Source organism: Aplidium turbinatum, chromosome 7, assembly GCF_918807975.1.
Source record: "Aplidium turbinatum chromosome 7, kaAplTurb1.1, whole genome shotgun sequence".
Lineage (NCBI taxonomy): Eukaryota > Metazoa > Chordata > Ascidiacea > Aplousobranchia > Polyclinidae > Aplidium > Aplidium turbinatum.
The window spans coordinates 30628341-30699963 of NC_137478.1; the positions used below are offsets into that span (position 1 = coordinate 30628341).

The 71623-nt window shown below is 37.9% G+C and overlaps 4 protein-coding genes across 4 annotated transcripts; 3 read left to right on the forward strand and 1 right to left on the reverse strand.

Moving 5' to 3' along the window:
* The first annotated feature begins 318 nt into the window (after nt 1-318).
* LOC145774112 (L-sorbose 1-dehydrogenase-like) lies at nt 319-14333 on the forward strand. Its single transcript, XM_082585264.1, has 13 exons — nt 319-457; nt 1136-1196; nt 4101-4248; nt 4854-5133; nt 5761-5884; nt 6574-6796; nt 8303-8422; nt 9035-9144; nt 10209-10314; nt 11457-11649; nt 12024-12126; nt 12478-12597; nt 13622-14333. The coding sequence occupies exons 1-13, from the start codon at nt 343-345 to the stop codon at nt 13758-13760; spliced, it is 1842 nt and encodes a 613-aa protein (XP_082441390.1). The 5' UTR covers nt 319-342; the 3' UTR covers nt 13761-14333.
* Nucleotides 14334-24003: 9670 nt separating this feature from the next.
* On the forward strand, nt 24004-33584 carry LOC145773930 (glucose dehydrogenase [FAD, quinone]-like). The gene is made up of 13 exons (XM_082585055.1): nt 24004-24118; nt 24497-24557; nt 25328-25475; nt 25626-25905; nt 26175-26298; nt 26583-26805; nt 26900-27019; nt 28062-28165; nt 28709-28814; nt 29312-29504; nt 32082-32184; nt 32723-32842; nt 33160-33584. Exons 1-13 carry the CDS (start codon nt 24004-24006, stop codon nt 33296-33298), a joined length of 1836 nt encoding a protein of 611 aa, XP_082441181.1. The 3' UTR covers nt 33299-33584.
* A 6069-nt stretch (nt 33585-39653) lies between these two features.
* LOC145773931 (L-sorbose 1-dehydrogenase-like) lies at nt 39654-56403 on the forward strand. Its single transcript, XM_082585056.1, has 13 exons — nt 39654-39768; nt 40433-40493; nt 41111-41258; nt 41503-41782; nt 42150-42273; nt 43205-43427; nt 43964-44083; nt 51525-51628; nt 52360-52465; nt 53996-54188; nt 54767-54869; nt 55030-55149; nt 56265-56403. Exons 1-13 carry the CDS (start codon nt 39654-39656, stop codon nt 56401-56403), a joined length of 1836 nt encoding a protein of 611 aa, XP_082441182.1.
* A 1573-nt stretch (nt 56404-57976) lies between these two features.
* Nucleotides 57977-69266, reverse strand: LOC145774170 (L-sorbose 1-dehydrogenase-like). Its single transcript, XM_082585342.1, has 13 exons — nt 69043-69266; nt 67399-67459; nt 66853-67000; nt 66251-66530; nt 65863-65986; nt 65140-65362; nt 64487-64606; nt 64307-64416; nt 63929-64019; nt 62961-63153; nt 62052-62154; nt 59198-59317; nt 57977-58392 (listed from the first exon to the last, which is right to left on the reverse strand). Exons 1-13 carry the CDS (start codon nt 69155-69157, stop codon nt 58254-58256), a joined length of 1827 nt encoding a protein of 608 aa, XP_082441468.1. The 5' UTR covers nt 69158-69266; the 3' UTR covers nt 57977-58253.
* Between the last annotated feature and the right edge of the window lie 2357 nt (nt 69267-71623).

A 71623-nucleotide genomic window follows, 5' to 3' on the forward strand; every position in this document is an offset into this window, starting at 1 on the left:
ATTTTGCTACTATTCATGGTTTGGTTTTGAATCTTTATCCTGGGACTGACAAAGCCTGCAAGGTTATTCCTGGCGATTTCGCATACTTGTAGAGGCTCTTGATGCAGGGCCGTTTACCGAGATTGGTAAAGCAAAGTTTTCCAATTGTTGAACTGTTGTTGCCGGGAAATTATTCCATTCACTAGATGCCGCTGAATGGACAGCAGTTCTGAAATGCATTGCTCAAACGCACACCCTGAGAGTCGAACCAGCGCCGCTTGATCTTGAAGCTTCTTCGTTCACATAATGATGTATATGTAACACTTTTTTTAGGTTTCTGACATTGATAAAGTCAACTTTGCAATGCTTAAGTCAATTTTTATTGTTGTAGCAATTGCTGTATGCTCTCCTTACATTTTAAACTGGTATTATTCCATCAGCATATCTGAACCATTGCAAGAGTATGATTTTATCATAGGTAATTAAAGTTGTTTGTTAACACACTTGTGGTCTTTAAATTTTACTTGGTAGAAGCTTATTTTGCCATGTATAAATCATGTTTGTAATTATAATTTTTTAAAGACTTGCATATAGACTGCAATCAACAGTACTTCATAGAATATGCCGGACAGCTACCGTAACAAAAGAGACTGCTTTAGTTCAATTATTTTGGTTTTGTTAGTAAAATACTGCTTTGTTATCACAAACATTATTTAATTGCACAAAGATGGCAGTGAACGGCAAACAAGTCAACTAGGTCCAGTGCAATAAATAATTGTTTAGTCATCAAATCACGTGCTCTTACTCTGGTATGCCAATTTGTGTCTTGTCAAGGCAGTGTCTTGTCTGTTTTGACAAAAGTTGAACCAATAAGCATCAGTATTCAGCAACATGCAGCTTGGGTAGTTTTTGCTTTATTTGTTTAATATGTGATAACCACTGGGGAACCTTGTTGCGGTTAACGTTCCAAATAGGAGTATGTGGAATGTCGCCATTTAGCCGGATTGAAATTTTCTGATGTTTAATCCTTGCAATACGGCAAACAAAAAACATAAAACCTTGCGCTGACTAACTAACACAATATACAATATGCAAAGATATTTTTTTAACATAACATCAATTCAACACTAAATATTCTTTGAACTGATATTTTCAGTTGGAGCTGGAACTGCTGGCAGTGTGATTGCAAATCGATTATCTGAAATACCAAACATTAAGTAAGTCGAAATGATGTGGCCTGTGCTGGATAAGTTTGCGCTTTTTGGAGACCTGGTAAACTGTCTCGTTTGTTTACGGTCGATTATATGTATAGTCAAACAGGCAAATGCGCGGAGGTTTTTTAAAAACTTTATTCTACATCATTTAATAAGCGGAAAATTCGTCTTGTTTTTGTTCAATTATGTTGGTCTAGTACTGCTCTTTAATCATGCAAAAAATTGCAAACTTGCGACTTGTGGTTTTGCGTCACGGTAATTATCGCAATCACTCGCGCATTCCCGCACTTTTTATTAATGCGCGTCGCGCGTTGGCCTAACGCTCGCGCATTTGCAAATGCGCGGTCCATGATAAAACTAGTGAATTACGTCTTTAAACAACAGCAAATAAATCTGCCACTTATTGCCACACTCTCCAGTTTGCACAAGTAAATGTTTTAACAGTGATTCAACGTCGTTAGACGTTAAATCAACGTTAAAACATCGACTTTTCCTGGCTGGGTTGTTTTAACTCTAGACCTGACGATTCATTTACTAGTTTCGCAAAAAAAAAACGTTTCTTTAACACAGAAGTTTTATCAACGTTACCTCATTGTTGTGAGTGGATTATTTTGTTATAGGTACAAACAGTAAACAAAAATACTGCAATAATCGTAAGAATTCCCAGCAACGGGGATCTGCGAAGAGACCATGAGTCTTCGAGTCAAGCAGATACCCTTATTTTTAATAAAAATCTTTATTTGCGATAGCAGTTAATTAACCGAAAAGTACGGTACAAATGATCGATAAACTTTACCAGTCACTACGGACAAATACATTGAAATCAAGAAATAACATGATGAATATTTCAAAAACGAAATGGAGTCAAGAGTGTTAGTTGCTAAACTGCTGCAGAAATATAAACAAAAATAGAAAATAACAAAAAAGTAAATCAAAATTACTCATCAAAATTATTTTCTTAAGATCGTTCTCACCTTTTAAAAAGAAAATCACAACCTCTTCTTTTATAAATTTAGTGTTTTCGCCCATTTAACCTCAGACAGCAAAATCCGTCATTTTTACTATGATTCAACGTCTGCAGACGTTGAATCAATGCAAAAATAACGGATTTTGCTGTCTGGGCTACTGAGCCATGTGATAAATGAAATCACATGGCAATTATCACATGGCTCAGTAGCCCAGACAGCAAAATCCGTTATTTTTGCATTGATTCAACGTCTGCAGACGTTGAATCATAGTAAAAATGACGGATTTTGCTGTCTGAGGTTAAATGGGCGAAAACACTAAATTTATAAAAGAAGAGGTTGTGATTTTCTTTTTAAAAGGTGAGAACGATCTTAAGAAAATAATTTTGATGAGTAATTTTGATTTACTTTTTTGTTATTTCCTTCGGTTGCGTCATAATGAATTACGTAATTCCAACTCATCGAAAGAGGAGCAACATACGCGCGCCGGTATTTAAAAGAGAATAACGGAGAAGAGAAAAAAGTAGGAACCGAGGTAAAGTTGTTTACCATAAAAATGAGCATCACCGCGCAATAACGAAATTCTCGAAAACCTTTTTGAATACGCTGATTAATGATTTTAATTGGGAAAGAAAGCCAGAAAGTAGAAATTTTTTCATTCAGGTTGAAGTGAAACCACTCTACGTTGGACTAAAGCGCAAAGTAACTCTGTCACGTTGCCTTGCAAAGCGGCAAATCAAAGTTCGCAAAACCGGTCGTAAAGTTGATTTTGCGCAAAAAATAGGTGGTTGAAATCAATGCTTGATTATTCCTAAGTTTGACGTGATATAGGCATAATGATTTTTTGTAGTCAGAGTGTGAAGATGGAGTTTTGATATTATCGTATTGAATCGCCGGTTAATACTTGTTTTGATACTTTAATTTGATGGACCGCGCATTATCGTAAAAACTGTCCGACCGCGCATTTGCCAGTTTGACTATATGTTTTGCATGTCTGTTGTATATATGGTGTACTACTGTACAATTGTCCATTCATCTGTAGACATTGCTGATTTTTCCAGCAATCTGCTTTTTTCTTTGATTGTTATAACAGTCTACCCTGCTTATTCAGACCATTTTTTGTTGTCCCAAATTCAATTTTCTGTGCAATTTCCTCGCTTCTTATCATTTCACTTAAACGGATATGTTAAAGTTAATGTTTTTTGTTTTTTTTTACATGTGTTTTGTGAAAAGCTGTTGCAATAGTAGCTGTAGATATCATGTTACGTGCTCAAAATACAATTTTGGAGTGAAGACAATAGTAAAAATATGCCTATTACATTATAAGTTCAATTTTCATCTGATTAACAATAACTATGATGCAACACCGAGTGCTGTACTGTGCAGCAGAATGAATGCTTTTAGCCCTTTAATAAAAGTGGCTACAAAAATAATGTAGATAGGACACTTCATGAAAAAATTAAAACTCCTAACATAATGACAACTACTTTTTGAAAATGCTAGGTAGGAAGGTAGATAACATGGCAGGGTATCAACTATGAAAAATGTTATTAAAAAATAAATTCTCTTAATTAGACCACCTGCTTAATCTGACCAATTTGGCTTGGTCTTGATGTAATTCAATTAGTCCAGCTGTAATTCATTCAATATTTTCTTTAGTTGTAACCATGTCAAGTACTTTTGCAGTTATGAAAGCTGGGAAACCTGATAAAAGATGTTATATTTTGAACTATGCTCAACCAACTAAGCAACAAAACGTTTTGTTAGTTATTTTTGAGCTCAAGAGAAACATAGATTTGCCCCAAAGTACTGGTACCTTAACTAATTTGTTTACTTTTTTGTTATGTTAGGACACATTTTGTTTAACCATATTTTACAGTATATAATATACAGAACAACTGAGAAGTTTAATAAAAATCAATTAGTTTCAAATATACTTCAGAGTTCTTCTTGTGGAAGCAGGAGGGGAAGCTCCTCTTAATCCGATTGTGAGCACTCCTGTGTTAATGACATTGCTTCAAAGATCTCAATACGATTGGAAATACCTTACTGAGCCACAAAAATATTCAAGCGATCACCTGAATGATAGGGTAAGCAAATATGAAATGTAAATTTTGCAGTGATGTACGCGCATACAAAGAATATTGACGCCATCAGCGGAAACGCAAACGTTCGAAAAACCATACGTCGTATGCGTCAACGTAACTTGTAAAAAAAGTTGGCGGCGTCAGCGCATACACTAGCGTAAACTCATTTTGTTTGCTAGGTGCCAAACATTCACACGGTATAAACCACTCGAAACAAACAAGTTTTATTTTGAATTTCCACGAAGAAACACAAGCATCTGAAAGTGTTCATCTGACATTTTGCTGCGTTTAGGTTTCAATATGTCTTTGCCCATTGAAAATATTCTTTCAACTTATTCAAAATTTGGAAAGTTTGATAAAAAAAAATGCAAACAACAGCTAAGACATTAAAAAGTATGCGTTGACGCTATGCGCTAAAAAACCGCGAAAACTTTACGGCGTAGCCTCAAGCGACCACTATCCAAAAAAATGTGGCCGCAAGCGTTAGCGTAAACAAACAGTCTACGGCGTAGAATTTGCGGCATATACGTACATCTCTGAAATTTTGTAGGCTATTCAATTTTTGTTTATACAAGGCTTTGTAGTTTCTCTTTTTCGTATTTTTTCAGAGAAGCTCTTGGCCCAGAGGAAAAATCCTTGGTGGCTCAAGTGCTATAAACTACATGGTGTACACAAGAGGAAGTCCTAAGGATTATGATTCTTGGAGCAAACTAGGGTTGAACGGATGGAGCTATGAAGATGTTCTTCCATATTTTAAGAAAAGTGAAAGGATGAATGACAAAGAATTTGAGAATTCAAAGTATCATGGTTTTGATGGATACTTGAATGTTGGTGTCCGTAGAGAACATGAAGCTGCAGATTGGTTTGTGGAAGCTGGAAACGATTTAGGTTATGACTTAAAGCATTCATTTGTGCGTTATTTCTCTTTTATATGAAATAGCATAGAGTTATATACCATACTGTAAGATAGGGTAGGTGTATGGTTGTTTGGTTGGTTTTGAATCTTTATCCTCAAACTAACAAAGCCTCTGATAAGTTATTCCTTGCAGTTTCACATACTTGCAAAGGCTTTGAACCACTGACGCAGGGCTGGTTGCCGAGATTGACAGAGTGAAGTTTCTTTGTGTTGTTGCCAGGAAATTATTTTATCTACTAGTTGCTGCTGAAGGGAGAGCAGAAATGCGTTGTTCAAGTGCACATGCGGGAGCCAAAGCAATAGCTTGATCTTGTCAAGCCATTTGAGCTAAGATCACTTTCTTATTGGTTGGATCTTCTCCACTCAGCATCCCCTTGTTGATTGTGGTGATTGTATTTCATTGAGTCTCCCGCTGGTGCACAATGCTTCCCAATCCCATCACTTTATTAGCTTAAATGTTGCTAAAAATGAATATTAGCTTATTATTTTGATAAATGTTTCAACTTCCATTAATCAATTTTTATCTAGATTTTAGACCAGTTGGTCTGTTATGCTTGAGTTTTTAATTTAATCTAATTTTTGAATTGTAACTTTAACAGGATACAAGAGCATTGATTACAATGGAATTGAAGATGAAGGGTTTTCTCGTGTTCAGAGCACAATAGTGGATGGAAAGCGAGAGACTGCGGCTACTGCTTTCCTGTATCCATTTGCAAATCAAAGGTATTTGGTCAGCAAAATTAATCAACATAACGGCAGGTATTGGGCTGATGAAAGCAAAGACTGCCTTCTCTTTAGTAGCCTTAAGAAGAAGTTCAGCCGAAGAAGTATTGTGAGATTGAAGAAATATGTTGTGTTTTCTTTCATTGGGCAAATGCCTTCAGACTTCAAAATCCTTTCAGTTTTTCTTGAAACTTTCGAATACTTGTAGAAAAGAGACATTGAACCAGTGGCACAAGTGTTGTTGCCTATAATTTGAGTAAAGTGACTTATTTCAGCTAATAGGTGCCACTAAATAAAGATTGGAGAAATATCTTCGAAGGATGTTGCTTTACACTGTTTACAGCACACCCCAAAGCCATTGCAAGCGTTGAGCTGATTTAATTGCATTTTAAACACTTTAACTACCTTTGAGGTGACGTATATCTGTGTTATTGTCACCTCGGCCATCCTTGGCCTCTTTGTAGACAAAGTTTGCAAAATTTTTAGGTTGTTTTTGTTCTGTGTCGCTTCAGTTAGAATCAGTCGGGTTCTTGATAAATAAACCGAAGTTAAAAAAGTTGGAGCCACTTTTCCAGAGCAAAGGTTGAACCAGTCTTGCTTGATCTGCATTATTTTGATCACCGATTTATTTGAGTGCACCTGTAAACACTGGTCTGATTGGTGTATCATTTTTCATGTCATTTCCCCAGAAAGAACCTCCACGTCATAACAAACGCTCACGTCACTCGAGTTTTGTTCAAAACCAGCACTGGCGACTTCCCACAAGCTGAAGGCGTCGAATTTGTTCGAGAAGGTAAAACATACAAAGTTAAAGCGAGCAAAGAAGTGATAATAAGCGGCGGGGCTGTTGGAACTCCTCATCTTCTCATGTTATCTGGGATCGGACCTCAAGATCATCTCAAGGACAACAAGGTGTAGATTAAGTATCACCAATTTTACCATGAAACATACTTTGTCTTCTTATTGCCCTTTCAAAGCAAAATGTTAGTCCATTTTAGACTGGCGATTTTTGGCAGTATATAATAATCTTCTAATTCAATAAGAAGGCAGTGCCGTATGCGATTATTGTACTCGTCATACAAAATTGATTAGTTGCATTTTCCAATTTTTGTTTATTTTGGTAGTAATATTAGTGAAATGAATTAGAATAACGTGCTTCCATGAGATTATTTCAATGTACACTTAGTATGTGTAATTTATATCGATGTTGAACTTGTTGGATTGTTGGCATAATCTAGCTCTTTAGTTCAATATTCAGCAAATAAATGCATAGACTTTGTTAATCGTTAACTACTTTAAAACCTCCTCGATGAGCAAACTCTGGCACATTCAACAATTTGTTATATTTTATACACTTCATTCGATCAAAGGCATTATGTTCCCGCAGCATAAGCATTATGTGGCACAGTGGTCTTCAATTTCAGATTCTCATAGTCAACTACCCTGCTGTGTAGTTGCTGCGAATTCTGCTAAAGAAGATATTTGAACCATAGACAAGCAAAACAAAGTAACCTTAGCTGGTTTAACATAATGTATTACACACAAAACAAATATATCACATAATGACTCAAACGTTTTCGACACGTACGTGTGTCCTCATCAGGAATTAAATCTGCAATATATATACATAAAATGAAAGTTTGTAAGATAAATTTGACTTTGCACTATACCTGTAACGACACTCCGGACTGAAAAGCACAAACTGAACAAATGATACAAGATGATTACGAGTAAATTATACGGTGGAAAACAGATCACATGAGATGTAAACTACAGCTACAGGCATTTGACAAACAATTAGAACACACACAAAAGGAACGATGAGCCATAGGCGAATGACTACCTGTTGAGAGCTGGATTGTTCCGTTCGATTCTTAAGGCTTCCATGATCTTAGTCTGAAAATCATATCTTCCTCGAGAGATGTTGGTCGATCGAGACATTGTCAGTGCACGTTTCACAAGAGGCGATGTGCTCTTTAATTGCACTTTTGGTTGTTAAGTTTGGGTTTAAGTGCTCCCCGGCCCTTGTTCACAAATGTCTGGTTGACATACCAATGTATGCAATTGATTGAGTTTCGCTTTAGCAGCATGATCGTTGCTTACTTCACAGTGTAGATTCTAACGATCTGTTTTAGCCTGATGCTGCGAGTTCGTTGTGGCAATATCGAATTACACTAGCTTTCGGAACACAGTTCCCTAGTCATGTGCTATGACGAAAAAACAGATCGTTAGAATCTACACTGTGAAATACCAATGTATATATGTCCGGTTTGCGTCATATTTTGATGCAATAAATTAGCAAATCGGAAATTTTTTTTGATGTTTATTTTTCTAGAATTCATGGCAGATTCAAGCTGTATGCACAACCGCATGCTGTATAACACTGTTCATATTGTAGCTCAGTAACCTTACTTGTAGATTCCCGTGGTAGCTGATCTTCCAGGTGTTGGGTCGAACCTACAAGATCACGTGATGCTTGCGATTGCCTTTCAGAGCAAGGAAAATATTGAAGGTCGCGTAATAACTTCTGATAATCTTGTAAGTTGGTACTGCTATTTTGCATCATCAAATTCTGGCATTTACACAATATATAATCTAAACCTGTTAATGTAATTTAGTAAAAATCGATTTCGTTATAGTAATAGCATCTTCTTCTTCAAGTTGTACCCTAATTTTACTGGCCATGAAACTTGAAACTCTAGTTGAATATTTGTTGGCTGTATGGTTGCGTGGTCAGCCTGTTCATGTGAACGACGATCGATAGGCTGATGGTTTGATGCTCACCTAAAACTTCAGGGTTTTTACTTATACGAGCTACAACGCGGCACACACTTGTTGACACAGCAGGAAGTGGCCACGATGATTGGCTTTCTATTTTGTTTTGATAGTAACCGTATCTCTGGCCTTCGTTTTTACTGACTTCACACCTGTATTGTCCATTGTCGTCCCAGCAAACCTGCGTAGAGACAACCTAGTTTATCAGCTAAACACAGCCAGCTGTTCGGGAGGAAGGCCGACCTTCTAAATTAGTTGGTTCTTTTGAATTTAACTCATTTTCTCTGCAGTGTGACGTTTCAACAGCGTTGCGATGCCTTACCGTGTGTGATGTACCTTTTTGCTTCATGTCAATCAACTACTGTATTTTTTTAGCTCTCTCTATCCAACATCCTCTCATACTTGTCCGATGGAAGTGGTGACTTAGGCAGTCCAACAATAGACTCAATCGCCTACTTGAAGTTGGGCGAGGATAAGGACAAAGAGTGAGTGACGTTTAGTCCAACAAAGTTGTTGAACTTTTCCTGCACCTTCTATACATTAGCATCGTATAAGGTTGTCTGGAGTTAAAAGGTTGATATGTCGTACGTATGGTAACAGGCGTCCTGTCGCGGAATGGCCCGTTTCGGTGAGTCCGATTCGGTGAGTCCAATTCGGTGAGTCCGATTCCCCATTCGGTGATTTTTTGAATTTTTTTTTTTAATTATCGGGTACCGTAGCCTAATTATCATTGCCGTTTTAGGGTTAGGGGTTAGGAGTTAGGAACTCACCGAATCGCACTCACCGAATAGTAGCAGACCCTCCTGTCGAGGCCGGCCTGTCGCTGGACAACTGATCACGGCCGATCTGTCGCTAGAACATCTCATCACTGGGTACATCTCGCAACCAGACGACTTGACGGGAATTCCTTACTAATCCGATGAACGCTTCCTCATCATTGTATGCTCATAGCTGGTTTAACTCGAACCTTGGACATCTGTTGATTTATTTTAGAAAACAGCAACAGAGTAATCTTTAAACTTCTAACTCCAATACCGGTTGATTGCTGATGTTTTTAATATTTTACTATTGATGAAAAATACTTAATTTTGATCAAAAATGCAAGCCGCCGAATCCAAACACACAAATGATGAGAAATACAAAGTTCATAAGGCACGGTTTACAATCGGGCAAATATGGCATGTTAAACGTACATTAGCATTAGTGTTAGTTGCTCAGGCTAGTTTTATTAGAAAAAATTCGAATATAACCATTAACCATTGACGGAAACTTAAATCGCGCAATTTTGTGTAGACCACAGAAGAGTTATAAGGGAAATTTGTGAATTAATTAATTGTGAACGAATTCGCGTCAAGTCGCCTAGTGGTGAGATGTAAGGCGAGAGATCGGCCGTGGTCAGTTGTCCAGCGACAGGTCGGCAGCGACAGGATGTCGTGTATCCGTCGCACATTATATTAAATACGCATAGAGCATTTGTTATTAGTTTGGCTGGAGTTTAATTTGAAGCTACATTTGCTCAATTGAAACGAGTTGAGATTTTCCGTTTCAGATCAAAAGCCCCCGATGTATTTCTTTTGTTCCAATCCTTGCAAATGGGCGTTGATGATCGTAACGGAGCATACCAGGCTATGGAAATCATGAACACAAGAGAAGATGTAAGATTCCAAAACAGATGCCTATAATTATTTTAATTGCCTTGCTTCGAAGACGTTAGACTTAGCTGAATATTTATAATAATAATAACACTGGTCAACACAACTTTTCTTGCATGGAGTTTTTCAATGGATTTAGAGTAATTTTGGGGTGCTGAATCCGAATCTGACCTCAGATTTGTCCTATCACGTCAGGTTTGTGAGATGTGATAACAGCAAATTGTTACTTAATATAGCACAATGTGTATGTGCAATAAACGCAACGTCAAATCTTCCACTTTTGACAATATCCAGAAATCCAGGCCATGTAGTACATAAGTAGCTGAAATACACCCACCAACTATAATTTTGATACCAATTTGTTTTCTAAGCAACATTATTAACCATGCGGTAGTAACAAGCTAAAAGGGAGGCTAAAAGTATAACTGACCCCCACCCCCGTCAATGTTTTGCATGAAACCACAAAGATTTAAACAGGCCTATGGCAATGCTTGTTCAGTAACCTTATTTAAGCTGTTTTGGCCTGTCTAACACTGACCTTTCGTTATAGCACTGCATATGTGGGTGGCAAACGCAACGCCAAATCTTCCACTTTTGACAAAAGTAGCAATTTGCTGTTATCATATCTCACAAACCTGACGTGATAGGATAAATCTGAGGTCAGATTCGGATTCAGCACCCCAAAGTTACCCTAAATCAGTTCTCAAAGCCCATGCAAGACAAAAAATTTTTTTTTGTTGTTGACCAGTGTAATGCTTGTTTTTATATAGCGATGGATACAGCATCCATCACAGAATGCGTTTCTCCTCAGCGCTTTACAAAGCATAATATGCAGTGTCAATGCAGCCTGATTACATTATTAACCGAATCTGAGTACATTATTACTTAAATCTATTCCATTGCTCAGTGCCTATGATTGTTAACAATGCCACGTTGCTTCTAACTCTCAATACGAGGAAGGAACATGATGATGATAGCAGTGTTTTATGTTTGTTATAATCTTGATTTCATCTTCATCCTTTTTTGGCTTGATTTGCTTTGACTGAGTTAATGGCTCTGCTTATGCAAGAACCATTGGCTTGAAGTTTAAATGTATTTGAAACCCGTTGGCGCTTTGGGATCTCAACAGCTTGTTTATATTTCAGCACATGGACGCTTGTGCAGAGCACGCTAGATCAATTGGCGAGGACAGTGTCTTTGACTTCAACGTCGTTGTGTCAACCACCCACCCCAAAGACAAAGGGGCGATCCGTCTAAAATCAAGCAATTGCATGGACCATCCTGTCATTGATATGCAATACTTGTCCGATCAAGAAGATGTGGATGATTTAGTTAAAGGTAAGAAATTAAGTCTAGAAAGTTAAAGCTCTGTGTTCATCCACAAACATACCAATAAAACAATAAATATTATCGAACAGCAACAAAATGGCCAACGCCAAGCTGGAAGGCCAAGCAGAACGACTTATATCAAATTACACCCTCATTGAGATCTTTAGAAGATCGTTTTCAGAACCTTCTGAAGATCCCAATAAGTGTGTAGCAGGCTTTCAAGGTTGTTAGGAAAATAGTAACTAACCATATACTTATATAGGCTACATATAAATTCAAGATAAGATGTTTACAATTTGACTTGGCTACATTAAACATGTGCAGTTGTGCACTGCAGTTAACTTTCTGTCTATTCATTTTGTATTTTTGTGAATGATTTTAAGGGCTCCGGTTTCTGGAGAAAATGGAACAAACTCCAACCTTTAAATCTCGTGGAATGAAAATGTTTTTTGCATCTGCACTATGCGAAGCGAAAGAAGAACCAAGGTAATTATTTTTGTCAAGGCCACTACTTCCGCACCAATAGCAAAAGTATTTTTCACGGTTTTTCTTCTGCTTTTTTGACGTTTTAAATAAAGTCTATATTTTATTTCCTGGTAGTTTTTAAAAGAACGTATTCACTGTTCAACACGAAGTTTGCGAAAAGACCATGCGATTATCAATGCTCTGAAGCATTTGGTTGCAGCCACAACAACATTTCAGTAACCAGCAGCAACTTTTAAAGTCTCATATTTGGACATTTGTCGAAGTGTTCAACCAACAGGCTTCAACTGTGACAATGTAGCCTATTGCTGCGATATACTGTATTTTGTCAGAAAACATATTTTGTTGTGCCAGGAGCGACGAGTATTACGAATGCTATGCGAGAAAGCATCTCTTCACTGAATACCATCCCTGCTGTACTGCGAAGATGGGGAGGAAGGGTGATGAAATGGCGGTGGCTGATGAGAGACTGAGGTTTGTTCAATTGTTTGCTATTGTGCTACTCGCCGTGTTGTTTATGACGTCAAACCATCCCTGCTGTATCGCCAAGATGGGAAGGAAGGACTATAAAATGGCGGTGGCTGATCAAAGATTGAGGTTTGTCTCAGAACAGTCTGCGTCTCGCTTTAAATCATTTATTGGAAGTTGCTTTCATACATTAAAATTGAAACCACCAAACGCCAATGTCATATTCAGGGCCGTTGAAAGGATAATTTTGGCCCGGTACCAATAAGTTTCTTGGGCCCAAGATCAAGACACTTCAAAGCTGAGTTTTTTATTTCGCTGAGACTTTTCGGCCATTTGTCCGAAATGACTTGAAAAAAATGCATTTTTTATTTATTTCAGTCATTTTTGGTCATATATAGTCAATTGACTTTGAATTTGCTCTGCTTTGCTTTTTTGCTTAGCATTGAGCACTTTTTTGTAGTATTGATAGTTTTCATTGTCAATTGACTATATATTTTTTCGGACATTTTGACCGAATTGACTATTTTTTTCGGACATTTTGCTAAAAAATCGGTCAATGACCGATAAATGACCGAAAAAAAAAACCCAGCATCAAAGTAATCCCCGTGGTTTCTTAACGTTCCCGGCCCCCTTGGAAAGGTTACGGGCCCCTAAAACCATCCCTGGTCCAAAACTACCCAATTGACACTCTTGCTCGAGATCACTCGCCAAACCAGAGTGATCGGAAGTTGGAACGTGAGCTTTCTGTAAGTATGGATTCGATGCCCGTACCTGGTCGTGTTCACTGTTCAAGGTCACGGTTACCTTTTCATCTGCTCCAAAGCATATGAAAGATGAAGACAGATCGATGTGGAGGCAGGGTGTGAAGGCGATTGCGGCATTTGGAGGTGAATCCGGCCACCCTCGGTAACGGGGACATCGCCGGATTAAAACTGGACTACTACCACATCGCATCTCAAAGTGTAGTTAGTTAAACATTGTAGTGCGATTAAGAAATGTCGCCTTCACCCGAAATCATTTTTTCTTTCAGAGTCTACAAAGTGAAAAGTTTACGGGTCGCTGACGCCTCGGTCATGCCGGATGTGACGTCAGGGAACTTGCAAGCACCTTGCTACATGATTGGTGAGAAAGCTTCGGATATGATCAAAGAAGATTGGAATCTACTGTAGATTATTTCTTGTTGCAAAGTTATCGAATTATTATCGTCTAGTCCAATTGCTCGTTTTGTTATTCTTGTATGAATGCTTCTTCACTATGAGATCATGTTTACTGTTTACTGACGTCAATTGTGCTATTATGACGTAACCTTTTCATATATTAACATGTTTGCAATTGTTACGCGAAAATTGTTTGAGATTTTTTGATGCTCTGAACTTAATTTCTTCAAGCATAACTGATATTCTTTGTAACGCATAAAATTGTGTCGCCTATCTCATGTTATTAGGTTACAACACACATCTACGCACTTATTGAAAGGAGATGCAGTCAACATTATTAACTTTTAGCACTAGTTGCACTGATGAATTTCATCAGATGAACGTTGCAACTAGTGCTAGAAACGATAATTGTCCTGATAAACACCCAAACTTTTTAGTATTAATTATTAACTTTTTCGTGTTTTGCAAAACGTTCACTACATAATGTAGCCTACTGGTGTCTATTTTTAATTTCCTTTGATTAATTTTTAAAATAATTTATTGTTGATTTTTTCTGGTGCTTTCAAATAAATCTGTCTGAGCTGACGTGCTGAATTACGGGCAACGTGAGACTGAGACAACGATGCAGCCAGGAATTTGTGTAGCAGTTGGGTGCGTAGGGGAACGTTCAAATATTATGTAACGCTTTTTTTCCGAATTTTTGACCCCCCCCTCCCCCATGTAACGCCAACGTAACGTTTTTTTCAACCCCACCCTCCCCCATGTAACGCTTTTTCACTACGAATTCAGCACAAAACACTACCATTCCGTACTCGAAAGCGTTACGTAACGTTTTGCTTGAACCCCCGATGTGACGCTAACGTAACGTTTTGCATAAACCCCCCCTCCCCCTCGAAGGAGTTACGTAATATTTGAACGTTCCCTAGTGTTATTTTTGATACAGAAACACCTTCTAACAGGTCACTGTGCAAAACTCAGTGTTTTAAGTTCGCTACTTGGTTACTCTCATTAGTGCCGATGGCTTAGTATAATGAGAACTTTATCTTCTCATCCCCCGATGCTTGGATCAAGTATGGGACTCACCTTTACCTATTCATTGGTGTATTTTGTTAGGCCTATGCCTTACACAACATCAACATTGCTACAACATAACGGTAAAATGACACAGCGTTCAAAAGAATTATCTTTTTTCAACGAGGAAAATTGCCAAAGGCACACGATATCTCACAAGTAGGCTAGACCGCTAGATGACTACTCATCCATGTTACACCAACTCAATATCATGTTGAAAGGTAATTTTTTTCAAGGCTGCTCTGATAGAATGAAGCTCTCGGTTTGTCCTCCCGTGTTATGTTTTGGCCTTCGGTCTGTTGCTTTTGCTGTGATGATTGGAAATGGTAGCCTAACCAGTTGATCTAAGTTATTTTATACTGCCCTTTCAACCTGAAAATAGGTTAGGCTTAGCCTACTGTCTTTGTTTACGCTATAACGTTGTAGCTTATGAGTTGACAACACAAAATTTACATTTATGGCTTTTAGACCAAAATGAAAGGCAAAGAGGTCACGGTCACAGTTCACTTTCTTAAGCTTCTGAATTTCAGCATGAAGAAAGATCAAGCGCTGCTGGTTCGACTCTCAGAGTGTGCTTCAGCGGTGTATTTCAAAGACTGCTCTCCATTTAGCGGCACCTAGCGAATTGAATCATTCACTGACAACACTTCGACAATCAAAACTTCACTGTCAATTTCGGTAAGCGCGCCTGCGTCATGGGTTCAGGCCCTCTAGGCTACAAATATACGAAACTGCCAGGAATAACCTATCAGAGGCTTTTTCAATCCAAGGATAAAGATTCGATCAGCCAAGCAATTTCAATTGGAAAAACCAGTAGGCTATATACATAAGCTGTTGACAATCACAGGCTATCTCAGTTTTGCTGAAATCCAATAAAAAACATCCCAATACTTTTGCACAACATGACATTTACAAAACAAATAAAAAACATTGTTGTCAAAATGTAGGCTACAGTGGTTGCTCTCTTTCAGAACAAACGCGAACACTTCATTGGTCACCATCGCTCTGAGGTTCAATTTTATTAGAAATGCTCGTAGTTTGCTCTCTAGCGTAGGGGAGATGCAGGAGAGTTGAGGTACAGGGAGAGTTGAACCACCACCTCTAGCAGAAATTCTGTTTAACATAATTGCACTCTACTGTCACTAGTGGTATGAAAAAACAATGTTACAGCTTCACTGTTATCAAGAAGGCTTCACGATGTAGCCACGGAAAGTTATCTTTGAAAATGCAAAAAATGTATCAAAAAGTAGATTTGACAAATTTCAGCATTTGCTTAAATAACCCTAGATCTATAAAAGATATTTAAATTACAAATATAGTGCAGGGTACCTTTGGAAAAGGTGATTGTATGCAACAATTACCATGCAGCTTCTTAAAAGCGTTTTGAAGAAATTCACGCTAAATTCAAAATGGTTACGATTAGGAGAGTTGAACCACCACGTCAAGGAGAGTTGAACCACATGGCTCAACTCTCCCTTTTATTTAATGAAATTTTTTTTTTCAAATCTACAATTCTAGCGTTTAAATTGTTGTTTTATGCTTAAAAACGATAGGCCTAAACAGTTAATTATTGAAGCAAAAATATCAAAGCAACTGGATTTTCGCTTCAACCTATTTGTTAAAACAGTCTAGCCAATCATGCAAATGTTTCAGGCATTGTGGTGAGTTATACAAAAGATCCTAAGCTATCTTTGCTGAATTATTTGTTATACTGTGATTGAATAGCTAACCTAACGGCTTATCTATTACAAGGGTCATCAATAATTAAAGTTGCAAGAGATCCAATTCAAAAACTGGCAAAGAAGGCGAACGTGGCCTATGGAACCATGTTCACAGTTCTCAAGAAGGATTTGAAGATGAGCCCATTTAAATACATGAAGAAACAGTTGCTAAATGTCATTACTATTGAGAAACGTCTCTCCAGAGCCAGAATTCTGCTCTCACGCATTGAAGGAGGCACGCGGCCAAACCTTGTGTTCAGCCATGAGAAGAAATTTGATGTCTAGTATCATTTTAACAGTCAAAATGATCGTGTTTGGTCAAGAAATGATTACATGGAACCCCGGGTAGTCACTCGGAGACAAGGGGCGGCAAAAGCAGTGATGGTGTGGGCCGCAGTCAACGAATCAGCAGGAAGGAGTCCATTGATTTTTGTGAACCAAGGAGTGAAATTAAACCAAGAAAACCACAGAAATGATATTCTTGAGGGTTTATTGTTGCCTTGGGCAAAGAAACACTTCAAAAAAACTTAACTGGTCATTCCAACAAGATTCTGTCCCATCACATGGAGCAAAGAGAACGCAAAACTGGCTTTCAGCTATAATGTGCCGTTCTTCATTTCCAAGGAAGAATGGCTTCCTTCATCCCCAGACCTGAACCTCCTGGACTTTGGTATCTGGTCTTACCTGGAGAACAAGGTTTCGACTAAACACCATCAAAGTTTGGAAGCGCTGAAGGCTAATCTGAAAAAAGAATGGACCTAAATACCTCAAAGAGTTATTTGTGACTTTTGAAGGTCCTTTTCGAAGCGTCTCCGACTTGTTATCGACGCAAATGGCGGACACATTGAGTAAAACTTGTTTTTCCTAAATACAGTACCGTAGTCTATAGCCTATGGCTGGAAATGATAGCAATCCATTCAATTGCAAGTTTATCAAAGAAGGTACCAACAGTGTATCTATTAAATGCTGTTGCCCTTGCTAATCATGTCGCTTCAGGAGTAGGCTATGTATCGACAACTTTTGGCGATCTTTGAATCCCAACCAGAAGCTTTGTCTTGCTTTCTTGTCCTCTTTCCAGCTATCGCGAATAACAACGTTACTTCTCACAGCAAATTCGTAGGCAAGCATGCGACATTTGTCTTTTGACCAGCCATAACAGGTAGAGGCCAAGTCTTTCACGTGATTGGCTAGCTCGGTTTCCATTTCCATTGTAAATATCATATTAGCTGTTTTACATTTCTTGTACGGTATCCAAAATTGTCATGACGTTTTTCTTTGCGTTTCTTAATCTATCGCTCTAATGTGGACCTGTTGTTGACCCCAAATTCGTTTGCAGCTGATCGAATCCAGGTGCCACGTTCATTTGCTTCAGCAGCACGCTGGAGATCTTCTTCAGAGCTACTACGAGTAGAAATCCGGGTGTATTTTATGGCACACTGCTTACAAGCTTGATGTTTTCTTTTAAAAAAGTCTGCATTCATAAAATTCTGTGGTGCATAAATATACAGTACTTTAGGCTTACAGATAGCTTACTGTTTAACAGAAAAAGTCATTCTTAACTGCACTCATTGTTTGTCAAAAGCACAAATTATGACCAGAGGTGGGCAAAGTTACTTTCAAAAGTAACTGAGTTACAGTTACAGTTACTTGGCCAAAATAGTAACTGAGTTACCGTTACAGTTACCGATTTCAAAAATGTAACTAGTTACAGTTACTAGTTACAGTTACTAGTTACTTTCAGTTACTCATAAATCTCAACATAAACGCTGTAAACCAAATTTAAACAAACAATTATTTGCGGGAGGCGCATCCATTCTCCTCAACATTTATTAGATGTATCACGCACCCTGTGGTGCAAATTCTTTTCTAGTTACGCAGTTGCCTTTTCCTAATGTAATTTGTTTTCCGTCTGTCTGTTTTCCACACTATTGCTTATAATCGTTGCGTGTTTCTTGATGCTTATAGTCAGTTAGTTATAGTTACTTTCAAAAAGTTTAAATTTATTGTAATTTATACATATTTTCAGATTCCTGATGAGGGCTTAAGTTAAACCGAAAACGTTTGACTGTTAAACTACTTGTAAATATGTAAAATATATTGTTGTCATGCTCAACCCTGTGGTATTGTTGTGTTTTGCCTGTCTTTGGTACAAAAAAGCAAACTCTCTCCAGAAACTATATTCTCTTTAAATGCTCGAAACAAAGGAAATAATTTGTTTTCCCTGCTATGACTCAAGTTACTTAGACATCGACTTCCGATTTTGAATCGAGAAAACAATGATGTAATAAGGTTGCGAATAGTGAACGTAACACCAAGACTTCGGGTCCTAAATACTCCAGTTAATCGGCAGCAATGGCGAGTGGTTAGCGCGTTGGGCTCACAGTCGAAAGCCTGCATGTTCGACTCTAGCCACTCGCACTTGCTGTTGTTTCTCTGGGCAAGAAACTATACGATAATTGCCTCTACCCAGTGATCGATTTCGAGTAATGGGTAGTACCAAATTTAAGTCATAAGTAAAGTAGACAACCGGAAACAGACATTGCCGTCGGCTGCAGCGTGGGTCAGGTGTACGTCGGAAGGCGTACACCGATGCATAGCGCTCAAGTCCGCTTTCCCGCAATGCAGGATAAAGATAAACAAACAAACAAACAAACAAAAAACTACGGCTCCTGTACACCTCTGGCAGCTATACGACAAGCATGAACTGAGCTATCAAGTGTTGCCAAACACTTTTGCTAAACATTGCATAGAAAGTCACATATTGATCAATCACCAAAAGCAATTAATTTAGCCAAATCAGTTCTCAAAAAGCGCTAAAAAAGAGCCAAATCGCCAAACCATAAATATGAAGCCAAACGTCTTAAAAAATCGCCAGATTTCTGGATTTTGGCGATGAATTCGCCAATATGGCAATCCTGCTCCATAAGATCACAAAACAAGAGCGTCGCGCATGGGCAGTGCTGCTCCGAGTCCGATACAGCTGCGAGAAGAATGCATTATTGCGCGCAAACACGCATAAAGCATGACACAAACATGTGCAGAGAAATGGACGGCAATTAGAAACAGAAATTTCAATACAAAAGTAACTTGTAACTGTAACTGTTGAAAAAGTGCTAAAATAGGAACTAGTTACCGCGTTTCGTTACTTTTGGAAAATAGTAACGAAGTTACCGTTACAGTTACTCGAAAAGTAACTAGTTCCAGTAACTAGTTACTTTTGTAACTAGTTACTGCCCACCTCTGATTATGACTCACAAGGTTTATGAGGCTTTTGCAGAACATTGCTACTTTAACTTTGAACTTCTACATTACATGGATCAACTCTCCTTATCCGGTTCAACTCTCCTTAACCCTATGATCAACTCTCCTGTAGGTGCAGGAGAGTTGAGCCATTTGGCAAAACTTTTTTAAAGTTAAATTCTGAAAATACGTTTGATATTGACTAACATTTAATCAGAGTGATTGGAAGCCAATTGGTTCTATTTCAACATAAGCACACAACATTTGGACCAGCAACCATACAATCGGAAATATGGGCTCAAAAACAAAAATTGGCTCAACTCTCCCGCATCTCCCCTACTGTTGTGTACAGATTTGTTAACATTACACCACAGGGTCGGGTTCCAAGGGCCGTCTTTAAATGTAGCAAACCTAGCAAACCTGGCAAACCACAAAGTTGCCAGATAGTATTTTTTTTAATTGTATTTTTTTTTAAATTTCTTGGCGTTTTATTTATCGGGTGCATGTTTTTTAAAACCCTTTTGAATATGTTATTTGTTTAGTGTTGATGTTTTATTTTTATCAATAAAAAGATATCAAAATTTCTGCTTTGTTGGCTATGGTTAGTTTTGATATAAATACGTTTAAAGCAATGTCTTTGCGATCAACATTTGTGAGATGTTGAAAGGTAATATTTGGTAGTCATTCGGGAATCAGTAGGCCTACTCAATCTAGGGATGGTAGAAGTAGGAAATTGCTCACTCAGAAGTAAGGTGGACAACTGGAGGGTCATAATGTTATGACAAAATTTGATGCAACTACAGCTTGAGGTCTACTGCCATATGTCGCATACTCAGGTGCAGTTTATATGACCTGCCCACGTGTGTAAAAAGTGTAATCGCCAAAATAAATGTAGAAAATATGTGATATCGTGTTTATTTAATAATATTCAAGTCATGATAATGCAGGGGTAGACTTCATGCAACACCGGTAACGGTAGGTAGCCTCCTACTGCTGCAGTAAGATTTTGCAGATTTTCTAGCACTCAAAATTTTAACCAAATATAACAGTTCATTATTTGATGAGAATGAATTTACCTAAAAGCAAAGAAAATGTTGTGCAGTTCTGCTAATTTTTGAACTTATTAGTGGCCCTTTCAGCTGTCCATTTTGCAAGAAAAATGAGTAAAGTGAGTCGTCCCGGTATTCCACTGTCCCTAACTCAATCCCTTAGACCATGGTTGGGTGAGTTCACTAATCAGTGGTTCTCTAAAAACCGAGCTGCAGACGATAAACAAAACTTAACTTTTGCAGGAGACCGTAGTTCCTGGGCTACGCCGTGTGACACACAACGAAGAAGTTCCTAATGACAAGTTTTTGTGTGTGTTTAAAATGTAAGGAATATTTTGCAAACGAAACCGATTTTTCCAAAAGCTTTGGTCATTTAAAGTGTGTTTAAAATACCTATATGCTTTGGCTCTTTTTTGGGCTATTTGCAAAAAAAATAGATTTGATTTTGGGATTGATTTGAAACGTGTTTTTGGCTGGGTAATTTTGTGGAATCTGGCAACTCTGCAAGGTTTGCTTCTTTAAATGTAGCAAACCTCGCAAATCTTGAGAAAGGTTTCTACAATTGATGGCCGATGAGGTTTTCAACTGTTTATAGTTTGCATAAAATAGGTAGGCCTAGACTACTGACAACCTTACCATTACTTGCTGCTAGTCTAAATATATCTTCTTTAGGGAGACTATGAAAACCTATTGGGGTAGGCTTTCAAATGCAGAAACCTTCTCAAGCTTTGCGAGGAATTCGGAGTTCGCGACATTTAAAGACGCCCGCTGAGAAAACCTCATAACTATCAATTGACAAATGCACAAACCTTCCTCAGAGTCATAGCCTAGATCAGTGATTCTCAAACTGTGTGCCGCGGCACATCTAGTGTGCCGCAACAGATTCTCAAGTGTGCCGCGAATCTTTTTGAAATTTTGGAAAAGAACTGTATAAATATTTAAAATAAGCCATTCAAACAAGCATGCGACTTAAAAGCGCTTTAACTCCTTCAATAGCTGATAAATAAGCACATGTGATGATGAAACCTATTATGGCATTGCCGATACAGCAGGGTAATTGCCACGTCACTATTGGGCTACTGTGTTAGCTATTGCTAACATTACTTCCCACCATTTGGAAGCAATGAATCAAGCAATCTTTCTGCAGAAGAACAGCTCATTTGATTTACGAAACGACCCATTTTTCAAACGCTGTTTCCACAAAAAAACTTGGATGCATTTTGGCTGTCTGCTTCCAAATTCTATTTCATGATCCCGTGCAAAATCAATCAAAATTATATTGCCATTGCATCTTCATGGCTATGTGAACATGGCTTTTCTGTTTTGACTGAAATTAAAAGCTGTAAACGAGAGAGACTGCTTGAAATTGACGATGAAATTCGGGTATATGTTTGTCAACTTCAGTCGAAGCTTATATTGGTATAAACAAGCACATCCATCGCATTGACACGTGAAAATAAATTTTTTTAAAGCAACTTTTCTTCTTTTGCAAGTGTGCCGCGTGCGTTTTATATTTTTTCTAATGTGCCACAAGCTGAAAAAGTTTTGAGAACCACTGGCCTAGATAGTAGTAACCATCACTGGGTAATTGACATTGTACAATTACAAACCTTGTGAGGTTGGCGAGGTTTGAACGAAGCAAACCTTGCAGAGTTGCCAGATTCCACAAAATTACCCAGCCAAAAACACGTTTCAAACCAATCCCAAAAACAAACCTATTTTTTTGCAAGTAGCCCAAAAAGAGCCAAAGCATATAGGTATTTTGAACACACTTCAAATGACCAAAACTTTTGGAAAAACCAGTTTCGTGCACAAAATATCCCTTACTTTCTAAACACACACAAAAACTTGTCATTAGAAACTTCTTCGTTGTGTGTCACACGGCATAGCCTAGGGCAGGAACTACGGTCGCCTGCAAAAGTTAAGTTTATTTATCGTCTGCAGCCCGGTTTTCAGAAAAACAGTGATTAGTGAACTCACCCAAACATGGTTTAAGGGATGGACTACTGATTCCCGAATGCCTGACTACCAAATATTGCGTTAATATTAAGTTTCAATATCTCACAAGTGTTGATCGCAAAGGCATTGCTTTAAATGTATTTATATCGAAACTAACCATAACCAACAAAGCAGAGATTTTGATATCTTTTTATAGATGAGAATAGAACATCTGCAACATCAACACTAAACAAGTAACATATTTAAAAGGGTTTTAAAAAAACATTCACCCGATAAATAAAGCGCCAAGAAATTAAAAAAATACAATCAATCAATCAATCAATCATTTTATTTTTCGTCATTAACGCGTCCGGGACGAAAAAGATACTAACTACAAAAATCGATATAAACCTACCAGCACGTTAACGAACGGGAAAAGGTGGCAAAACCTTGAAAGGTTTAAAAAAAGTACCATCTGGCAACTTTGTGGTTTGCGAGGTTTGCTGCGTTTGTTTGCAAGGTTTGCTAGGTTTAAAATTGCAACATTTAAAGACGGCCAGTTCCAACTTCCAAGCGCAACTTACTGTCATCTGTTTTGTTGCTTTATAGAAATTAATTAGACCTTGTCAAGATAAAAGGGATATACACTATGCAGTTTTGTGGATTCACGTATTGTGTTTAGGTTGGATGTGAGTGTGGAAATGTGGTTGGTGTAGTTTGGTCGATTTAAATTGGCGTTGTCTGTAGGCTATCCCAGGAAGGATGTAATGATGAAATGAGTTCGATAGATCTAACAAATGTTTCATTGCTAGGTGTCAAGTTGTAAGCTGAGCATATTTCAAGAAAGGTACTGCCCGTTATGGTCTAGCAATTGGCCAAAATAGAGAATTTCTGCCTCAGCTACTTGTATTTCCCATTGAGCTTTATTGATTTGTTTAACCACGGGACTGACGCAAAGTCTCGGTGTGTGATGCGTTATAGTGGCATATTTGTATAAGTGGCGTATTAGTATAATATTTGTAGAGATTTCATGCATGTTGGAGTTGACTGGAAAGTATAATATAATTTACACGAAATCATTCTTGTATCACTTGTTCAGTTTGTGCTTTTCACTCCGGAGTGTCGTTACAGTTACCATACATATAATGCAAAGTCAAATTTATCTTACAATTTTCAGTTGATAGTACTGTACATGCAGATTTGCAGTAAATAAGCTAGACTAGCTGAATTTCAGTAATGCTCAGGTCAATATTATTTGTAGTAGCAATTGCAGCCAGCATTCCTTACATTTTAAACTGGTATTATTCCATCAGCGTAACTGAACCATTGCAAGAATATGACTTTATTATAGGTGGGTGAAGTATGGTTGTTTTTCAAGGCAATGTTATTCAGAACTTGGGCATAGTTATGAAGCTACCCGGTTACATAATTGCATAATTTTATTGAAAAGTTTGTTCAAGTGTTATTGTTCATTGATGTTGAAGAATTCTATAAGAATTTCCTATTACAGGAATTTTTTGAACAGTGTTGAATGTTGATTGTTATCTGCTCTAAGTTAGCAAATAACTTCAGCCTCCCATTGCTATCAATACCGTATGTGACCAAACACCTTTCAATCCTCCTTCCGTAATCGCAATATTTGTTTATAGGCCTAATTTATATTAATTCCATGATGAGAAAATGTTCAACCATACAAAACAATTTATATTAATTGAACTGATATTTTCAGTTGGAGCTGGGACTACCGGTTGTGTGATTGCAAATCGTTTGTCTGAAATACCAAACATTAAGTAAGTTGAAACGGTGTTTTATATATGGTATATATTTCATTTATTTTAGGCATGTTTAAATGTACTGTACCTTCAATGCTAAAAGTATTTAAGCTGTGTTTTGTTTCTGCATAAGCTTTAGTTTATTTATGAATATGTATGGTGCCGACATATTAGAACTGCCATACAAGATAATTTTCTGTGTAGCCTACTACATTTAATTTTTACTTATTAATGTAGACTAAGTTGTGGTCAGGGCGTTCTGTCGACTGCATTGCCAAGTGGTGAGAGCCCTGGAACGACGTTCAAAAGGGCGCCGATTCGACACCGCTCAAGAGAATGCGGCTGTGTCCTTAATAAGACACTTAAAGGCGTGCCTGAAGGTGGTCATGAAGATTAGTGTCCTTGCCTTCCCGTCCACTTAATCAGAATCTTCAATCACCTGGCATATGCCTGGATACGACAAACAAAAACAGGGCATTCTGTTGCTGCCCAGCTGGGACAAGACAACTGACCATAGCAGACCTGTAACAGGGACATTTCACCATGAGTTTTCTTGGCGTGAATTCTATTGCATCCATTGAGCATATCTTACCTTTTACAGATACTTTTGTTTACCAATGACAGGTCTGCGACAGGTTGGTTGCGACCATGGTCCGTTATCTTGCGATAGGTCGGTCGCGACAGAATGTTGTGTAACCATTTATGTTTGATCATTCTCCCCAGATTAGAAGTATTAGCTAAGAATTGCAGCATTAAATAGTTTTTTATAGAATAAGCTTACTTTTCAGAGTTCTTCTTGTGGAAGCAGGAGGGGAAGCCCCTCTCAATCCCATTGTGAGCACTCCTGTGTTAATGACATTGCTTCAAAAGTCTCAATACGATTGGAAATATGTTACTGAGCCACAAAAATATTCAAGCAATCACCTGAAAGATAGGGTAAGATGGCAAATGGCACAAATTAAAGTTCTGTCAGCACAAAGCATTGTAATGCATGAAAAGTTTCGCAAATCTACTGTGCGATAATTACATTTGTCGTTTGTAGTTGGGTGGGCTTTTTCTGTTAATGCATTTAATCTTTCATCTTAGAAAAGCGCTTGGCCCAGAGGAAAAATTCTTGGAGGATCCAGTACTATGAACTACATGGTGTACACAAGAGGAAGTCCTAAGGATTATGATTCTTGGAGTAAACTGGGGTTGAACGGATGGAGCTATGAAGATGTTCTTCCATATTTTAAGAAAAGTGAAAAGATGAATGACAAAGAATTTGAGAATTCAAAGTATCATGGATTTGATGGATACTTGAATGTTGGTGTCCGTAGAGAACATGAAGCTGCAGATTGGTTTGTGGAAGCTGGAAAGGATTTAGGTACCATATCCCACATTACCATTTCCGAATTTATAAATTATTGGTTAAACATTACCTCTTGTTTTTTGAAATCTCTTATAAATTGTATTCTTGTACTTAACGACCATGATTGTAATGTACAGTGTACTGTACACCTGACATTTTTATTATTAATGAATGACACATACTAATATCGATTACTGAGTTTAAATGATGATGCCTACATTGCCTACCGGCAAGTTTTAATTTGGTATATATATTTGTTAAAATGAGTTCAATAATCATGATAGGATACAAGAGCATCGACTATAATGGAATTGAAGATGAAGGATTTTCTCGTGTTCAGAGCACAATAGTGAATGGAAAGCGAGAGACTGCTGCTACTGCTTTTCTGTATCCATTTGCTCATCAAAGGTAGTTGGTTAGCAAAATGTATCAACATAAAGACTATTATCATTGCAACAGTTAACTTTGTCAAGTTTGTTAACCTTGTTAGCATTGTTTTCGTTGAATAAACTGTTGGTTGTTTGATCAAAGATGTTTTCAATTACACAATAACAAGAGTTAAATCAGTAGGTTATTTGATCTTCCTTCCATTCGTATCTGTACAGTGTACAGCGATTGATACATCGAGTATATCCGTGAAGAATGTACCGACCCATGATTCTTGTCCCATTTTTTTCATGTCATTTTCCCAGAAACAACCTCCACGTCATAACAAACGCTCACGTCACTCAAGTTTTGTTCAAAACCAGCACTGGCGACCTCCCACAGGCTGAAGGCGTCGAGTTTGTTCGAGAAGGTAAAACATACCAAGTTAAAGCGAGCAAAGAAGTGATAATAAGCGGTGGGGTCATTGGAACTCCTCATCTTCTCATGTTATCTGGGATCGGACCTCAAGGTCATCTCAAGGACAACAAGGTGTGGGTCTGTTCTATAGAATTCGTGGCAGATGCATGCTGTGCACAGTGCTGTATACACTTTTTATATTGTAGCTCAGTAACCTTATTTTTAGATCCCCGTGGTAGCTGACCTTTCTGGTGTAGGGTCGAACCTACAAGATCACGTGTTTAGTGCAGTTGCCTTCCAAAGCAAGGAAAATATTGAAGGTCACGTAATATCTTCTGATAGCCTTGTAAGTTGCACGTCATAAATGTTGTATGTGACGTATGCTCAGTCAAATATTACACTAACTTCGGTTGTGCATGTTGGAACAAGGTTGAAATCTGTCGTTCGGCTGCCTGGTGTGAAATCGTTGCGTCAGATTTTCCCGTTTCCTCCTTTAAATCAGGATTCAGACTGCATGTGGTTTCTTAGTTATGCGATACGGCTAATCGCGTCGCTCGATCCATCATACACAAATGCATTGGAGTGTTTGCACTGTGTGCAGGTTGTCCGCAGTCAACCATCCAACTGGAAGGGTGGTAACGCAACGCATCCCACGCTATGTCAGTCTTAGACCATCCTAAGGTATTTTTGCGTAAAAAAACACCAACCTAGGCGAATTCTTACATGAGGGAATGACAGAAAAATACCTTTTTGCATCAAAACAAAATACCTTTCAACAAAAAAAGGAAGTATAATATGTATAGTTGGGCAGATTTGAGTTCAACTACAGACTTTTGTTGATGCATTTTTTTTCATGTACTGCGCTGTCCACTAGAACTAAGGTATTGATAAAAGTCCGGGATGTCCAACTCTACTTGCCAAGAGAAGGGTGCGTTAAACAGAAGTGTTACTAGATGTATTTGGCAGAATTTTTGTTTATTTGTACAGCGTTTTATCTGTTTTTATGTTTTTTTTTTCTAAACCTGATTGTTACTCTCTATACTGTGGTAAGGTTAAAAAGATTTATTCAAATAAATAAAGATTTTTAAGTTACTGCAAGTCCAAGCAACTATGATGAGCCAAAATTAAATAAGGAACGTTTTGTACAACGAGTACAAACTGGATGGTTGCCTAGCATATGGCTGCTGACTTATGATTGCCTAGCATGTGGCTGCTGACTTAGACTACAGTACAGCAGTAACTTGTGAATTCAGCTTGATGAAGTGCAGTTTGAGTTTTTGCTCGTATTTTGGAATGCATCACATAGGAATTCTCACCAAATGGTATCAGTCTGTTCTACTGGATGATTGTTATTACTTTTCACTGGTTAACTTTACATCAACACGCAGCTCTCTCTATCTAACATCCTTTCATACCTGGCCGATGGAAGTGGTGACTTGGGCAGCTCAACATTGGATTCTGTTGCCTACTTGAAGTTGGGCGAGGACAAACAGTGAGTTACGTTTATTTTAAGAAAACTATAATACTTTTATGTACACCAGAGCTTCTACGAATTTTTTCCCCTCATACACAAGCTAATAATTATTTTAACATTTTTAAATATAAATATTTGTACTGTGCTTCTGGTATTTGATTTTTTACGGTGTTTCTCATTTCCTCAATTTGATTGCTCTCACAAATTTCTTCCTTCAAGAATTTTTAGTCACATTTCTTCAATCTTTAATGTTTCCTCTAAAGTGAAAGCTTTGATTATCAGTATGGCCACTGGAACAGCAATCGAGAGGGCGCCGGTTCGACACCGCTCAAGAGCATGCGGCTGTGTCTGTGGCAGGACACTTTAAGGCATGCCTGAAGGTGGACACGAAGATTGGCTTCCTTGCCTTCCCGTCCACTTAATCTAAATCTTCAACCACCGGGTGAAAGCCTGGATACGCCAAACAACAATCAGTATGGCTACCAGTTTTACCAAAATTATTCTTTGAAAGGTTGATATGTCAAAAGTAAACAAGTAGGGATCGAGTTGATTTTTTTTTAGATTGAAAGCGCCAGATATGATTCTTTTCTTCCAGTCGCTTCAAGCCAAAGTGAACGATCAAAAAAATAATGACCTAGTGATTGACATCATGAACTTGTTACCAGAGGTATTAAGTCTAAGCATATTCTATTGATATATTGTGACATAACCAGAGATTGTCATTTCAAGAAATCAAGTTTGCTCTGATGACTTGAAACTTTTCTTGATATTTTGCTGATCTGTTTACCCATCTCATAAAAATTTTCATTTTACATCGTTTCAACATCCACAAACGTTACACGAGCGATATAAAATAAACAAACTTATGTGATAGCTGGTCAGTGGTCATCACAAGCAGTGCATGGGAATATCACATAATTCCGTGAACAAACTTAGCAATTGCTTTTATGAACCTTTGTAACCGGATATGTGTGATGGAGGAACTTATGACCTCATCAGATGAACCATTCCCTTGAAAGGGCCCTTCCAAAGTTTGAAGATGCGCGTTGGCAATAATTGCTATAATGGCAGCACAAATTGCGTCGTTTTTAATTCATTCAAGGTCTAAAAAACGTTTACAGCCGTTGCATCAATCTAACCAACTTTACATGGCTTACTTTATAGCACTTAAATTCTACAGTCGAGCGGATTAAAGAAATGGATGAGGATAGCTTCAGTGATTTCAACGTTTTGTTGACATTATCCCACCCCAAAAGCAAAGGGTCAATCCGTCTAAAATCAAGCAATTACACGGACCATCCTATCATTGATATGCAATACTTGTCCGATCAAGAAGATGTGGATAATTTAGTTAAAGGTAATTCAATTCAATTTTTTTGTCGGAATGCAAAAGAAACGATATTTTGGGAATAGATGCACCAACAAAAGGAATAGGTCATAAAACCATAATGGTTTAAGTCGTGTATGCAAAGGTCTAATCCTAAGGTGTATGTATTAGGGTGTACCATTTTTCAAAAAGTTTTTAGAAATTAGTGCGGCTATGTATCGCGGGTTTCCACTTTTGTTAAAAAGTATTTTGGTGGAGTTTCAGAATTTTCCCGCCAAAACTGTGGTTCTGCCGCCATTTTGAAAAAATGGCGGCCAGATGAGATATCATGAAGATCTACAGCCTTAAACTGGCGCAATGTGATCATGTAATATGTCGATTACAGGGTTTTTGGGGTCAAAGAACACGAATCTGAAATCAAAAACGCTCTACGAGAACAATTTTGCAAAGTGAAGTTTTACCCCTTGAAATTAATGGTGAAATTTTACAGACATGGACACAACCTGCTCAAGAATACCTCACGCCAGAATGAATAATCCTGAACTATTGTCAAACTTTTGAAATGACAACACGATTCATTTACAAACAATTTGAGTTAATCACTCTCAGACATGATCCATCCCTGTTTCTTCTGCATGCTATTCCTTTATTATCATCAACACAATACCAGAGTTAAGCAAACACCCAATTCACTAAATTCTTGACGAATTTCTTTGACAATTGAGTTTGGCTAACGTAGCATTTTGTAATCTGAAAACTGGTCTCTGTGCCTTTGCACAACAAGCAAGAGTGCTTGCCGGTGGCTCTCGTCCGAACACCTGTCAATAGAATCAGTGAATAGCTTAATCCCGCGTTCCGCAATATCGTTGACCACCCTTACGTTCAAAGTGAATTTGTTTAGTTTCTGACGTTCTGATGAAACATATCCTCTCATTTTCAGAATCTTACCGTCTCAGTGAAATATTTCCAAATCAGGGGCCTGGAACTCATCTCTGATATTTTGGGAGTGAGAGGACCTAGTCTTATTAGCCAGTATGAGCTATTGTGGCTGAGATATTAATATCAGACTTGTATGCCGGACGCTCGAGCCACAGCAGCCACGAACATTGTTCTTTGCCGATAGCTCAATCCAAGTCGATCAGATGTTAAAGCTGTAGGCAACATAATATTCATTTTCTTTCTCTTCCTTTCAGGAGTTTTCCAGTTGTCGCTTTATATTTCTTCATCTGTAGCCTACTCCAACTTCCCTGTTTTAAGGTCAGCAACATCCTCTTTCTATTTCCTTTCACCAGCTGCACGTGTAGTTTTTCTCTAGCTAAGTCCCATCTCTTCTGCAGAGCATCTGTGCACAATGCGCAACCTAATTGATCTCGCTGGAGCTGATTTTTCAGATGTTCCAGATCTGTCTCCCAGTCAATGATACCAGAATGCATGAGAATTGACTGCGAGGTAGTCTTAGATATATTCAGAGCATCCTTGAGCTTTTCTTCTATATCACGCTAACATTTTTTAAATAAATCACTTTTATTCCTCTCACGCCTAGAATCAAGTTCTAGTTGATAACAAGTTTCATACAAACTCCTCAGATGCCGGTCTATATCCGCATTTTAACAATAACCTTACACGATTCCTTCTCTGTTCCAGATTGTTTCTCGTTCTTCTTACTAAATACCAAACCCACGCCAAAATGATGTTTCCATACCTGGCGAATTTCCTCCCTTGCTATCACGATGGATTGGTTGATCGTTCTGTGACTTTCGTCTCTGAGGAACAACAGCCTAGCTAGAACGTCAGAGCTTTTAGGAAGCTCAGAAACACCTAGTCTGTGCTAGTGGTCCCAATGAGGAAGTACTTTCTTTTTAGTGTTTGTGCCAATGACGGGTATGCTTCACCGGCCGTCTCATTCAGTGGCATAACTGATCTGAATCTTGTAACTTGGGTAGGATCATTAGCTACTCTTCGAGTCACTGTAGCTAATGAAGATCTTCGTCGTGTAGAATTAAGGCATTTACCCAGTTGGGAGAGTTTACTTCTGTTTTTCGAACCTTTTGGTTAAGGTTAAAATGACAATAAGATGCTCTTTTCATGTAAATCTGCAGTCCAAAACAGTGTGGTCACATCAATATGTCAAAATTCACTTTGCAAAATTGTTGACGTAGAGCGTTTTTGACTTCAGATTCGTGTTCTGTGACCCCAAAAACCCTGTAATCGACATATTACATGATCACATTGCGCCAGTTTAAGGCTGTAGATCTTCATGATATCTCATCCGGCCGCCATTTTTTTCAAAATGGCGGCAGAACCACAGTTTTGGCGGGAAAATTCTGAAACTCCACCAAAATACTTTTTAACAAAAGTGGAAACCCGTGATACATAGCCGCACTAATTTCTAAAAACTTTTTGAAAAATGGTACACCCTAGTATGTATCCATAAATACCATTAGGCACGGTCACCAAACCTAATACTTCAAACAAGTAGATAAATAAGTTGAAAAAATCAGTCGTCTTTTCATTCCTAAAACACTGGAATGCCAGTTTTTAAAGCAATGCAGGGATGACTGAACGTTTCCCGTTTCCACCTGTCTTGCTTACCCTGATATTTTTAAGGCTTCCGGTTCCTGGAGAAAATGGAACAAACTCCAACCTTTAAGTCGCGTGGAATTAAAATGGTTTTTGTTACCCCTCTCTGTGAATCGGAAGAAGAGCCGAGGTAATTATACCCCTTCATTGATATAAGCTGTGTTGCATTATTTATTGACATCTATTAAACGTAAAATTCCGAAGTAGTGTTTTGTGTTGTTGTTGGCTTAAAAAGTGCAGTAGGCTAGCTGAGAAAATCACACTTCAAACACAATAATTATGTTTACCTGGGGATTGTGTGACTCACCAGCCTGTGTTTGTGGTGACTGTCAAACAGCACAGCACATCATTAATCACTGTCCAGTGTTTCGACCTGCAGAACATGTGGATCTCATAGATCCCGAAATGAAGACATCGCACTGGCTGCAACAATTGGGAGATGTTGCCTGAATTGCTGCCTCGTAAGCAAGAAAAAGAAGCTGAGAAAATAATTCAGCTAACAAATAACGTTTTAATAGAAACCTCTTTTACTTCAGCCACTGTATAGCTTGGTTAGTTGTGCTGTGACGGTATTAAAATTGCCTTCCGCTTCTCACCCAACCAACAGGCTCCAGCTGTGACGATGTGCTGCTGCGATCAATTCATTGAAACATATTTTGTTGTGCTAGGAGCGACGAGTTTTACAAATGCATTGTAAGAAAGCATATCTTCACTGAGTACCATACTTGCTGCACCGCCAAGATGGGAAGGAAAGACGATGAACTGGCGGTGGCTGATGAGAGAATGAGGTTTGTTCAATTGTTTAGTATTGTGCTACTCGCCGTGTTGTTTATGACGTCATATCATCCCTGCTGTACCGCCAAGATGGGAAGGAAGGACGATAAAATGGCAGTGGTTGATGAGAGACTTAGGTTTGTTCAATTGTTTAGTATTGTGCTACTCACCGTGTTGTTTTCTAGTTGATCTGTTGCATCAAGATTTTATCTTGAACGAGGTTGCTTTTTCATCTGCTCCAGGGCATATGAAAGATTATCATGATGTGTAGACAAACATTGTAGTGTGGTTAAAAAATGTCGCCTTCATCCGAAATCATTTTTTCTTTCAGAGTCTACAAAGTGAAAAGTTTACGGGTCGCTGACGCCTCGGTCATGCCGGATGTGACGTCAGGGAACTTGCAAGCACCTTGCTACATGATTGGTGAGAAAGCTTCGGATATGATCAAAGAAGATTGGAATCTACTGTAGATTATTTCTTGTTACAAAGTTATCGAATTAGCGTCCAACTCCGTAGTGAGAAAGTCACGGCTTTACCTAGATGTGCCGCCTTTTAATCATTTTCTTACCATAACCTCACAGATTTGTTGGCAAAGTTATCGGATTAGCATCTAATACTCTCGTCCAGGGTTTCTCAACTCGCTTGAAAGTGTGCATCACAAGGCCATTGGTGTGCCTTTTGTGGACCCCCAAGTGGCCAAATCAATCCAAACAGGCACACAGCATATACACAAGCCTTCAATGTGGTGTTACCACATGTGACTTTTATTGATAAGCTTTTTAATGTTAGAAATGGTGTTAAAGAAGGTACAACGTGGACCATGATATAATCCGGACTGCGGCGATCGCTGTTATCCCAAGCTACAATTATGTAGATTTGATCCACTAATAAGGAATGTTTCTGATCACAAGGATACTCGTATATAGCCAACTTGAAATAATCTTTTTGTAACGTCGTCGTTTCTACTATATCATTCAACAAAGTAAAATTGATTTTAAAACACATGAACTTCATTTGCGGAGTATGCAGCCAATTGTATGCAAATCATTCATTTATTTAAACATTTCGTGGGCCCCTCAATGGGTTACCATAGACCCCCGGTTGGGGAACCCTGCCCTAGCTCAGTTGTTCGCTTTGTTATGTACGAATACATTTTCATTATGAGATCATGTTAACAATTTTTACTGACGTCGATTGTGCAATTTTGACGTAACGTCTGTCATCAATTAACCTGTTTGCGATTGTTTTGCGAAGACGAGTTAGGATTTTTGACACTCTTTACTAATTTCCTCGAGCGTAACTGAAATTAATTCTTTGTAAGGCATAAAATTGTTAAAGTTTTGTTAGAGAGTTCGCTTTGTTGAACCACAGACATACAAAACAAGGTAACTTCAACGGGTTTGACATATTTCATTACACAAAGAAATATAACAAGATTAAAATAAGCTCAAACGTTTTCGACATGTAGGCTACTTTTTTGTGTCGTCATCAGGAATTACTTTCCATCTGTAATATACACAAGGAATAGTCGATAAATCTGACTATGCACTATAATTGCAAACGGTATTCATAAGATTGTGTCGCCTTTCCCATGTTGATAGGTTACAACACACCTACGCACTTGTTATTGAAATGAAATGCAGTTAACATTTTAATTATTGATTTCCGTATTTTACAAGACGTTTATATACTGCTTTAATGTACCGGTGTTTTTACAATTTATTTTAACTAACTTCTAAAATATTTTTTTGTATTGCTTGATTTATTTTGTCTTACCTGTCTTGCTTATGTAGCCTTCCGTCAACGATATACAGCAACATAGCCATGAATTTTTGTAGTGTGTTACTTTAGTCCGTAATGTTATTTTTGAAAAGGGTCTCAACTTTTTAGTTTGGTACTGTGTGACAGGGTCAGTGCTTTTTTTACCTGGCCACTATGCAGAACTTAGTGTTTTAAGTTGGCTATCTATCAGAGTTAATTTTTCCAATTTTGTTTTTGGGCCATGTTTTTCTTGCTAAGTTAGTTTCATCCTTAATCCTGGAAAAACGCGCATTGATAAAATGACAATAGGAAAAGCCGGGAAAAACGGACAATTGCATTTTTGAAAAAAAAGACTACAGATAAAAATAAAACTTTTTCTTCTATCTTTTGGAAACACTAGAACGAATATTCCACACAAAAAATCAGAAGCCTTGTCCCACACTCGGCGAAAAATTAGTTAAAATAGTTATTCTCGGCTCTTTGATATAAATCTCATTTTCTAAATGCTCACCCACTGTAAAAAACATTGTATTTCGCTCTTATTGTATGTCGTTTTACGCATCCCAGTTGTGGAACAAGTTTAGATCTTCCAGTATAAAACGATTACGTGTTGCTTACCATGATTCTTTTAGGATATTGCACGATTTGCCTCGTTATGTCAGTGCCCGTGAATATCAAGTAATGAATAATATAACAACGTTTGATGCTTTATTGAGGAAAAACATGTTTTCGTTTATCAACCGTTGCATCCACTCCTCAAATCGCTTTATATCAGACCTGATGTCATCTGATTGTTTTTATCGTTCTGAATACTTTCAACTCTTCCAACGCTCATTGTACGTAAGTTTGTAACAGTAGATATTTAGTGAGCTCTTACTGACGACATCCAAAGTGGTCTCTGTGACTTTTGTGCATTTGCAGTTGGTGCATTATTTCGTTTTGGATATGATCATATAGGGTTGTTCAAAAAAACACTTTTTTCTCGAATTTCAGTGGGGACCCCCTGGAATTGTTAGGTTGCATCTAAAAACCCCACAAACCAAATCTGAGCACGTTTGGTTCAGTATTACCCGTGCAATGTCAATTTGAAAATTTAGATTTTGGTTAAAATTTTCGAAATTTTTTTTACCCCCTGAAAAAAAAATTTTTTTTAACTTTTTTTGCATTGCTTGCAATGGAATAGCTGTAAATAAACCTGTTGACAGTTTAAAAGCGAGTAGTCATAGTATAAATGTCACATTTTAGCAATAGTTGTGAGGTTGTTTTATGCAAAAAATGGCTTTTTTGCATGTTTTCATGAACTTCGGATAAGTTGTTGAATGTTGATACAATGTGTGAATATTAACTGCACTATTTTTTTGATCTTTCACATCACAGATCATTGTGAGTTGTCTCTCTCTTGTATAACATTATGTTGAACTTCAAGTCTTGTGTGTAACTGATAAGCTGCAGTCAACTAATCTTTTTGATTTTCTCATTTAGATATTATTCTGGAACAAAGATTTGCATTGGTGAAAAGTGATAGCTAGAGTTTGTTCCTGATTGCATAATTACTGTAGAGTGCTGTAATTCTTCAAATTTGTTCACCTGCTGCCATGCATTCCACACGTTCAAAAGATGTGGAAGTATTTTTAATCGGAAAGCCCAAAGACCAACCATTCTTTCAGTTACAATTGCCAACAAAGAGAGCTGTTTTACAAAGGTTTCTTTTTTATTTGAAAATTCAGAAAAAGCCAAGACAGGATGCTGTGGTCACTACACGCAGTGAGATTGAATTCCTGTGGAAAAAGATCTCTGGAGGATCCACACCTGAATATCCCTGTTTTCAGAGCAAGAAAACAATCAAACTAAAACTGAACAAACTGTGGAATGAGCACAGGAAAATTGAATCGCCATAAGATCGCAAGTAATGCATTAAATGATGTTTTGGCTGCATTACTTGAGATCTTATGGCGATCAGCAGCTGCTATGACTTGTGGCAGTTTAGTTATCTGCCTTGGCACTTCTAAGGAAACAAATTGTGGTTTCGCTGGGATGTTGGATGTACCTTCCCAATCTTCTCTGTGCTCACACAGCTTGAACTGGCATCAGTATCACTGCTGCTTAGGAAATCAAGGTCAGTCTCCACAGAATTTAATACTTCCATCTCCTTCACCGATTTGTTTTTCATTCCCAGTTCAACTTCTTCTGCTCTTTTCCGCAGAAGGCGTTTTTCCAATGCTTTAGCTTTGCATCCAAATGTAGACTTTCGCTGGCCTTGTTGATCTTTCACGAAAGCATAGTCTTCTTCATTAAGTTTTTCTTTAATATTTGCTTTTGCTGTATCAAAAAGGGTATCCAAATCAGCGCCAAACCGATCTTTTCTCGTATTACCTTGTTTGGGATGTTTACGAGCCTGTGCTTCAATTTTCCTGTGCTCGTTCCACAGTTTGTTCAGTTTTAGTTTGATTGTTTTCTTGGTCTGAAAACAGGGATATTCAGGTGTGGATCCTCCAGAGATCTTTTTTCACAGGAATTCAACCTCACTGCATGTAGTGACCACAGCATCCTGTCTTGGCTTTCTCTGAGTTTTTAAATAGAAAAAAAAAAACTTTTGTAAAACAGCTCTCTTTGTTGGCAATTGTAACTGAGAGAGAATGGTTGATCTTTGGGCTTTCCGATTAAAAATACTTCCACATCTTTTGAACGTGTGGAATGCATGGCAGCAGGTAAACAAATTTGAAGAATTACAGCACTCTACAGTAATTATGCAATCAGGAACAAACTCTAGCTATCACTTTTCACCAATGCAAATCTTTGTTTCAGAATAATATCTAAATGAGAAAGTCCAAAAAAATTAGTTGACTGCAGCTTATCAGTTACACACAAGACTTGAAGTTCAACATAATGTTATACAAGAGAGAGACAACTCACAATGATCTGTGATGTGAAAGATCAAAAAAATAGTGCAGTTAATATTCACACAATTATATCAACATTCAACAACTTATCCGAAGTTCATGAAAACATGCAAAAAAGCCATTTTTTGCATAAAACAACCTCACAACTATTGTTAAAATGTGACATTTATACCATGACTACTCGCTTTTAAACTGTCAACAGGTTTATTTACAGCTATTCCATTGCAAGCAATGCAAAAAAAGTTAAAAAAAATTTTTTTTTTCAGGGGGGTAAAAAAAATTTCGAAAATTTTAACCAAAATCTAAATTTTCAAATTGACGTTGCACGGTTAATACTGAACCAAACGTGCTCAGATTTGGTTTGTTGGGTTTTTAGATGCAACCTAACAATTCCAGGGGGTCCCCACTGAAATTCGACAAAATAGTGTATTTTTTTGAACAACTCTAATGATCAACTTTGTCTGACGCAAATAAATAATAATAATAAAAACTTGTCCACTTATATTCAGGTGTTTTGTGAAAATTTTAGCGTCTTATTCAGCTTTTAACATTTTGAGAACAATAGATCACTTCACTATCCTACGAATAATGAACTTTCTGTATATTTTAGTCTTGCAGGTAATGGCAGACTTAGGTAGCTTGTTTGGGGCAAAACGGACATAGTTATATCACTTGCAACACAGCCTAAAAGGGACAGTAGTTGTGCTTAACCTGGAAGCTGTTTTCTAACAGATAAGTGGTAGTCTGGTCTGTTCTGGAAACCTGAAACAGCGAAGATATATTTGTTGCCACTGTTTGACAAACAGTTCAATTTTTTTTTGAATAAGACTTCTTAAAAACTTTTTTTTTGCGGTGAAAGCTTCATTTAAGTTAGCCTGTAATAAATTTTCTCGTTACCAAACCTGGCTTATTTATGGATGTTCATTTTAATTAGTTCATAAAAAATTGCTTGTACTTGAAAACTAACTAACAAAATAAACCACGAGATAAAGTGGTCGTAGACCTACCATGTCCGTTTTGCTCCAGGCCGAGGTAAAACGGACATCTGGAATAAAAGTTTTTTTGTAAATAAATAAAGAACAACACAAAGTCTCATACTCTGGGCAGTGGTTGTTACGTGACAACTGACATGTCAATTAAAAAAACGCAATAGATCCGTGATATCAGATTTGTTTACTCAAATAGAATATAGGCTACTTTAAAATTAGCATATTCGTTTTACCCCGGCTTTCTCCAAGCCTAATTGCACGAAATTGACGATAAATGAAAAAGTAATTTTTAAACATAATCACGATTTCCTGTGTTGTAAAGTTTGTGACATTTCAGCTGGAACAGAACAATATTATACGTGCAGTCTACTTCTCACGTAATCGGTATTATGTGATTGATTGGAAGTTAGCTTATAGTAGCGGTAAATATATGGTTGTTACATACGTAGGTCTAGCATGAATTTTAACTCCGTATCGAGTGTGGTAGGCCTAGCCGAAATCTTATCAATAGCGTAAAAGCCTTCAAGCAAAAACTATAGTTTATGCAGCACAGAAAATCAGAACAAAATACGTGAAGGCAAATTCCAATGGCGATCGGATAAAGTCGAGTCGAGGTAATAATGTGATCATAAAGTAGGCTGTGAAAATAAAAAAGCAACTCATTCTAAATAGCAAAACACGTGTCATGGAATCGGAGATAATTATGCCTTTCTATAAATAGGATATATCAGACAAAGAAATACTTCAGTCTTCAGAGGTTACGCGCCCGGCTCAAGACCACGCTTCGCTGGTTCGACTCTGGTGGTGTGCGCTAGAGCAACGCATTTCAGGACTGATCTCAATTCAGCGGCACCTATATTGAATGGAATAATTCCAATCAAACGGCGTTCGTCAGCAGCCAAGAAAGAAGCCGGTAACGACAATGAGCAAGCCAAATCTTATTCGCGTTATCAAAGATGAAGAATGTAGTAGCTGCAGTAGTAGGCTACTGTCTACTGACAAGGGGTAAATTTGGGTCAGGGCCCTGGATGATTTTGAGGATCACCTGCAACTTCCTTTGTTGATTTTTGTAATAAAAATAAATTTTTAGCAAAACTTAGCCTACTGTATCTAAAGCACTATCACTGTGAAGATTTGCTGTAAATAGACCACAGCAGCTTAGCCTAATTTTTGTAATGTTCAAGTCAATTTTGATTGTAGTAGCAATTGCTTTATGCATTCCTTACATGCTAAACTGGTATAATTCTATCAGCATATCTGAACCATTGCAAGAATATGACTTTATCGTAGGTAGGTGAAGTATAATCGTTTTTCACGGCAAAATATAGGCTACACAAGTTGGGCATTGTTATGAAGCCATAGTTAAGTTTTGCATAATTTTAGTGACAATTCTTTTTAAATTTTCATCGATTTCATAAAATTATTGTTTTCGTCTTTTTATTAGCCAATGGGTTTATTGTAGCCTACAGGCATTTTTGAACAGTGATGACAGTTCGGCCTATCTGTTTTCTACTAACAAATAACTTCAGTCTTCTTAGCCCACTGTTATTAATACGTGACTGAAAACCTTTCAATCCTACCATTGTCACAATCTCTGTAATTTTGATTTCATAATAAAATAATGTTCAAACATAGGTTACGCTACAAAAAAAGATTAATTGAATTGATAATTTTAAACATACAAAACAATTTATATTATATATATACGGTAATTGAAACAATGAAAACTATTAATACTACAAAAAGTGCTCAATGCCAAGCAAAAAAGCAAAGCAGAGCGAATTAAATCAAATATAGTTATTACTATCTGAAGCCTTTACAAATTGTATTTACAAATTCTATTTGAAATAATTATACAAATTCTGTTTGAATAAGACCTTCTGATGATCCATTAGGTGAAACAATTTGTAAAGGCTTCAGATAGTAATAACTATACGGTAATTGATATTTTTAGTTGGAGCTGGAACCACTGGCTGTGTGATTGCAAATCGTTTGTCTGAAATACCAAAAATTAAGTAAGTTAAAATGGTGTTTTATTTCATTTATTTTATGCATGTATGAGCCTATTCTACTGATGGCTGCATAGCTGAGTGGTGAGAACATCTGCGGGCCGTACGAACGGACGTGGGTTCGACACCGCTCTAGAGTATGCGGTTGTGTTTCGGCAGAAGACACAGAGTTGGCAAGCCAAAATAAGGGGAGCAGCTGACTCGAAGACTATACGTCACTTCGCTGCTTCGTCGTCTGTTGTATCGCATCTGTGATTGCGATGTTCTGTATGTCATCGCAATGGGCGCAAATAAAAGCATGATTATTATGTAGGCTACATTTAATGTATTACGATTACATTTACAATTACGATTACATTTGATGTATCAGTATTACGAACTACGATTACATTTAATGCTTAAAGCAATCAAACTGTGTTTTGTTTTTGCTCCTAAGCTATAGTTTATTTATAGCTCATACGTCGCTAATCTCAAAACTATCATACAAGCTATCTTCTGTATAGTCTGCTTCGTTCAACTTTTGGTTAAAATAACAGGCTTGACCATTGTGCCCAGATTTACAAGCAATAGCCAATAGTTTCACTGCTACTGTTTTAAGTTTTTATAGAGTAAATACCTTTCAGAGTTCTTCTTGTAGAAGCAGGAGGGGAAGCCCCTCTTAATCCCATTGTGAGCATTCCTGCATTTATGCCATTGCTTCTAAAATCTCAGTTTGATTGGAAATACGTCACTGAGCCACACAAATATTCAAGCTATCACCTGAAAGATAGGGTAAGATCACATATGGTACAAGCTAAAATTCGTCAGCACAAAGCATTGAACAAAAACATTTAGTTTATCACATGACATTGTAAATCCCTCACAGAAGCCATTCAGTTGTTAAAAATTTGCTCAAATGTATAAACAGTTTGGTAAACCCACTGTGCGATTTATAATTTTATTTACGATTTAATTTGCTATTTAGGCCTATAGTCGAGTGAACTGTCTCTGTTAATGCTATGAACTTCTATTTCAGAGAAGCTCTTGGCCCAGAGGAAAAATCCTTGGGGGCTCAAGTGCTATAAACTACATGGTGTACACAAGAGGAAGTCCTAAGGATTATGATTCTTGGAGTAAACTGGGGTTGAACGGATGGAGCTATGAAGATGTTCTTCCATATTTTAAGAAAAGTGAAAGGATGAATGACAAAGAATTTGAGAATTCAAAGTATCATGGATTTGATGGATACTTGAATGTTGGTGTCCGTAAAGAACATGAAGCTGCAGATTGGTTTGTGGAAGCTGGAAAGGATTTAGGTATCGCACATTGTCATATTTTAGTATGATTGATTAAACCAGTGATTTGGTCAATTCAATTCAATTTATTTTTCTTTGTCGGAATGCAGACGAAAGGATATTGTGAAAAAGAAATACAGCAACAAAACCAACAAAACAAAAAGGTGGCAAAACCCTAATGGTTAAAGACGTGCATGAAAAGATCTAATTCTAAGATTTTAATTATAATTCTTGTACTTAACGACTATGGTTATACTTCACAACTTATTATATTTTACTTTATCATCACTTTACGACTATCCTTGTACTAATTGACAGTTTGGATGGTGATGATGGCTTAGTTTTTAATTTGGTATATTTGTTAAAATAAGTTCAATAATTGTGACAGGATACAAGAACATCGACTATAATGGAATTGAAGATGAAGGATTTTCTCGCATTCAGAGCACAATAGTGGATGGGAAGCGAGAGAGTGCGGCTACTGCTTTCCTGTATCCATTTGCTCATCAAAGGTTGTTGGTTTTATCGCGAAAACACCCAATTTGAAACCAAGTTAATTTATTTATTATGCAATGGTTTGTTCATTGTTCAACTATTGTTGAGATGCAATGAGATGTACTTTGTACGACGTACGATGTTCAACAGATGTACTTCTGTATCCATTTACTCATCAGAAGTAGTTGGTCAGCAACATTTATTGACATATAATGACTATATTGCAACAATTAGAAATGTGATGTGTTTTGTTTGATGAAAAGAATACTCCAAGTCTAAAAAAGCTCCTGAGTGAAAGGAAACTTTAAACGATTCCTGGACGTTATTGTTGATTTTGAGCCAAATAGTGAGCTGTTGGTTGTTTGGTTTTGAATCTTTGTCTACGGACTGACAAACTCTTGATTGGTTATTCCTGGTAGTTTCTCTTTCTTAGAGGCTTTTGTCGCAGGGCCGGTTACCGAGATTGGCAGAGTGAAGTTTTCCGATTGTTGAAGTGTTGTTGGCGGGGAATTATTCCATTCACTAGGTGCCGCTGAATGGAGAGTAGTCCTGAAAGTGCGTTGCTTAAAACGCACACCCCGAGAGTCGAACCAGCGCTGTGTGATCTTGATCCGGGCGCGTAACCACTGATCTAGCGGGGGCTGTTCAAGCACACACACCCAAAGGAAGCATGTTTACCAAGAACTACTTGATGCAGTTGAACTGCATCCATTTTCAGGTTGTCAGCTGCCTATTTGGTCTACTTGTTCATTAAAACTCTTGGGTGACTTTTCACACTGTTTTGAACTCCAATAAACTGTTGATTAGTTGATTGAAATGCTCAAGTTGAACCAGTAGGCTACTTAATCTTCTATTCTTATCTGCACATCGATTGATTCATCGAGTATATCCGTGAAGAATGTACCGACCCATAATTCTTGTTCGATTTTTTTCATGTTATCTCCACAGAAAGAACCTCCACGTCATAACAAACGCTCACGTCACTCGAGTTTTGTTCAAAACCAGCACTGGCGACCTCCCACAAGCTGAAGGCGTCGAGTTTGTTCGAGAAGGTAAAACATACAAAGTTAAAGCGAGCAAAGAAGTGATAATAAGCGGTGGGGCTGTTGGAACTCCTCATCTTCTCATGTTATCTGGGATTGGACCTCAAGATCATCTCAAGGACAACAAGGTGCGGGTGAAGTAGGCTACTGGTTGCTTTAAAGAATTTGTCGAAGATATTTTACATTGAATTGTTTTGATTAGTTACTTTTTTCAGTGTTGCATTCTTTATTCTGTTATTAAAGGAAAAAATAGAGAACATGCTGTATGACAAATTTTAGCTTTGTCTATGAAATTTTTAGCTTTGTCGAACTGTGTCTATGTTACCAAATTCTTTAGATTAATAATAATTGCAAGTAGCTGCAATTAATTAATTATTTACAAGTTAAAAAGCCTATTGTAGTAGCTGCATGTTCTACTAAAGAAGATATTTCGATGCAACGCACTTGCAAGCTTGACACCTGGGTTTTAGTGGAAGGCTTTCTCTCTGCGGTGGATACCACACTGTACCACAAGCTAAAAGTTGTGATGATGAAAAGTTGCTTGATGATGAAGTTTCGTCTTGAAACTCATAACAGATTATAGTACACTAGGCTATATCCTGTAGCCTATTCAGGACAGCATGGTATACATTGTCCATATTGTAGCTCAGTCATCTTACTTTAGATTCCTGTGGTAGCTGACCTTCCTGGTGTTGGGTCGAACCTACAAGATCACGTCATGCTTGTAGTTGCCTTACAGAGCAAGGAAAGTATGGAAGGTCACGTGCTGTCTCCTGAAAACCTTGTAAGTTGTACGTCATAAATGTTTTGTGTCAAACGTATGTTGATTGTTTGATTATGAGAATCTTCATCCCCGGACTGAGAAATCTTCTTTGAGAGCTTAATCCTGGCAGTTTCGCCTACATGTAGACGATTTGAATCACTGACGTAGGCCCGGTCTCCGAGATTGACAGGGTGAAGTTTCTGACTACTGAAGTCTTGTTGCCGGTAAGCTACTTTATCCACTAGGTGCCATTGAATAGAGAGCAGTCCTTGAATCCGTTGCTTGAGTTAACACATCCCGAAAGCCAAACCAGCGCTGCTTTGTTGGGCCCTTAATTTAACCAACTGAGCTGTCGGGGCAGAGTCAAAAGTTGCAGTAAATTCGATTGTGCGTACCGGTACTGAAACGAAGTCGAAATCAGTCGTTTGTTTGCCTTGAGTCAATTAGAACCAATTAAACTGTGATTTGTTTTATGCATTGTGTTACCCTGATGTTTTTTCATCGCAGATAATGCATTGCTCTCAAAGGTTTACAACGCAAACACATTTAGTGCCTTTATCTATGAGTGCAAAGTGCTAAAACGTGTAGATTACATTTGTAGCCTACAAGGTGTTTGGTATGACAAAGGGATCTCTTAGTGAGGCCTATTGATACTGGCTTAGATGCCGGCACTCTACTAGCTGGGCCACTTTGCTAGTTGTGGTATAATCTTTATACACAACAATCTTATATCAAGCATAACACTGAAAAAAAGAATCGAATCTATCACAAATTAAAGGCAAAATTATGGTTATTTCAAAAATTCTAAAAACATAATCACAAATTCTGATAATGTCACAGTCTTGCCGTTAACCTATAGGCCACAAAGCTTCTTTGAATACAAATCCTACTGGGTGCAGTTTAGTTTTTCTAAGGTTATTTTTTAAGTTTGAAATTTTTGAGACAACTTTTCAATTCCTCTTGTTTGGTAAGTAATTGTCTTTTTTGACTTTCCCATTGGAAATTTAATTGCTCTTGTTGCTTTGCTTGGTTCCGTGGGTTTGCGTTTAATTACTTGTGGGCAGGGACATGGCCGTGAAGATTTGGGTGAGTAATTGCTCTCCCAACTTTATCTTATTTCCCAAGAAAATAGTTTTTAATGCTATTTTAACATTTTAATAACATGGTATTGCAAGTTGAATGACATTTCATAAATGTTTAGCTTCATTTAGTAGCTACATTTTTAAATAAACTCTTTATTTCAAATATTAAATTCTTTGTCTCCCAACAGTTGCTATTGCCCCCCTATCATTTTCTTTGTGGCTACGCCACTGCTTTTGGACGCTGTGAGTTGTTGCTTTATGCTGAAATTCATTGTACAGCATCAGGGCCGTAGCAACGAAGAACGTGGCCCCCTCCGAACATAAGTCCGGGGCCCCTTCCAACGCAGAAACTGGAATGTGGTATTTATTTTACACAACATGCAGGGTTCATATTATGTATAGTAATATTGTAGGCTATTATGTATAGTTTGCGAAGCTAACGCTTTGGTTAGCGGATTAGCATTTTCGCTAATATTTACAGTAGAAATTTTAGCGGACTCGTTAGCGAAAGTAAATTTGTTGGAAATCCGCTGATTTCTTTGTTGAAAGCTAACTTTTACATTAGCTGCGGCCACCACTGTGCAGTGTGTATAGACCTACATAGGTCTACAGTAGGGTGGCTCGTTTTTGAACTTTTTTTTTTAATTCTCTCGGGGTAGTGGGGAAATGGTGCCAATGAGTGAGAAAACGCTCATGACAAAATTTGAGATTTGTAACAAATTGTCTTCAGCCTCCTCATGGGGCTCAAAAATCGAAAAATGGGGTCAAAAACGCAATTTTTCCAAAAAATTAAAAAAATATTTTGCAAAAATATTTTTAGTTTGGGTAGATACAATATTGTTTAGATATATCTAATTGACCTAAGAAAAAAAATTGGAGTCATTTGAACTATTCCTTCAGCTTCCTCACAACTTCTGAAAAATTTCCATTTTGCTGAAATATTCGCATTTTTGTGGGTGGCTATACATGATACATAATTGCGTTAGACATTTTGCCAGCTATAAAACGTCATTGTATTTCTCTTTATAGACCTGCCCTGCGCTGTTGCGTCATTTTTAATGAAATTGGGTTAATTTGGTAGGAAAAAGTGACGTTTTTTATTTGAATTTACATCACTGATGAAGCCATGGTTGTCACAACGAAAGCTTTGATAAAAAATTGATAGAACAATACATGTTTCTGTTGCTGTTTGAAGGTAAAAGTAACTTTTACTTATTAACACATGATGTTTCAAATGAAGACTTTGGTAATGCCCTGAAGAACGATAATACACAGTAACAACAGCAGTTACTAAAGGTTACAATAGCAAACAGCAAGGCTTCTGAACGCGATTCAAACCAGCGAAATTATATCAACAACCCAATCAAGGTTTTCAACAAAAACACAATCAACGAATTCAAAAACAACACACAAGGCATTCAAAAAAATTAACAAAAACTTAGGCTACAGCAATGTTGAACACAGTAGTGCTAAATTTTCTGTTCAAATGTTAAATTGCTTTTTATTGTCAAATTCCGGCGTTAACTTTCGGCTCAGTAACGTTGTTCTAATGAAACCGTCTCTGTTTTCTTGACCACAAACTTTGCTGGATGCTGCCGTTACCAACTTTATCATTCTTTCCACTGCTTGTGTGTGGCAGGGAATTTTGAAGAGCTCACTTGGCACCGGTAGTGGAGTTCCTTGACTGATTGCTTTGCACATTGCGTCATCTGTTACATCTTGCAGCAAAGGTGGTGGTGTGAGATCAACGTTTTGCCAGTGAATTAATTCATGAAATGCCGTGGTGTAAAAATTTATGATTGGAATTTCAAAACCTCGCACACTGCTGTTTCGTTTTGCCATCAGTTTGGGGCACGCAAAACTTTTCTCAATTCAAGTTCCCGGATAATTTTACTGTCGTCAGCAACCATGGATAACAAAACACTTTCTGGATAGACATATCCATTTCTTTGCATCACTGGAAGAACGATTTGTTTGACTTCTATTGGCAGGCAGCGTGTTCTCTTAATTGTTTCGTACATGTGCTTAGCACCATGTGTAGCAGATGGATTGCATTTTATTTTGAACCACATTGGTGTATATACTTTCATAAGAAATTCTACCAGAAGAATTAAAATGCCAGATGGGTTGGATTTTGTCACATAGAGACGCAAAATTCTCTTTGCTGTCGTCAGCCAGCGTAAATGACATATTGTTCCAGGATTACGTTGAAATACAGGATCATTCACAGTGGTTTTTGATACTGCTCGATGGATTTCAAATACTGTAGATACTTTTGGTCAGTGCTTAGGTCATCACAAACCACTTCTATAGTTTCTGTTACAATTGCGCGAAATTAAACGTTAACAGCAACTTGTTCGCAATGCTTGGCCAATTTCTCCCATGAATCCACCTGGTCCATTTGTTTTCTCATCCAGTTGTTGAATTAAATACCTTAAAGGCAATTCATTCCCATGAAGTTGGCAAATTAACCACTGTAATGGCCTGCCAACCGCTCTTTCCAACAGTGCAACAGCTCCATTTTTTGTGCCTGTATTGACATTTGTTCCGTCGCAACCAATTGCTCTCAAGTATGTTAAATGTAAATTGGATGTGTTAGAAGTAAAGAATTTTATAATAGCTCTCAAAATATTTTTTGAAGAACCAGATTCCGGAGTGACATGGCCAATGAACTTTGATTCAGGCTCTTGCAACATACGTATATATTCTTCTTTAACCAGTGATTTTGAACACTTGCTGCCTTTTTTACATTTATAAGTGTTTCATCAATGCACCCATCATAATAAATGGCAAATGTGGAATCAAAATCTGCATCACTAGAGCTTTGTGCTTCTCTGCGGACCTTTTTTTCTTTCTCGACGAATTTTATGTCGATCTATAACAGAGCTGTCATCATTTTTACTTATCACCCCAATGTTCAGCAACAATGAGCTTGCAATAAAGGCTGCTGTTCTGTCAGACACGCCTGCTCTGTCGCACACTGGAGCTACAGATGAGAGACTCCGATTTCTCTTTTGGTTGCTTTTACCGAAAATATTCTCATGGTCAGCAAGCTCTTCTTCACAAGTTAATGCATCACTATCTTCACATGTTACCGATGTGTCTGTGTCACATTCAGACGATGATGAAGCCAGTTCAATCCTGCGTTCAACTTATTGATTTGGCTGTGCTGCTTGGCACTGTTTCCGTTTGTTTTTCCGCTGATTCATTTTTCTAACTCTGATCGTTTCTCGGTGGTCAATACCAAAAATAATCATTTTTCTATTGAGCGCTGGTCAATCAAGAAGTCCTGCTCCTTACAGGGCACTTTTTTAGAAGCAGAACATGTGCAAAATGTAAAATCTTAACATTTGCAAGCAGCAATATCAAATAGCTTCTTTCCTTGATTTTGAATATTTTGTAGTTTGTCTTGGTACAAAGGAGTGTCTGTTCTAAATGGATGATTTTTCGAAATTTTCAGCAAAATGGAAATTTTTCAGAAGCTGTGAGGAAGCTGAAGGAATAGTTCAAATGACTCCAATTTTTTTCTTGGGTCAATTAGATATATCTAAACAATATTGTATCTACCCAAACTAAAAATATTTTTGCAAAATATTTTTTTAATTTTTTGGAAAAATTGCGTTTTTGACCCCATTTTTCGATTTTTGAGCCCCATGAGGAGGCTGAAGACAATTTGTTACGAATCTCAAATTTTGTCATGAGCGTTTTCTCACTCATTGGCACCATTTCCCCACTACCCCGAGAGAATTAAAAAAAAAAGTTCAAAAACAAGTCACCCTAGTCTACAGTGACAGTGTGGACACTGGACATAGATTCCATAATAACGCAAAGCGCTTCTTTAGAGCCTTGTTCTGCGCAAATTGTAATAGGTCATAGTCTAGTCCAGGGATTTGGCAACGTTGTTTTCGATGGTAATTGCAAGAAAAGAGCAGAAAGTAACTTATGTCATCTGTCATGGTTAAGCGCAGGATATTCTTGATCAGTTTCATTCTGCTGATGGTCCTTTCAGCACTGGCGACAGTAACTGGTGTGGTCGGTCAGAAGAATTCTGGTGCAAATGCAAAGATTCGGATATATATCCTGAAGGCTGTTCTTGTACATTAAAAAAATGCTTGCCGTGACAAGGCCTCCCTCTTTCTCGATGACATAAATAAAACGATTCAATTCCATTATTAGTTCGTTGGCATCAATGTCTCCCAATCTTCTTTTAATTTTTTTGCAGTGATTGTCCACTTCCATTGTCCGCCCCATTAGCTTAGTGGTTACGTGCCCGCTCAAAACCACGCGGCGCAAGTTCGACTCTCGGGGTGTGCGCTTGAGCAACGCATTTCAGGACTGCTCTCCATTCAGTGACACCTAGTGATTGGAATAATTTCCTGGTATCATCACTTCAATAATAGGAAAACTTCACTCTGCCAATCTCGGTAACCGGCTCTGCGTCAAAAGCCTCTACAAGTGTGCGAAACTACCAGGAATAACCATTCAAGGCTTTGTCAGTCCGAGGATAAAGATTCAAAACCAACCAACCCAACCATTTTCTCTGAGACACTTCTTCAGGCTGTTAGCATTGTAACTTACAGAAATTCAAACAACTTGTACCACTCCACGAGTTGGTCAGAGCGCAAAGAAACAATACATGACCCTGATCAGTGAGAACAAGAAAAAATTGAGATTTGAATTTTTCTTCAGCAGAAAAACGACTCGAATCATCAGCACATTCGTAACCAAACATTCTCTTTTTACATCGTAGCCTACCGTGTTTTTTGAAAACACCTGCTCAATACCAATAAGCTCAGCTATTTCGCGTGCGCGTTTGTGACCACATGGTTAGCCTATATCCTGTATTTCGATAGTTTTCCAAAAACTTGGGCGGTGGGGCCCTCATTCCTTGCGGGGCCCCCTCCGATCGGAGGGTTCGGAGGGTGGTTGCTACGCCTCTGTAGCCTACAGCATAAAGAAAACTCCAAACGTGTTGTGACGAATACATGAGCAGAACTTCATAAAGCTCTCGTATCTAAAGAATATAACAACACGATCAGCTGACTGAGCGTAGCCAATATAAATAAAAGCTGTTTAAGTCAAAACACATCTATACACGCAATTTAAACCCAATCCAATGCCCTCTGTAACAGCTGGCGCAACGTTTTGAGCAACCTCACTTGGCGATATTTAACGGAAAAATGATCTGGGGCGGCGTTTGCCCTTTAAGGAAAAAACGTTACAGTGTTAAAACTTTTTTTTAACACATTAGTGTTAAAAAAACGTAATTTCTACTTTTACAAGACAGACTATGTTTTAGGTTTAGCTACCTACTGGCACACAATGCCACTAAAAATAATACGAAGATTGAACAACAAATGTTATTATTAGGCTACTACATAAAGATGCTCAATGCCAAGGAAAAATGCCATGCAGAGCGAATTACATCAAATTCAGTTACTAGCCTACTGACTAAAAGCCTTAACAGCCTATTTCACTTTTGTTAGGATCACCAGAAGGTTCTTATTCAAATAAGATGTATTAATTAATTCAAATAGATTCTATTTGAATAAGTTCCTTCTGGTGATCCTAATAAGGTGAAACAGGCTGCTAAGGTTTTTAGAGGGCAGAAACTGAATTTGATGTAATATGCAGGATGAGTAAATGTTATCTCAGCAACCTTTTCGACTGTTTCTATACGAAATGGGGTGATCACGAAGGTTTATATAAATATAAGGTAGGCTATGAAGAATTCAAGTCACTGCAGTCTGCAAGTTCAAGCAACTGTGATGAGACAAAATTAAAAAGGGAACGTTTTGTACAATGGAAAGAAAGTGGATGATTGCTGAGCACATGGCTGCTGACTTATGATTGCTTAGCATATGGCTGCTGACTTAGACTACAGAAGTAGGCCTAACTTGTGAATTCAGCTTGGTAAAGTGCAGTTTGAGTTTTTGCTCGTATTTTGGAATGCATCAGATAAGAATTGTCACCAAATGGTATCAGTCTGTGCTACTGGATGATTATTGTTACTTTTCACTGGTTAGCTCAATTGCTGCCTCGATAGCTCGATAGCTCAATTGATTAGCGCGTCACTTCTGGAACGAAGAAGCTTCAAGATCAAGCGGCGCTGGTTCGACTCTTGGGGTGTGCGCTTGAGCAACGCACGTTAAGGACTGCTCTCCATTCAGCGGCATCTAATGGATGGAATAGTTCCCCGGCAACAAGACTTCACAAATCGGAAACTTCACTCTGTCAATCTCACTGACCGGGCCTGCGTCAGTGATTCAAAGCCTCTACAAGTATGCGAAACTGCCAGGATTAAGCTCTGCAAGAAGCTTTCCCAGTCCGAGGATAAAAATTCAAATCAATCAATCAATCAACTTTACATTAACACGCAGCTCTCTCTATCTAACATCCTTTCGTACCTGACCGATGGAAGTGGTGACTTGGGTAGCCCAACATTGGATTCAATGACCTACTTGAAGTTGGGCGAGGACAAAGAGTAAGTGACGTATGTTCAAGTAAATATATTGCTTAGTCTGTACACCAGAGCTTCCAAATACTTTTTTTTCCGAAATTGAAATGATCATTTTCCTGTGTTTTATGACAAAGCCAAAACCCGAAAAGCTATTTGCGCTGTCTTACAACATTATAACGAGTTTAGTACAGTAGCAAAAAATATTTGAAATTTGAATGCCATAAACAAAAAGTGACGTCAATACAATATGAAGCATGCAGCAAATTTTATGCGACGTTCTTACACTACTTTTAAAAGTAATTTTCAGGATAGAGGGGGTTTCGGATAAAAATTTCTTAAAATATACCAGAGGTCTTCGAATATCTTGCGTTCTAAAATCAGCTTAAAATACACACTGATATGGTAACTGCCGACAGAACGCCACTGGTTCAACCTTAAAGTCTCCTCAGTGCAGTAAATCGTACACTAGCTAAAAACGCATTATTACTGTATATAAGGAGCCTAACACAGCATAGTGGTTTTTGAGCTATTTCATAGCTGTAAATAGTTATTTGTGTATCATAATGAAATTTTTTTAACTTTTGACTGTTTCACTCCAAAACAACTTTTAGCGATTTTAAACTGTAACGGCATTCTAAATCATAAGGCTTTTTTTAACAAAATTTTCACTCTTAGTATGCAAATAGGTTCTTAGTCAATTTTCAATGATTTTAGCTGAAATTTTAACAAGCCAGATTGAGTTGCATTCGTTTCAGATTAAAAGCGCCAGATATGATTATTTTCTTCCAGTCGCTTCAAGTCAAGGTGGACGATTACCAAACTACCGATCAAGCACTTGACATCATGAACTTGTTACCAGAGGTATAAAGTCTGAGCATATTCTATTGGTCCGCCTCGATAGCTCAGTTGGTTAGCGCGTGACTTCGTGAATGAATAGCTTCAAGATCAAGCCGCGCTGGTTCGACTCTCGGGGTGTGCGCTTGAGCAACGCATTCTAAGGACTGCTCTCCATTCAGTGGCACCTGATGGGTGGAATAATTCCCCAGCAACAACACTCCAACAATCGTAAACTTCACTCTGTCAATCTTGGTAACCGGCCCTGCGTCAAGAACCTCTACAAGCATGCAAAACTACCAGGAATAACCAATCAAGGGTTTGTCAGTCCGAGGATAAAGATTCAAAACTAACTAACTATTGATGTATTGTGATATAGGCCTACGGAGATATTTTTTCCAACATTTTTTATTTCATGAAATCAATTCTGCTCTCATAACTTGAACTTTACTTTGTATTTGGTTGTTTTGGTTTTGAACCTTTATCCTCGGACTGACAAAGGTTATTCCTGGCAGCTTCGCATACTTGTAGAAGCTTTGAACCACTTACGTTGGGCTGTGGTTCAAAGTCAGCAAGAACCGAGATTGACAGAGTGAAGTTTCCGATTGTCGTTGAAGTGATGTTGCCGGGGAAGTATTCCATCTACTAGGCGGCAGTAGATGGAAAGCAGGCTGTCCTTGAAATGCGTTGCTAAAGTACACCCGGAGAGTCGGGCGCTTAACTCCTTTGCTGGTCTGTTTACACATCTCACGAAAGTTTCCATTTTACACAGTTTCAACATCTACAGACGTTGAAAGAAGGATATGAATAAAGAAACTTATATGGTGGTCATCACCAATAGTGCATGCGAATATTATTTCGGGTACAAACTTAGCAATTGCTTATTGAACCATTATCCTTTGTAACTAGATATGCGTGACAGAGGTGCACGAAGTTAGGTTTTCTGAACTGCTCTAATCCAGCTCCGGAGTCTGTGACTGCAAACCCCACTCCTGCTCAAAATATTTTTGGGTTATTGACTACAAACTCCAATTTGACTTCAAGCGTAAACCATAAGCCACAATTCACTGTTTTTACTTATGCTATAACACTTATACCTCCTCTATCTCCTGTCATGAAAAGAAAAGCATAATTTAAATAAAAAATTACTTCTTGAGAAAGAAAACCATTGAAATAGTAAAAATAACAACACTGCGCCAATTAAAAGTACAGCGTAAATATTTGTACGCTAAAAGTATCAACTGGCAAGTATCAAAGTATCAACACCAGACTGCAGCTCCAATCCGGGATCTGTTATTAACGAGAGTTACAGACTCCCTATCCATTCCGACTCCGGCGGAAAAAATGAAACGCTGGCTCCTAAATATTATAAAATTCCTGCTCTTGCACACATCTGATCGTGATACTTGGATCGGGATGAACTATTCTTTTGAAATGCTCTCAAAGTTTGAAGATGCACGCCTGGCAGTACTTGCCACGAACTGCGTCTTTCTTCATTTATTCAATGTCTGCATGCTTTGAATCAACTTAATCTACTTTGCAACTTCTACGTTTTAGTACATGATTTCTATGGCGGAGGGGACTAAAGAAATGCATGAGGATAAGTTTAGTGACTTCAACCTAATCCCAACATTATCCCACCCCAAAAGCAAAGGATCGATCCGTCTCAAATCAAGCAACTACACAGACTATCCTGTCATTGATATGCAATACTTGTCCGATCAAGAAGATGTGGATAATTTTGTTAAAGGTAAGAACGTAAACAAGCCTAGTAGGATAAAGAACTTACAGGTTGGACACGTTAGTCAAAGGTATGCAATGAATATGTAGTTCCAGGCTCTGTATGGTTATTGGGGAATGTGCAAAAGTGCACATCTATAGTTGTCTATGAGAAAGAGTACAGCTAAGATTCCATCAAGTTTCATATTGCCAACATGCGCTGTCACATGGATGTAGGGCTGCTCGCTTCTGTGCAAAGTCAAAAACCTCTGCTCATACAGTACAATCCATGAGTTGCAGTTTGCTTCCTAGACTCCTGATGATCTCCAAATGATAGCCACCCCTTAAAATAACTTTTATGAGCATTTTGGAATGGAAGTTAACACTGATAAAATTTGGATACTCGACCAATCGTCACCAGGTCACACCTCTGTGGGGATTAAGATCAGCAAAAGGCCTTTGTGAAATAGACTACTTCTACCTTGGTAGCGCATACTACCAACATCACTTTATGTTGTCATAAAGATTGACTTCCTTGTCTGAATTAATTTCCACCTACCTGGCGTAAACATAGATATAACGAGATTAAGTTGTGTCTTAATTTTCTAGGGTTCCGGATCTTGGAGAAAATGGAACAAACTCCAACCTTTAAATCGCGTGGAATTAAACTGTTTTTTGTTTCTCCTCTTTGTGAATCTGAAGAAGAGCCAAGGTAGTTATGTTTTAGCGACTGCATAGCTTGGTAAGCTGTGTTGTTAGGTAGATTATTAACATTTTCTTCCTCTTCTCACCCAATCGACAGCCTTCAGCTGTAGCAATGTATTGCTGCAATATATTTTGTCAATTCATTGAAACATATTTTGTTGTACCAGGAGCGACGAGTTTTACGAATGCATGGTAAGAAAACATCTCTTCACCGACTACCATCCCTGCTGTACTGCGAAGATGGGGAGAGAAGACGATGAAATGGCGGTGGCTGATCAAAGATTGAGGTTTGTCTCGGAAGAGCCTGCATATCGGTTTAAAGTATTGGTATTTATTTTCATAGCTCAGACAAACCTCATCTTCATAAGTTGTTGAGACTTTTAGCGAAGAGTGATGTGGATGCCAGCAGTGTCAGATTTAAGTTGGGGGAGGGCGATCGCCCCTACCTCCCACCAAAACGTAACACAAAACGTAAAACACAAAAAGTAACATTTAATGATATATTTGCAAGGTCGGATTAATATAGACATACACATTGTTGTGTTTTGTTGAAACCGCTTCCCCTAAGGTACTTGGTAGATCTTCCTCTTGATCTCAACGTCGTTTTGTAAAGTGTCAGGTCTTGAGGGTCGTCGTCGTCGTGTGAGCGTCTGGGGCCGAGGGTTTATCCTTTTACCACCCCAGATTCACGATGTTCCCGGACTACACTGGAAGGCTACTAGAGAGCAGCCAGTCGTTGGTTTCGTCATCCATGACACGTAGACCTTCCACTCCATTAAGTGGCTTGAAGATGGAGCAGTCATTGATGATATGGTCTGCGGTCTGTTCCTCGGCACCACATTCACTGGAGGAGGAAGAGGCCATTCCCCATTGGTGCATGGTTGAGCGGAAAAGCCCGACGCCGGTACGGAGACGGTTGAGGCGCACCCATGCCTGTCTTGGTAGTGTTAGACCGATGGGGCGTGTGTCAGCGTGTGTGTTTTGGCGTGTGTGTGTGTGTCTTGAGGGTGTTTCTTGAGCAAGGATCATATCAGGGCTTCTTCAGCGTTGGTATGACGCTCGAAAGGAACTAGGTTCGACACCCATCAAAGCCACGCGTTTTTTTGGCAAAACATTTTATGACATGCCTGAATGTGGACACAAAAATTGACTTCATTACACTTTTCTTCCATTTTAGTCTGTTCTTTTGTTCAACTCTGTACAAAGCATGCCATTCCCTCTTTGATTGACCCAGGCAGAAAATCAGTAGTTTTTTTTACATTGACTCAACGTCTACAGACGTTAAATGTAAAAGCAACTGATTTGGTGTCTGGGGATTTCTCACAAATTGATTTTTCCTATTAGTTGATGTCAAAGTGTTACTGAAAATGTCGCCTTCATCCGAAATCACGTTTTCTTTCAGAGTCTACAAAGTGAAAAGTTTACGGGTCGCTGACGCCTCGGTCATGCCGGATGTGACGTCAGGAAACTTGCAAGCACCTTGCTACATGATTGGTGAGAAAGCTTCGGATATGATCAAAGAAGATTGGAATCTACTGTAGATTATTTCTTGTTGCAAAGTTATCGAATTAGCGTCCAAAAGAGTTAATGAGGAGTCACGGCTTTACCTACATGTGCCGCATTTACGATTTTTCATTTGATACATATTGCAGATTTAATTCCTGATGAGGACACACGTACGTGTCGAAAACGTTTGAGTCGTTATGTTAGATATTTTGTTTTGTGTGAAATACATTATGTTAAACCCGCTAAGGTTACTTTGTTTGCTTGTTTATGGTTCAAAAATGCAAACTCTCTACGTCTACCAAAGCTTTACCTAGATGTGCCTCCTTTTAATCATTTGCTTACCGAAGCCTCACAGATTTGTGTTTTTCTTCTAATTCTTGACGTCGAACTTGTCTTCATGCAGACGTAGGCTATTATCTGTAGCAACTTGATTCTCAGACAATTGCATACAGTCATCGTCGTTTAAGAATAACTTTCTCGCCCCTGATGTAACTAGTCCAATTGTTTCTACAGTATTGTTGCTTTAGTTTTTATTGTTTTTGCACCTTAATTCGCGCTAACAGTGCTGTTGCGTTGACATCGATCGTGCAATTGTGACGTATACGTACTATTTTTGTTAAATAATGGGGTGGGCAAACTTCACTGACTACGGTCTATTTTCTTTGATTTAACAAGCGGACTTAATTAACCTAAAAACTACATTTCTGACCAACCCAACAACTGCACCTGCACGATATTGTGATTTGTTGCTGGTAATATTTTTGTAGAATTGTTTATATGGCCGGATCAGGCGCGCAGGCCGTACTTTGCCCACCCCTGTTCAATCACTTTGTGATAATTATGCTAACATGGTGAATCCGTCTTCTTATCCATTTTCTGTTGGAACACTTATTGAGATAAATTTCATGTGGCGTTTAAATTCTGTATCTCATGCTACGACACATCAATGCACTTGATTTTATTGAAATGATTTATTTGCACTTAATTAACTTTCCAGTATATTGCACGACGTTTATATATTGTAGTAGACCTGGTTTGGTTGGTTTTGAATCTTTATTCTCCGACTGACAAAGCCTTGATATTCCTGGTAGTTTCGCATAACTTACTTGTTGAGGATTTAGACGCAGGGCCGATTACCCAGTTTGGCAGATGTTTTGCTTTCGATAAATCTCCGGCTGGCTCAGGCTAAGCGAAGTATAGGCTACCTCTTTGACAATAAACCACATAGGCTTATTATTTTAAGATAGTAAATCCATTTCAAACTTTTTTTTACCATTACGGTAAATGGGTTCAGGTTAGGTTCGATTTGACTAAGTTATAAGTAAATCATGATATCGGCCAGTTTGTATTTACTAACTTGATTTTCGGTTCCTGCGCGATTCCCGGACTCTAAAAACAGAATCATTTTTGACAAAAAATGACAAAACTTTTTAAAGAAGAGAAAAACATTCCTACAATGATTGAAGAATGATGTATTTTATCTCCAAGAGCAAGTGTTGTCTCTTAACACTCGCAATCCGGAAGGAAAAGTATACCTGGAACGTACAGAGTGATATTTTGCATACTTTGAAATGCTTTTCCTTGATCCCTTTCAGTTAGTTAACCTATCTCAACAAACTTGCAAGATACCACAATTCTGACGATCATGTATTAACGTGAAATAGATTGTAAAAATTTTAGTTTTGTATAATTAATTTCAAATAAGACGTTTGCATTTTCGGCACATACATGTTGAATACTAGCATGAGCTACTTCACAGTTTACAATCTTCAAAGATAATCCCGCAACACACCAATACATTTGCATAGCACTCAGTAATTAATCAGCGCTAGAAACTCGAATCAAACCAAGCACAATATTAATCACATATTATTGCAAAAAAAGACTACAATAGATTCCAATCTTCTTTGATCATATCCGATACTTTTTCACCAATCATGTAGCAAGGTGCTTGTAGAGTCCCGGATGATTGATCAGGCATCACCGATGCGTCGGCAACTCGTAAGCCCCGAACTTTGTAGACCCTGAAAGAAAGCATCAGAGCGTGAGATACGGTGCCCGGTCATTTGGTCGACAGGACGTTTGGTCGACAGGACATTTGGTCGACAGGACATTTGGTCGACTGGACATTTGGTCGACAGAACGATTCATTTTAGGGTTAGGGTTAACTAACCCTAACTCTAACTCTAACCCAACCCTAACCCTTACTCTAACCCTAACTCTAACCCTAACTCTAACCCTAACTCTAACCCAAATGTCCTGTCGACCAAATGTCTTGTCGACCAAATGTCTTGTCGACCAAATGTCCTGTCGACCAAATGCCCTGTCGACCAAATGTCTTGTGGACTAAATGTCTGTCGACAAAATGTCTGTCAACCAAACGTCCTGTCGACCAAATGACCGGCTACGGTGAGATACAATGACTTGTGAACCTCGAAAATTAGAACAACTTAAAAAATCTCAATCTCTGGGTTTCTTCAATAGTTTCACTTTCATCAAGAACACTTCAATGCTTTTGAAAGTTTTGCAGTTAATGGTTTTGAATGATTCTTGAATTATTGCAGGACTAAATTGAATTCTGAAAGCTTTCCAGAAAAACGTCCCTTGTCGATGATGATAAATACCGGTACAGTGAGAGCAACTTGAAATACCAATGAGCCTAAACTAACACCTGCAGTTTGCATTATATTTTAATACCTTTTACAGTCCAATATGTAAACGTACCCACCGAATACACAACTCACTGAAGGTTGTGTGTGAACTCAAGACCTCTATGGTCTCAACAAGATTTCAAATTACAAAAGATCAAATTCAAACAATTGAACAAACCTCAGTCTCTCATCAGCCACCGCCATTTCATCATCCTTTCTTCCCATCTTGGCGGTACAACAGGGATGGTATGACGTCAGAACGTGTTTGCGGGCCATGCATTCGTAGAACTTGTCACTTCTGAAACGTCATCAGTGGGATCATTTCACGTCATAGCAAATAGGCGTCGGGATATTTTCATGCAAAGTTTAGGTGTCATGAAATGTTCAATAACAATAAATTTTCAAACATCGTGACAGGTTTAGTATTCAAGTAGTAACATTGACAGGAGGGTTCAAGTGGTAGTCTACTTGTTAGAAGCTTTGAATCCAGGGAAGTTTAAATAAAGCATATTTTTCGCTACAGGCCATGGCCTGGTTTATTCGCATCAAGCCCATTTTGGAGACAACTTATGCTTAGAAAAAAATTACCTTGTTTCGAGATGTTATTAATATCAAAGACAGGCAAGACACAACAATAACACAGGGTTGAGCATTACAACAGTATATTACATATTTACAAATAGTTCAACATTCAAACGTTTTCGACTTAACTTAAGTCCTCATCAGGAATCTGTAAATAATTATAAACTACAATAAATTTCACTTCTTGACAGTGACTACCGTAACTAACTAACTAACTAAAAGCATCGAGAAACACGCACGGTTAAAAGCACTGGAGTGGAAAACATACAGACAGACGAAAAATTACATTAAGAAAAGGCAACTGCATGACTAAGTTACAAACGAATTTGCACCACGGAGTACGTGATACAACTAGGCTAATAAATATTGTTAAAACAAACTTTGATATTAATAACAATATTAATAACAATACCGTAAGTACTTTAAAGACTTCGACAAACAATTGATAACAAAACTGATTCCATCGGGCAGTAACCCCGGTAAACTATACGGCTTGGTAAAAGTACACAAGGAAGGTAACCCTCTTCGGCTTGTTGTTTCTATGATAGGCTCTCCGGAATATGAACTGGCAAAATTCTTAGATAGCATGATTAAACCGTACATTCCAAATTCGTATATGCTTAATTCCACAAGTCATTTTTTAGAAAAACTAAAAGATTATTCTCCGTCTTCTGGACAGATGATGGTCAGTTTTGATGTTAAATCTCTGTTTACGAACGTACCTTTGAAAGAGACTGTTAACATCATTGCTGACTACATTTATTCGGAAACAAAACCAACTCAATTACCTTTCAAGCGTGACGTATTTGTCAAGTTAATGAATTTAGCTACCGAAGGCATATTTATGTATAAAAACCAATTGTTTAAACAAATTGACGGTGTGGCCATGGGATCTCCATTGGGCCCTACTATTGCTAATTTTTTTCTGGCACATTTGGAAACAAAATTATTTGAAAAACATCTAGCATTTCACCCGAAGTTGTTCTTACGTTACATTGATGACATTTTTGCGGTATTCAATAAAGAAACCTCATGTGAAACCTTTTTAGATATGCTGAACTCTCAACATAAAAACATTAAATTTACAATCGAAAAAGCACGTGAAACCCTTCCCTTTTTGGACGTTGAAATTAAAATTAATGCCACTGGATTTGATACTTGGGTTTGGCGCAAACCAACTCATACTGGTTTGTTTTTGAACTTTGATGCATTATGCCCATTGAAATGGAAGTCTGGTTTGATCTTGTGCCTATTAACTCGGGCTAAAATGATTTGCTGCAATGATGCTCTTTTTAATATTGAAATAGAGAAATTGAAACAAATGTTTTATAATAATGGTTATCCAAAATTGTACTTTGAGAAAATATGGAATCGTTTTATCTCTGAGAATTCCAACCAAAAAGAAAAGGCTGAAAATGAGTTAAATGTGAAGCATTGCTTGTCCATTCCGTTTGTGGGAAAAGAATCCAAAACGTTTGCTCGTAAAATCGGACAGTTTATGAAAAATAAATTTGATGTGGACGTTTTTCCTGTTTATAAAACATTTAAAATTAGTTCGTATTTTCAACTAAAGTCCCAGACGCCTTCGTCTCTCTGCTCAAATGTCGTATATTGTTTTACATGTCCGTGTGATTCGGCATTGACGTACATCGGTATGTCCACCAGACATTTGACCACGAGAGTACGGGAGCATCTGAACTTTAGAGACTTAAAGAAAAGTGCCATCAAGGACCATATCATGGATTGTTCTTTTTGCACAGATCAAAAATTCTCTGCTGACTCATTTAAAATTTTACGCAAAGGCAAATCCCAATTTGACACAAAAATTCAGGAAGCGTTGTTAATCAAACGCTACAATCCAAATCTAAACAAACAATTATTTGCCGGTGGCGCCTCCATTCTCCTCAATATTTATTAGCCTAGTTGTATCACGTACTCCGTGGTGCAAATTCGTTTGTAACTTAGTCATGCAGTTGCCTTTTCTTAATGTAATTTTTCGTCTGTCTGTATGTTTTCCACTCCAGTGCTTTTAACCGTGCGTGTTTCTCGATGCTTTTAGTTAGTTAGTTAGTTACGGTAGTCACTGTCAAGAAGTGAAATTTATTGTAGTTTATAATTATTTACAGATTCCTGATGAGGACTTAAGTTAAGTCGAAAACGTTTGAATGTTGAACTATTTGTAAATATGTAATATACTGTTGTAATGCTCAACCCTGTGTTATTGTTGTGTCTTGCCTGTCTTTGGTATAAAAAAGCAAACTCTCTCCCGAAACTATATTATTAATATCAGTTTTTCTTTCCTATGTTTTAGAAGGTATTTTTCTTTTAACGGTGTCTTTTTTGACGATCCGGAAATATTAGTACCAGGACCAAATTATCCTCCCGCCTGGCTTGTGTTTGGACTTATAATCGAATTTCCTCGTCATATTTCCTTCACTTTACTTAGATACCTTGGTTCCTTTTCCGCTTCACATTCAGGAGAAGCAAAGAACATTTCAATTCCACGTGATTTGAAACTGGGAGTTTGCTCCATTTTCTCAATGAATCGAAAACCTAGAAAAGCGACAAAAACAAGCAAATTTGATAACAAGTTTCCAAATTTAATTCATCAAGCTTTCGTTGTCACTTGTTCTGAGCAGACAATTCTGACTCATAAAAATCGTTTTATGATATAAACGTTTGATACAAATTAAAGTCTTGCAGTAAAGTTGACTCGATGATTGCATGTCTCTTCACTGGATCTTGTTGTGTAGTATCTGTAATCAGGGCCGGATTTAACTGATGGGGGGCCCAGGGCACTTTTAGATCGGGGGGCCCCCCGTGTAAAAAAATTGTTTGCGCCTACGGCGCGATAAACCACATTTACGTCTATAGTAAACACAAAATCACATTTTTTCCATGTAGGGGGACCCCCCTTCATAAGTCGGGGGGCCCGGGGCACCTGCACCCTCTCCCCCCCTAAATCCGGGCCTGTCTGTAATTGCAGTAGGCTATAAAGCATATGATTGCAATGGGCACAGAAAACAACATTATTGTTACGAATGTCTCACGAAAGCGACCGATGATATAGATGCATGTTGGCTTAGCTGCGGTGAATGGCTTTCTTCTGTCGCATCCAGGCTCTCGCTAGGAAGTGGAAGATTTAGATCAAATGGATGGGAAAGCAAGGAAGCCAATCTTCGTATCCACTTCCAGGCATGCCTGTAAGTGTTTTGCCAAAAACACACCCACCTGCTCGTGAGCGGCATCGAACCGGCGCCCGTTGGAGTGTCATACCAGGGCTCTCACCACTCAGGTATGCAGCCGATGTGAAGCTTCACATTCACAGTGATTACTTCCTTTCACAAGCAGGATCTTACCTTTCACTAATGTATCAACGTCTTCTTGATCGGACAAATATTGTATATCGATGATTGGATGGTCTTTGTAGTTGTTGGACTTGAGACGAATTGTTCCTTTGCTTTTGGGATGAGCTACTACCATGGAAGAACTAAAGTCACAAAAACTATCTTCCTCCATCTTCTTAACATTTTCCATCACAGATGTCATAAACTTGAAAATAGCATAGTATTAGAAATCCATGGAAATGAATATTTTCGTCTTACAAAAGATTCTGAAACAAAGTTTGCCAAAGTGTCAATGTCTTTGCTATAAATTTATGAACACAATTGCTAGTTTTTTTAAAACAATTTTTTTGTTTGGAACATGCACACTACAGCGCCATCATGACTATGAGCATGATACTGAGATGTTGTTGGCCGCTTCTTTCAAGACAGAAAAATCATCATAATTTTTTTTCACTTCTGTAGCAAACCTCATAATGGTGTGTAGCCTACGTGGTGAGAGTCACGGTTCAAAGTTCCTAAGGTCGCCAGTTCGATACTGCTAAAAAGTATTTGGCTGTGTCTTTGGCAAGACACTTAAAGGCACGATTGCAGAGTGGCCCCTCTTCGACTATAGCCCTTGATTTCTCTCATCTATGAACAGTACGCTGCTCCAGAAACAAATATCTTCGGCCCTTATTAGGGCTATGGCGTGCTAAACTGAAACGTGGGAACACATCTGAAACAAATAAATAAATCTGGCAACGCTGTTAAAAGATTATATTGTAAACCTAAAATATTAATAAAAAGAAACACAAAAAAAAGAAAAATTATCCTATTATTATGTAATATGCTTAGTATAATATGTCTGTTTCTTGGCAGCCGATTGTAGCAAGAATTAACAATGCCTAGTATGCGTCACAATGCTTAGTATACGTCACAATGCTTAGTGTACGTCATTAGGATTTTTCAAACATAAACAAAATACGTCATAAACAACCTACGTCAGCCCTCTTGTTCATAAAGTTCCCAATTTGTCCCTGAAATTCTGATTTGAGAGAAAGTTGTATAAGAAATAAATCGGGAGGTTGTAACCTGAAACCAATGGACAAAATCATTCATTGGAATTATGATAAATATACGACTTCCATAGAGGAGAAAAATGTGCAAAAGCCACAATAATCTAACAGGAATTTATTTAGGTCTATTACTATTTGCAACGTTGGTATAAAAGTCATAGATTTCCAGCTGAAATTTGGTTTTGGCTGTTTGGTCCGTATCGCGCAAATTAGCTTTGCGTTTTAGTTCAATCTGGTTCAGTTTTAGAATTTACTGCTCTAAAAATATATCAAGCGTTTGCTTCTCTATGATGCTGTACTCACTGCTTATCCTGACCACCGTTGACCTTGAGGTAAGCAAAACTATCCAGCATTGAGCCACCCAGTGGAGGACTTCCACTGGTGATGTAGGAAAGGATGTTGCGCAAAGAAAGCTGAAAAAAGTTCATTATGAGACACATCGCTTACAGAGCACTGAAGTACATTCATCGCTATATTGCTTACAATATTGTTTGAGGATTCAACTTTCTCCTCTACACTTTCGTTGCTCTGCAAACAAACTTCCACCATCACGTGATCTTGAAGGTCCGATCCAACACCAGGAAGATCAGCCACTAGAGGGATCTGCAAAGAGATTCTAAATTTTATTGATCATTTTTGTAAGTCATCTTGGAATATAGAAAGAATTTTGCTTAAGAGATCTGGGAGGACTTTCCAATCACTAACAACTTCCCCTAGTATTTTTTATGATGTCATCATATTTTATCAATGCATGAGGATTTAAGCTACTCCTAGAACAGCTACTAAATATTGTTCTTTGCGTCCAAGGATAAAAGACAATAAGAAGACAAAGTGACTTTCGTTCTTCTGGTGACTATAGGCTACTAGGTTACTTCCTGATGTTATGGATGATTCTTGCTACTTCATTCATTTCGTCAGTATGTTTTTGTGTTGTGCCATTTGTTGCTGAACAGGTTGTGTTTATCTGTTTCAGCCCTCTTGATAAAGTCAGTCGTGCTGACTGACGAGACGTCGGTAATAAAAGCTAGGTATCATCCTTAACATCAGGAGGTAACCTGGTAGCCTATAGTCACCAGAAGAACGCAAGTCATTTTATTTAAGACAAAGTATGTTTCATAATGATACTTAATCTACACCTTGTTGTCCTTGAGATGGTCGTGAGGTCCGATCCCAGATAACATGAGAAGATGAGGAGTTCCAACAGCCCCGCCGCTTATTATCACTTCTTTGCTCGCTTTAACTTTGTATGTTTTATCTTCTCGAACAAACTCGACGCCTTCAGCTTGTGGGAAGTCGCCAGTGCTGGTTTTGAACAAAACTCGAGTGACGTGAGCGTTTGTTATGACGTGGAGGTTCTTTCTGTGGGAATAACATGATAATGTCTTTAAAAATATCCGCTTATGATATCTAGCCTATATTAAATAGTTCTATTAAATATATTGAGTAATTAATATTAAATCTTGCCAAGCATCGAAGAAACAAAACCAGTAGCAGAAGAACGTGACATGTGAAAGTAATTGACAGCCAACCTTCGGCTCGGAGACGGTACATGATGGTGATGGTGGTACACAGTGTATATTATATATTCTTCTCAAATCATAGGCTATGCATTCATCATTAGCTTCATGGCAAATGATAATGGTAATGATTTGGGAAAGAAATAATTATTTTTTTGATTTCAACAAGATTATCGCATGTATTGACATGGCATCATTATATAATATATCATAATTATGCATATGTTATACCATATAATCATTAATTACACCATAACTGCTGCACATTTGTTTGGCTTCTGCTGTAATACAAAGCTTCTGCTGTAATACAAAATTGGGTGTCTTCGTGATAAAACCAAATACCTTTGATTTGCAACTGGATACAGGAAAGCAGTAGCCGCACTCTCTCGCTTCCCATTCACTATTGTGCTCTGAATGCGAGAAAATCCTTCATCTTCAATTCCATTATAGTCGATGCTCTTGTATCCTGTGAAAAAGTGTTAGCATGCAAATTTGTTTTTCATCAAGACATTCATTCAAGCGATAAAAAGGGTAAAAATTTTACGATTACATCAAACATACCGTAGTTACCAATCACCTCTCAACTTTTGATGTAATCGTAACTTATAATACCCACAATATACAAGGAAAGTACAGATACAGTTATCATGTTGCAGCATGGCATATTCTGCAACAATACTATTTCATGTAAAAACAAAATAACATAGAAATGAATGCTTTAAGTCATAACCTAAATCCTTTCCAGCTTCCACAAACCAATCTGCAGCTTCATGTTCTCTACGGACACCAACATTCAAGTATCCATCAAATCCATGATACTTTGAATTCTCAAATTCTTTGTCATTCATCTTTTCACTTTTCTTAAAATATGGAAGAACATCTTCATAGCTCCATCCGTTCAACCCTAGTTTGCTCCAAGAATCATAATCCTTAGGACTTCCTCTTGTGTATATCATGGTATTTATAGCACTTGTACCACCAAGAATCTTCCCTCTGGGCCAAAAGCTTCTCTGCATGTAAAAGATCATTTTGATTTGTTGCTTTTCGTTTACAGGCCGTTTGAGATGAAAAGAAAGTACTAGTTGCAATGTACGACCAATGCAATATCATCATCAATGTTTTATCATGTTAACAAACCAAAGAAAGAGACAATACCTCGAGAGGGTCGAAATGTGTTCACCACAATTGTTCGAGTAGGCCTAGTAGGCTATGAAGGTTGCAACTAACACGGCGACAAAACTATAAAAAGAAACAAGACAAAAAGCGCCAACTACAGAACGTTAAACCTCTGCTTACAGTTAAAGTAGCCTACTTTTAAAAACGTTTTCAAACCTTATCGTTCAAGTGGTCGCTAGAGAATTGCTGAGGCTCAGTGACATATCTCCAATCGTATTCAGTCTGCTGGAGTAAAATCCATAGTCCAGGTACAGTTTCTCTCGGTTCAAGAGGGGCTTCACCCCCTGCCTCAACAAGAAGAACTCTAAAAATATTTATAGAAAGAGAACAAATAAAATGTATCTGATAATAATACAAAGAATTTTGCGACAAATTATTCCATGAAAAGTTTCAATTCACTTAATAAACTGTTTACAGCACAACTGCACTTTTTGGAAAGCCAAGGAATGTTCCTCGTGGTGTAGAGTTTGCAAAGCGATTCATAATTACTGCAATAAGTTCGGCCAACGCACTTCTGGGGCAAAGCTTCAACCAATTATTCCCACAAAATTTTAAGTTCGTAAACATAAATTAACAAACTATTTTTACTCAGTCAACAAAACAGCACAAACTTCTGTTACAACAATTAAAAATATACCCATGCATTCTAAACAAAACAATTGAATGACTACGCTGCATAGGCTATGAAATTGCTGAACTTACTTTATGTTTGGTATTTCAGACAACCGATTTGCAACCACACTGCCAGCAGTGCCAGCTCCAACTAAAAAAGGTTAACAGAATGGATGTGAAAACATTTGGATAAATTTGAGAAATAGCACTAATGAAACTGCCATTAGATCAGAAGGGCGTATAAAGTTGCACAATATAAATGAGACAACAATTAACACAACAAGAACGTGATTACGAAGCATTAGTCTTGTCTCCAAACAAGCAGTACTGGTTTTAACATTAGATACAAGTTTGTTTTTTTTTATTAGAAATTAAACTCGCAGAAAAACTGCTTGAAGCGATTGACTAACTGATATTTATAACTTTAAATTTTCCATTCAACATGATCAAATTTAGCAATCAAAATTTAACGATTTGTTTGCATAAATAAAACCAGAAGCGTTGATAGAACAGTCAAGAGGGTGCTTTAGGACCCGGGCCCGGGGGTGACTTTATGGGCCATCACCTTTCCAAGTGGCCCGCTCATTCTGTAGCTATAGCCCAATAATTATCTTCTTTACGCCCCTGTATAAAACTATCCAAGCCAAACCTGACGCAGCCACAGCAGAGCAAATAATGAGCCAGTAAGGCATTTGTGTGAATGTTTTTAAACTATGTAATTTACGAAATACGTTGACCCTACTTCAAACCAGGGGCGGATGCTTTGAGGGAGCGATTTCAACAAAACACAATGATGTGCAGGTTTACATTATTTCCAGTTTGCAATACACCGTAATGAAAGTTTCTTTTCTGTGTGTTAAGAGGGAGGGGGGAGATCGCCCCAATCACATCCCTTCCTGAATTTGCCACTGCTTCAAACTGCCTAAAGTTATTGTAAACTAGAATGTCTACTCTATTGCTTTCGACACATGTTCAAACACATGTACTTTTGAAACGTTATTGTCTTTTGGCTCGTTTCCACGGTTGCAGTTAGGGGAAGGAAAAGTCACATGCAAAAGCTAAGCAATCTCATCCTGCCTGAAATTAATGCCCAGACAACAAATCAGTCCTCAACATCAGCAGACGTTGAATCAATGTAAAAGACGATTGATTTTTTGTCTGGGTAGTTGAACTGAAAGAAAGCGTCACGAGTTTTCAATAACAAGACACCAACGTTGCTGGTAAGGATGACATTTTTCATGTTTGCTGCACAAGCAGACAAAACCGCTGACGTAGCACACGTCACTACATTGCTGTACACAGCATCATACGTACTTTGTATACGTACTACATAGGCTACATTGTAAATTTGGAAAGTGTATCAATTAGGTGCACACAGTACTTATGTTTTTGTACTGTGTGTGCAACATACAAGGCATGACAAAATGATACAGTATGTGTATCCAGGGCCTTATGAGGATAATTTGGGCCTGGTAGAAATGAGTTCTTCGGGACCAAACCAAGATACTTGTAATAAAAACACACTACATCCAAAGAATACACCGTGGTAACTTCAAATTTTCGAAACCCTTGGAAAGGTAACGATATTCTAAAATCATTCCAGGTCCGAAAGCACCATCTGTCAACGTTATTGTGACTGTGAGTATCACACTAACTTGCTTAATTTTCACTAACTTGCTTAATATTGATTCAGAAATGTTACTGCTACTTAAAAAAGAAAATATACGTACTTACCTACGATAAAGTCATATTCTTGCAATGGTTCAGATATGCTGATAGAATAATACCACTTTAAAATGTAAGGAATGCATAAAGCAATTGCTACTACAATCAAAATTGACTTAAACATTGCTGAAACTGTTTTTGTCAGACGTGCACAGTTGCACACTGCACATAGACGTTTAATCAAGTATTAACGAAGCCTACGGCCAGCGCGCTCACACTTTTGCATCAGGGGTAGGTAACGACAGGGCTACTGCCCATAGCTGACCTATATGTTTTTGGTTTTTACAAATTTGCCTTTTTTAATCATACTTGTCGCTGGCGTGAGCATGGAGGAAATGAAATAGGCTAAGGCCAGTAACCACACGACTTTGATCTCAACAAAATGAAAAAAATGGACGGTTTGGACAAAGCTGCACTGTACTGAATATGCGTGCAATTAAGGGCTGTTGCATCTGTCATATGTAACACTTCGACGACATTTCTGTGAAAATAACTTCTGCTTTGGTTAGCCCTCAGCGCATGAAAGTTGACTAACCCCTGCTTCATACCACATATTATCTCCTTTCTGGTTTAGACGTCATGCGCTAGCAGAGCTCATAGAGCGTTATGGTATTGAAAAGAAAGCAAACAGAACATAACCTGAACAAATTTATGTGTTTTTAGATTGATTCAACGTCTGCAGACCAATGCGATAAACAAATATGGTGAGAGTGCAGCATTTGAGGACCAACCTACCTTTGCAAACACGGTTTTGTGCGACCATTGAAGATGAAACACAATTTTGCACACATACCTGTCAGTAAAAGTTGCATTGGCTACGTCCAATGACGTTGAAATGATGTGAAAAAGCAGCTTTGGTTGGCTGGAAAACGTGCAAGCCTGATCGTTATTATCGTTCTTGCAATAATGTCTGATGACGTTGAAACGACGCCAATATGTTAATTGTTCATAAAGAATCAAAGTAAAAAGACTGTTGTTTTGCTGTCTAGGTTGATTCGGGTTAGCTGAGGCAATCGCAACGTTATGCGTGGAGAGAAATGACTCATTTTCTCATTTCAAATGAGAAACAGTTTTCATTTCACCTTTTGTATTTACACCGAAAGTCACAATCAGGGCTTCCCAAGCTTTTTTTACCCACGGAACATCAAAGTATAGCTTTGGTAGAGAGGTACTTTTTAAAAACCATAGACAGACAATCGATAACAACTTAATAACATTGAATTGCATAATTCAAAATTAATACAGAAATGAAACAGATACATAATTTCAAACGTTTTCGGCAAAACTTTCTGCCCTCTTCAGGAAAATATCTTAATTCATCTAAACAAAACAAAATTATTCGTGAAATGTTAATAATAAATGACTGAAAATTCAATAAAACTGCACTGACCTGCGTACAAGCAACAACTGACGAACAAACACAAAAGGTGGTAGCAATCTGTCATAATTATGCGGGAGTGTGGTTATGAGACAAGATAGTGAGCGGACAACATAACATAAAATAAACGTAAGCTAATACAAATTCAACAAAAAAGATGCCCCTTTAGCGAATAATTGTTTGTTGAGCCTGGGGTTGTGCTGCTTTATTTGGAGTGCCTCATGAATTTTAGTTTCAAACTCTGATTGACAGTTGCGAATTATCTTGAATGAATCTAATGTAAATTTGATGTTGGAACAAATACTGCAGTCATAAATGTGGTCTTTGATTGCACTGTGTTTATTGATGTCTGTTAACTTTAGGTGTTCCGTTGCTCTTGTTACCAAGTGTCTTGTGGACATACCTATGTATGTCATGTTCGTGTCGCACGAACAAGTGAATTTGTAGACAATGTTGGAACGAAGAGACTGCGGAACGGGAGATTTCAGCGAAAAATATCTACTTATTTTAAAGGTTTTGTACAGAGGAAGAATGTCGATATCAAATTTACACTTAAAGAGTTTAGATAGTTTTTTAGCGTATACGAGAGATTCCTTTCCTAGGAAAGGTATGGATATAGAGTTCTGGAAATTTATGACGTCAGTATTCGGTGAAGATACTGAATTGAAACGTTGTAAAACCTTATCAAAAAACTGCCCGGGATATCCATTCGCACATAACATAGATTTAATTTTGGTGATTTCATTCATGTAGTGATAATTGTCTGAGCAGATAGAACGAGCACGATTAAGCAAACCTAACACCAACCCAAATTTCCATTTCATAGGACACATTGCGTTGAAATTTAATAATAATCCAGTGTTACTAGGTTTTCGCCAAACCCATGTGTCAAAAGTACTTTCGTTAATCTTTAGTTCAACATCCAAGAATGGTATAGTTTCTCTAGCTTTTTCCACTGTGAATTTTATGTTTTTATGTTGGGAATTTAGCACATTTAGAAAAGTTGAGCACGAATCTTCATCATCAAAAACAGCAAAAATATCATCTACATACCTAAGATAAAGTTTCGGATGGAAATCTTTAGACTCTTCAAGAATTTTTGTTTCAAGAATTTTTTGTAACGAGAGCAACGGAACACCTAAATTTAACAGACATCAATAAACACAGTGCAATCAAAGACCACATTTATGACTGCAGTATTTGTTCCAACAT

What these genes read in the sequence shown, in the direction of transcription:
- LOC145774112 (XM_082585264.1), top strand. Translation starts at nt 343, where the DNA reads ATGCTTAAGTCAATTTTTATTGTTGTAGCAATTGCTGTATGCTCTCCT. An exon ending in GCGATCACCTGAATGATAGG is followed by an intron (nt 4,249 to 4,853) that starts GTAAGCAAATAT and finishes GTATTTTTTCAG; the next exon opens with AGAAGCTCTTGGCCCAGAGG. An exon ending in GTGGCTGATGAGAGACTGAG is followed by an intron (nt 12,598 to 13,621) that starts GTTTGTTCAATT and finishes TTTTTCTTTCAG; the next exon opens with AGTCTACAAAGTGAAAAGTT.
- LOC145773930 (XM_082585055.1), top strand. Translation starts at nt 24,004, where the DNA reads ATGCTCAGGTCAATATTATTTGTAGTAGCAATTGCAGCCAGCATTCCT. An exon ending in TATCCATTTGCTCATCAAAG is followed by an intron (nt 26,299 to 26,582) that starts GTAGTTGGTTAG and finishes TCATTTTCCCAG; the next exon opens with AAACAACCTCCACGTCATAA. An exon ending in TCATGAACTTGTTACCAGAG is followed by an intron (nt 28,815 to 29,311) that starts GTATTAAGTCTA and finishes CTTACTTTATAG; the next exon opens with CACTTAAATTCTACAGTCGA.
- LOC145773931 (XM_082585056.1), top strand. Translation starts at nt 39,654, where the DNA reads ATGTTCAAGTCAATTTTGATTGTAGTAGCAATTGCTTTATGCATTCCT. An exon ending in TGTGGATAATTTTGTTAAAG is followed by an intron (nt 54,189 to 54,766) that starts GTAAGAACGTAA and finishes TTAATTTTCTAG; the next exon opens with GGTTCCGGATCTTGGAGAAA. An exon ending in GAATCTGAAGAAGAGCCAAG is followed by an intron (nt 54,870 to 55,029) that starts GTAGTTATGTTT and finishes TTGTTGTACCAG; the next exon opens with GAGCGACGAGTTTTACGAAT.
- LOC145774170 (XM_082585342.1), bottom strand. Translation starts at nt 69,157, where the DNA reads ATGTTTAAGTCAATTTTGATTGTAGTAGCAATTGCTTTATGCATTCCT. An exon ending in GCGACCACTTGAACGATAAG is followed by an intron (nt 66,531 to 66,852) that starts GTTTGAAAACGT and finishes TTTTACATGCAG; the next exon opens with AGAAGCTTTTGGCCCAGAGG. An exon ending in GAAGCGGAAAAGGAACCAAG is followed by an intron (nt 59,318 to 62,051) that starts GTATCTAAGTAA and finishes ATGACGTTTCAG; the next exon opens with AAGTGACAAGTTCTACGAAT.